The sequence below is a fragment of the Ostrea edulis genome, chromosome 6 (assembly GCF_947568905.1).
Source record: "Ostrea edulis chromosome 6, xbOstEdul1.1, whole genome shotgun sequence".
Lineage (NCBI taxonomy): Eukaryota > Metazoa > Mollusca > Bivalvia > Ostreida > Ostreidae > Ostrea > Ostrea edulis.
In genome coordinates this window covers 5,988,047-6,055,066 of record NC_079169.1, presented here as the reverse complement: position 1 = coordinate 6,055,066, position 67,020 = coordinate 5,988,047, and the positions used below count along the sequence as shown (strand labels likewise).

The 67,020-nt window shown below is 34.2% G+C and overlaps 2 protein-coding genes and 5 long non-coding RNA genes across 9 annotated transcripts in view; 4 read left to right on the top strand and 3 right to left on the bottom strand.

Annotated features, from left to right (window-relative positions):
• The window catches only part of LOC125648285 (uncharacterized), a 4,148-nt gene extending 1,733 nt beyond the window's left edge, over nucleotides 1-2,415 (top strand). Inside the window, exons 2-3 of the long non-coding RNA XR_007360248.2 lie at nucleotides 666-751; nucleotides 857-2,415. This is a non-coding gene — a long non-coding RNA (uncharacterized LOC125648285). The remainder of the gene's footprint in view (nucleotides 1-665; nucleotides 752-856) is intronic.
• A 4,416-nt stretch (nucleotides 2,416-6,831) lies between these two features.
• On the bottom strand, nucleotides 6,832-11,554 carry LOC125683803 (uncharacterized). Its single transcript, XR_008796150.1, has 2 exons — nucleotides 10,752-11,554; nucleotides 6,832-9,232 (listed from the first exon to the last, which is right to left on the bottom strand). It is a non-coding gene; the product is annotated as an uncharacterized LOC125683803 (long non-coding RNA).
• Nucleotides 11,555-14,157: 2,603 nt separating this feature from the next.
• On the top strand, nucleotides 14,158-22,015 carry LOC125683800 (ETS-related transcription factor Elf-1-like). The gene is made up of 8 exons (XM_048925269.2): nucleotides 14,158-19,368; nucleotides 20,198-20,244; nucleotides 20,361-20,466; nucleotides 20,556-20,642; nucleotides 20,737-20,796; nucleotides 20,890-21,150; nucleotides 21,259-21,448; nucleotides 21,557-22,015. The coding sequence occupies exons 3-8, from the start codon at nucleotides 20,361-20,363 to the stop codon at nucleotides 21,669-21,671; spliced, it is 819 nt and encodes a 272-aa protein (XP_048781226.2). The 5' UTR covers nucleotides 14,158-19,368; nucleotides 20,198-20,244; the 3' UTR covers nucleotides 21,672-22,015.
• Nucleotides 21,714-32,124, bottom strand: LOC130047106 (uncharacterized). The gene is made up of 2 exons (XR_008796151.1): nucleotides 31,424-32,124; nucleotides 21,714-26,447 (listed from the first exon to the last, which is right to left on the bottom strand). It is a non-coding gene; the product is annotated as an uncharacterized LOC130047106 (long non-coding RNA).
• On the top strand, nucleotides 30,195-35,892 carry LOC125683801 (ETS homologous factor-like). Of its 3 annotated transcripts, XM_056141398.1 has the most exons (8): nucleotides 30,195-30,443; nucleotides 30,526-30,572; nucleotides 30,795-30,839; nucleotides 30,972-31,035; nucleotides 31,733-31,798; nucleotides 34,137-34,436; nucleotides 35,046-35,232; nucleotides 35,383-35,892. In XM_056141398.1, the coding sequence occupies exons 3-8, from the start codon at nucleotides 30,810-30,812 to the stop codon at nucleotides 35,522-35,524; spliced, it is 789 nt and encodes a 262-aa protein (XP_055997373.1). In that variant the 5' UTR covers nucleotides 30,195-30,443; nucleotides 30,526-30,572; nucleotides 30,795-30,809; the 3' UTR covers nucleotides 35,525-35,892. The 3 variants fall into 3 exon arrangements, with proteins under 3 accessions (XP_055997373.1, XP_048781228.1, XP_048781229.1); XM_048925271.2 differs by lacking the exons at nucleotides 30,195-30,443; nucleotides 30,526-30,572 and adding an exon at nucleotides 30,580-30,691; XM_048925272.2 differs by lacking the exons at nucleotides 30,195-30,443; nucleotides 30,526-30,572; nucleotides 30,795-30,839; nucleotides 30,972-31,035; nucleotides 31,733-31,798 and adding an exon at nucleotides 33,087-33,220.
• A 5,313-nt stretch (nucleotides 35,893-41,205) lies between these two features.
• Nucleotides 41,206-59,393, bottom strand: LOC125648473 (uncharacterized). The gene is made up of 5 exons (XR_007360312.2): nucleotides 59,265-59,393; nucleotides 58,733-58,862; nucleotides 58,556-58,634; nucleotides 46,797-46,866; nucleotides 41,206-41,351 (listed from the first exon to the last, which is right to left on the bottom strand). It is a non-coding gene; the product is annotated as an uncharacterized LOC125648473 (long non-coding RNA).
• Nucleotides 47,144-48,854, top strand: LOC125648474 (uncharacterized). The gene is made up of 3 exons (XR_007360313.2): nucleotides 47,144-48,039; nucleotides 48,412-48,501; nucleotides 48,829-48,854. It is a non-coding gene; the product is annotated as an uncharacterized LOC125648474 (long non-coding RNA).
• Nucleotides 59,394-67,020: the final 7,627 nt, after the last annotated feature.

Here is a 67,020-nt window from a genome sequence, read left to right as displayed (position 1 = left end):
TATATTTTTTTTTTGGCCTAAACATGGGCTCTCACAACTCTTTTATTAAGAAAATAATAATATCGTTATGAAAATAACTGTTACGAAAATAACATACCTTGAACTACATGTATAAAAGTAATGAAAAACAAATATCTGTATAGACCTACTATCTAGGGGTATGAGGGAACCGGATAAAAAGTGGAAGGGGGGGGGGGCATGTGTTGAATTATAATTCCCTAGACTATAGTATACATATACTATTACTTTGAAATTTCAGTGACCTAAGAAATATATCAAACCTGAAGTTTCGTGTTTCACACAAACATGTAGGTTGGCAAAACCTTTTTAATAATGTAAATTAATCACAAGTCTGCATATGCCCTCTCATAGGCAAATGTATGCACTGTATGTATAAGTAAGATATGTATACTACACGTATGTCCTTCTCTTGACCCACATTTTGTAAATGAAACAGATATGATAAGTCTATGGCAGTTTATGAAAACGTATATACATGTCATCTCATTGCAATTTATAATTTTGAAACATCAGTATTTAAATTTTAACTGAATATGTGTTGAGACACAGTTTTAAAATTCACATTGTCTGACTCAATCTAATTACTCAGAGGTATAATATAGACCTAACTGTGCAAATATCAGTTATGATGATCTTTTTTCTAGGCATCAGCCTGAAGACCGAGGGAGGTTAGATAGGACCAGTGCAGGTTGAAGTGGATTTCGAGTCAACAAGTATAACAGCAAGAGAGGTACTATATTTTTTTTTTGATAAACATTTGTAAAGACAATTCTGAGTATATCAGATATTCATCTTTTTTGCTATATTTAAATATATTTATCTATATTTTGAACAGGTACGCCATTTACAGTGATGATGACATATCCCCTGGACCCCCACAACTCCACAAATTTAAAAATGTTTGATCAAGTTCCAAAGATTAAAGAACTACTGCAAAATTTGGGACTGGATGAAAAACATTAATTCACTTATATGAGCTCAGAGCAGTGGATGTTATACAACATACTTTGAACTAAATTGTGAATTTAATACATGTCATGTACTCGTATATTACAAGTACATGCCTTTTGAAAGACAATAATATTGCATAGATGTAAAGGAAATTTCAATGTTGATTATTCTTTCTTAGATATATTAGTAAAAAATGTGCACATGATAGAATATCAATTTTATAACTTCAATCAATGTGTTTGAATTTTCCTTGTAATTCAAAATTTAGTTGAAACATACATCATAGATACATTAATGTATATCAAATTTTTAGAAAAGTTTCATAATGGAACTAATTCACCCCTCCCCCCCCCCCTTTATACATACAGTGAACATAGACCTTCACCTGGGGAAAACTTCAGTTAGTTAATGCAATATACATGTACATGCATTCTCAGTTATCCAATAGTGAGTTTTTGGTTCCATGTGAAACTACAATGAGAAATCTTAAACTTATGAAAGACACACCTATCTGTGAGGGTAAGATGACTCAGATGGACTTAAATGTAGTGATCCATGGGCAGTCCATAGGTCTCTTTCCATTGATATTAATTATTTATTGAAATATGAAATGGTTATTTAAACATATTTGGTGTATTATACTGTATAGTGATATAAATTTCTATCAAAAAATATGCATAGGTAATAGATTTGGTCCAGTTATTACAAGAAATTGTATGAAAAATAACTAAATATTTAGGCAATCATTGTGAGTGCAAAAAGGTCAACTGCAATAGCACACACTATATATCATTCTTAAATGGCTCATAGAAACTTCTAGTATTGTGAGTTTGAATGCTCAATATGGTAATTTGGGAATGCTTAATCATTTAAGGTCAATAGTTTATCTCTGCTGACTGTATCTCTTAAAATTCATTTCTAGAAGGGAGGGGGTAGGGTTACGAAATCTGACATATTTTCAGATTAAACCTCATTTGGTATATTTTTTTCTATTCAGTATTTTAGATACTACTTGACTTATTGTAAAAATGAAATAAAATCAGAAATTTTATGAGCAGAATTTTGTTGTTGTCAGAAAATGTATGCCTGATAGTATTTGAGAAATGTCATATTTTAGGTAAATTTGGCCAATTGCCAAGTCGAATCATGCCAATGTTTTCCTTAGATGCATTTTGAATTTCTAATCCATGTTGATTTTTTATCTGTTTGTGTTTAATTTACATAACTATATATGACAAACAATATTTCTGGTGTCAATAATTTTTTTTATTGGCTTTTGTGTTAATTTGCTCAATTTTGGCATTTTTTGCCTTTTGGGGCTGCAAAAGAGGGGATTTCAATCTCGCTTTCCTCGAAAATTAACCTGATTACTTTTGTTGATTTTTTGATATGTTTTAGGATAAAGTCAAAATGTTACAATAAATAAAATTGAAAAAAATTCAATGAGCAGTTTTTTTGGGGCTAGCTATCAATAGCTACCTTAAGCAAATTTAAATAAGGTGTTTGACAAGTAGTTTTAATTATTTTATCTCATACATGACACACCCGTTTGATAAAGCACTTCCGGTCCGAACTTCTTTTGACACTGTCCCTACTTGAAATTCTCGAGCGAGACGTTAAGCAAGATACAATCAATCTAAAACAATTTTCATCCATGGTTTCTTTCATAAAAATGCCCTTTTGTACTGTATATGAATGGGTTATAAGCGCACTATTTTTTCATAAGAAAGACTGATAAGCACGACGTCTGAGTCACGGATTCAAAATAAATTTCTACCATACTAGGGGTCATCTGAAAATTAAGCGAGAAGAAGACGTATGAGATAAATAGAACATATATAATTGCGTATTTTGATATTTTGGTTTTTCCAACTCGTTGATATGGTGTATTTATTCGCCCAGCAAGCCTCGCGAATACATGTAAATACACCATATCAAAACACGCAATATATATATCCTCTCTCTATATGTAATTAACATATTATTTGAACAAATATGGGTTGGTTTTATAACTCGCACTCCTTTTAAATAAAACGGGGAGGAATGTAGTAATAACTGGTATTATTAAGATCGGGCTCAACATTCCCGATAGTCTAATCAGCTGATCAATAACACCGGTTCACAGACCAGACCTCTAGAGACGATCATCTCTGAATCAGAGAGCCACACAACTCAGCCTTTGGTGAGCGACTTATATAGTTACTGCACTAACTCCTATTTATACCACGTGATTCACAACAGTATTAATATGTACTTGTTGTTGTTATTATTCTTTGTTGATATTGGCCACATTAATGTTATTCATTTCGTTTGTCTTGAAAAGGGGACAGGTCGTCCCGAAGATTTGACAATCTGGTTGTTCGTGCCGTTGTTCATTTGAGTGTTTTGTATATTTTTTTTTGTGTATTTGACCTTGTGTCCACGTTGTGGATCCGACACTTCTAGGTATCGGATGTTATTGGAACTTTACACCACTTGCTTGTCGAAAGAGGCGACTTAATGGGGCGGTCCTTTGGATGCTACCGAAAAAACCGAGGTCCCGTGTCATAGCAGGTGTGGCACGATAAAGATCCTCCCCTGCTCAATGGCCATAAGCGCCGATTATAGGCCTAAATTTTGCAGCTCTCTCTCTATATATATGTGTGTGTGTGTATGCATGTATATATAATGAAAGGTGAAGATAACGAACAGTGATCAATCTCATAACTCCAATAAGCAAAACAAATATACATAATGTAGGGGTCCAGAGTGCGATGGTCTGCGCTAAACCTCGATGGTGTGACACGCCAAAGTGCGATGGTCTGACACGCCATAGTGCGATGGTGTGAAACGAATGCACCATAATGCGATGATGTCGACACGACAAAGTCCGATGTTGCATACTAATGCGTCAAAGTGCGATGGAGTGACACCCCGAGGTTCATTGGTTTGTTAACGACACAGTGTTTTGGTACAGGCTATACCAACCGTGTGTTGTTTCACCAAAATATCAGTGCAAAATCCATGTACAAAAAATAAGGATAAGGACTTATTTCATTACCATTGCGCTATCATAAGACAAAGGCCATATCAAATAGTCACCGTCTAAAAAGGCCATTAAATTGGGGGGGGGGGGGGCAAAAATTACGTCAGAGTTGGTTTTGATGCACTTTGGTTGTTATGGATACGAGTAAATTAAAGAGATTAAATTGTCATTTATTCATTTTTTTTAAAATAATGTCTGTGTGTGCGACTTTACAATGAAAAATTCAACAACAAAAAGAAGAAAATCAAACGTATGTTTGGAAAATGAACAACAAAAATTAAGAGATGGCATTTCCTTGGAGATAAACTAAAATGCAAAAACTAAATTTTTTCTTTTATATATACGCACACACACACACACACACACACACACACACACACACACACACACATATATATTTATATTTTGTGCGTGCATATCTTTTCGTTTTATTGAAGTAATTATGAACACATAGCCTGAGATTTAAGGCAAGCATAAATATCATCCTTGGAAATCATTAACCTTCTTGTTAGTATGATTGATAACACAGATGTAAGGTTTATTGATTGATTGAATATTGTTTTACGTCCCTCTCGAGAATATTTCACTCATATCGAGACGTCACCACTGCCCGTGAAGGGCTGCAAAATTTAGGACTATGCTCGGCGCTTATGGCCATTGAGCAGGGAGGGATCTCTATCGTGCCACACCTGCTGTGACACGGGACCTCGGTTTTTGCGGTCTCATCCGAAGGACTGTCCCATTTAGTCGCCTCTTACGACAAGCAAGGGGTACTGAGGACCTATTCTAACCCGGATCCCCACGGGATGATGTAAGGTTTATACTTTATTGAATCATAATCAATGTAAGGGAAAAAAAACAAAATACTAGAATATGGTGATAAAGGCCGCATTAGCATAATGCAAGACCAATTTAACTACCCACATACGTGACACCCTTGGAGCCAATGTCAACATAGATACCCAGACCTGAACGGGTCACCACGTTCTAAGGTAGGACGAGAGATCCTGCTCTTCTCGCCCGTCTCCTGCCTGCTAAAGACATTATGGATATCCTTTTCCAGGATAACGTATCGGGAAAGAACCTGCTGTCAAACCATCGACTTAAAGAATTGGTAAGGTTGTATGTTTGTAAGGTTTTAATAACGTCTGGACTAAAACCATCTACTTAAAGAATTGGTAAGGTTGTATGTTTGTAAGGTTTTAATAACGTCTGGACTAAAACCATCTACCTAAAGAATTGGTAAGATTGTATGTTTGTAAGGTTTTAACAACGTCTGGACTAGAATTGGTAAGATTGTATGTTTGTAAGGTTTTAACAACGTCTGGACTAAAACCATCTACTTAAAGAATTGGTAAGATTGTATGTTTGTAAGGTTTTAATAACGTCTGGACTAAAACCATCTACTTAAAGAATTGGTAAGATTGTATGTTTGTAAGGTTTTAATAACGTCTGGACTAGAATTGGTAAGGTTGTAAGAAATGCAGGAAAGGGACGTAGAAATTCTTTATAAATGATTCTGTTTGAATCTCTCTATATATGATGCATTTTGCCGTATATTAAGTGCAAAAGGGTCATTATTCATTTTCAATCTAGCATTAAACTTTTTATGTCTATACTCTTATTGCACAAGAATATGTCATTATTTGGTGTAATAATTGATTTGTGTTGTGTTGACACCAACAGAGAAACCGAGTGTATGCCAACAAATCGCAAATACATTTTAAGTGGAAAAAGGTCAAGTTTAACACAATGTAGCTCATTGACAAGCACTCTGACCCCAATTCTTCGTTTCAATTTCATACTGGACCTTTTATGAGAAAATTACAAATATACTTTTGAAATATTGACAAAACTTCAGTGCAAACCTCTTTAAAGGGGCATTAACTGTCATTTTGTCACCAAAAATTTAATTATATGAAAATTGCTCTATATTATATATTTCAGTGATAACACCATGGCCAGTATTTTTTATCAAAATTATTTCAAGAATTTTTAACCTCAAAGCAGACATATGAATGTGTAATTTTGTTGATTATATAGTGTTTGTCTTGGAAGACAATAATTCTTCATTATATATTTCTTCACACTAAAAGCGGTTATCTAAGCTAGTTTTATTAGGTTTCTCTTGTATTTGGGGGGGGGGGGTACAAAATAAATGATTGTATTAATCATTAATATGTACGACTATACCGTTGAGATAATTTGAGAAAAACGGTTGCCATTATTTTAAAGCCAATGCCCCTTTAAAAAGAAATATATCAGTTGTAAGGGACAAAATTAATTGTTGATTTACTTGTAATGATAAAAAGATTAAATGTAACTACATATTGATTTTTAAAAAGAAGAAAAAAATTAAGATGTACCTGCTTGCATGTTTCATAAACATGCATACATGTACTGTGCATTCAGACTTAATTCAGTTGAATCTTCTTGATCTCTTTATTAAGTATGTACAGAATGAAATAGCTCAGATTGACATGACAGCTTTTTTAAAAGGCCCCATATATAATTAGATTCAACGAGACTGGAATATTCAGTCGTTCTTGCAGGACAGGAAATGCTGCCCTGCTTGGTTATAAAATGTTAGCTAGATATCAGACATTCCTGGCGCGTACAATACCTTTCACAGAAAACCCTATAAATATAAGTATCTATGTGAAATACTTGAGAATCTTTTGAAGTTTCCTATAATCTGTTGACCACATGTTAACATCCACTTGAAGATGAAGAGGGACTGTCCATCACTTAAGTGGTGCTAATTTTATCCCTGAATGAATTCTACTTGTTACTCAATGTCGTTGTGAAGTTAGTAGCAAACTAAACGAGGGCAGTTTCAATTTAGTTCTCTTTATTTGATCCAACTATGTACATGTACATACAAATGACATCGGGAGAAATGAATATTGAAATATATGTTTATACAAATAGTACATAGGGTGAAATAATTATTGAAAAATAGCACATAGGGTGAAATAAATATTGAAATACATGTTTATACAAATAGTACATAGGGTGAAATAATTATTGAAATACATGTACAGTACATGTATATACAAATAGCACATAGGGTGAAATAAATATTGAAATACATGTATATACAAATAGCACATAGGGTGAAATAAATATTGAAATACATGTATATACAAATAGCACATAGGGTGAAATAAATATTGAAATACATGTATATACAAATAGCACATAGGGTGAAATAAATATTGAAATACATGTTTATACAAATAGTACATAGGGTGAAATAATATTGAAATACATTTATATAGCTTGAAAATACGGATATATATTTAATTGCTGTTATAAAATTTACAAATTCATTTCAAAATTAAGGATTATCTCCCTCACTCATAGCTCTTATCCTTCGAGGAATTTGACTCCACTTTTTTGGCACACTGTTTTCCCCTATAATAGCTCTAAAACTTCATTGTTATTTTGGATTTCAAACATTTCGGTTGAGCATCACTGAAGAGACATTGTTTTCGAAATGCGCATCTGGTGCATCAAAATTCGTACGGTATAAGTTTTACACTATATACAAATGGCAAATAGAGTGAAATAAATATTGAAATACATGTATACACAAATAGCACATAGGGTGGAATAAATATTGAACTGCATGTACATGTATATACAAATAGCACAAAGGGTGAAATAAATATTGAAATACTTGTATATACAAATAGCAAATAGGGTGAAATGAATATTGAAATACATGTATATACAAATAGCAAATAGGGTAAAAAAAATATTGAAATACTTGTATATACAAATAGCACACAGGGTGAAATAAGTATTGCAATACTTGTATATACAAATAGCACATAGAGTGAAATAAATATTGAAATACATGTATATACAAATAGCAAATAGGGTAAAAAAAATATTGAAATACTTGTATATACAAATAGCACACAGGGTGAAATAAGTATTGCAATACTTGTATATACAAATAGCACATAGAGTGAAATAAATATTGAAATACATGTATATACAAATAGCACATAGTGTGAAATAATTAGTGAAATACTCGTATATACAAATAGCACATAGTGTGAAATAATTAGTGAAATACATGTATATACAAATAGTACATAGGGTGAAATAATTAGTGAAATACATATACATACAAATAGTACATAGGGTGAAATAATTAGTGAAATACATGTATGTTGAGATATAAAGGTCAGATAAGATATTAATAAAAAGGGTGCAGGAAAAAAAAAGATCAGACATGGAGAACAAACGAAATCTTACATTTCAAGAATATACATTAACAGTTCTCCACATGACTTTACATCAGGTGGGTTTTTTTTTATCAAGTAGATATTTCCCGAGTAAGATATTTTGTAATTTTAACATTCAAATTCTGGTTTAAAAAGTTTATAAGTACGAACTCTAGAAGGAATGTTGATTTCGCTATAACACTTTCGGATAAACTGGTCTTTTAATCTTTGTTTTACTATAAGAGTAATCCATTTGGTGGTCATAGAACATAGAAATGATACATGTATAATTTCTTAATCCATTTGGTGTTCATAAAACATAAAAAAAAAAATAATATAATTTCTTAATCCATTTGGTGTTCATAAAACATAAGAACAATATAATTTCTTAATCCATTTGGTGTTCATAGAACATAAAAATAATTTTATTTCTTAATCCATTTGGTGTTCATAAAACATAAAATAATATAATTTCTTAATCCATATGGTGTTCATAAAACATGAAAATAATAATAAAAAAATTACATGAGATAATCCATATAGATTAATTAATTGCACAATATATATACAGTTAATCCATGCTTGTTTTTATACATGTATATTCATTGTTAGATATGTATACGTCAAGAGATCAAAAGGATTCTTCTTTTACTTTCATTTTGTTTTGATTACCAAATGATCATGGAAAATGTTATAAAGCTTTACAATTCAGCCTTCTCTGGGTGATATTCAAATACTACCGATATCAAAAACTTGAATATATTTACAGCTAAATGACACAAGACTGTCCTCTATGAATAATAGTAATTACAATTGCGAATATTTGTCAGTTCTTTCCCCTATTTCAAACATAGGTGGCGCAAGACTCATTTACGTCCTTGTTGACTTTCGGTGTACATAAGATTTATGAGAGAGTGTAAGGTTTTTGTTATGCAAACAGGGAGCGGGGGTAGAATTCCCGAGAACTGAAGCTTTTTCAAAAACCAACAGCAGCCCGCTGAAATTTTTAAAAATAAAGTTTGAATCATATCTACTTTTATCAAAATTAAATGCAAATTCATAAAGCTATAAATTTATCCAAATGAAGTAAATACAAATTTCACTGTCATATATACAATGTTGTGTTTATAATAAAAGCCATACATAGGTCTATTGTTCATTGTGGTTTTTATTTTAAAAATCATTACATTACATTTTTCAATATTCACTTGTAACTTCGATTCCAATCTGAAGTATGAACATTCAAATTGACCTTCAAATTGAAAAGTGTACTACATGTATTTTAGTATTATATCATGAACTGTCATGGTATATATAAGCATGATAAATCCTTATACATTAAAGTAAACACGGGTCAAATTATGTAGGCCTACATCAGTTTCCTGCAACACCATGGACAAACGTCATTTGGATACAACCATTCCTACGCAGGATACAGTCGTGCTTTTAACGCAGAGTACAACCAACTCAAAGTATATCAATCATAGTATATGGATGGAGACGTGAATTTAGAAGTTGAAAGAAAGCTTGAACTTCCGTCTTAAACTTGCAATCCAAATTGTAATATTCAATTAATCATCATTGTACAGCTAGCATATGGGGTAGTAAAATTTATTTGACCTGCCAATTTTTCGCTTGCACTATGGACTAATAAAAAAATTAATCGCAAGGACTGTTTACCTACCTTGACGTCATCAAGTAAGTGATATAAGTTAAAACACGCAAATAAACTGTTAAATGTGAAGTTAAGGGTTATGATATATGTACTCTATATACATGTATACCTTCTCTATCGTGAATTTTATTGTATAAAGAGAAGTTATACATATACATGTACATTCATTATTACTACACATTTTAACAGGTTAATATTAGAAATTCAGAGATATATGGATATATAATCATCGAGAGAGAGAGAGGGGGGGGGGGTCCGCATCTTATTGTTTTAAACATATGCAATTCAACAACTTATAAAGAATTATGATGTATTGTATATTATATATTCAACCTAAACTACTGTTTAAGCATGTAAACTTAATCACGAAGTAGTTTATAGTGAAAAACGTTCAATGTGTATTAGATGTCTTTATTTAATCGATGTGACAGAGAAAATTCGGTGTAGCTGACACTCTCAACGTGCTCTCCTGTCCGCCCAGAGAGTCTTGCATTGCGTTTTCTAAGTTCGTCTCTAAGCGCAGTGAGATCCTACGAACCGTAATCCGCCATCGTTACTAAATATTCAACAACTTTCTAATCTAAACGTGTCCTTTCGACGCTCTCTTAAACTTGAGGTTAGAAACGCCTTGGACGTTAACGGATCGTGCGCCACCTGTAATCAAGGGCGAGTAATTTGAAGTTTTATTTGCCAGAAGATAACGAACAGTGATCGATCTCATAACTCCTATAAGGAATACAAAATCGAAAGTTGGACAAACATATACCCCTGGACACACCACAGGTGGGATCAGGTGCCTAGGAGGAGTAATATATAATTATATGTTTACATTGCTACTTACTGGTTCTCTTACCCATCGCTTTCGTGTAACGTGGGCTCGACGACACATCGCCCTCGCTTCCACACTGTTCTGACCAGTCCAGTCCAGCTGATGTCCAGTTCAGTTCCTGTCCAATTCAGTTGCTGTCCAGTCCAGTTCAGTTGCTGAACAGTCCTGTCCAGTTCAGTTGTAGTCCAGTTCAGTTTAGTTGATGTCCAGTTCAGTTGCTAACCAGTCCAGTTCAGTTGCTGTCCAGTTCAGTTCAGTTGCTGACGAGTTCAGTTCAGTTGCTGTCCAGTCCAGTTGTTGTCCAGTCCTTTTCAGTTGCTGACCAGTCCAGTTCAGTTGCTGTCCAGTCCAGTTCAGTTCAGTTGCTGTTCAGTTCTGTTGCTGACGAGTTCAGTTCAGTTGCTGTCCAGTCCAGTTCAGTTGCTGTCAGGTTCAGTTGCTCCCTTCTTGCAATATCTCAATCTCTCCTTCAGTCGTTGCGGGGCTGGCCTCTCTTCCTCTTTCCCTGCATAAAGGGAAAGGGTCAGGGCCTGGTGTGTGGTGCTGGACGCTGGTTTCCTGAGGATGTGCCCAATGCAGCCCCCATTTCCTCTGCAGTAATTGCATGGGATACTGGTTCTTGTCCCGGAAAATATGAATGTATCTGTCAAAAACTACTACAACGCAGTATGTTTTTGTGCATCTAAAATAACATAAACTGCATAAAAGAGAAAATGATTTTTGTCTCTAAAATAAAAAGTTTTATTTTTTAAAGAGACATATAGATATAGATATGCTGAATATGACCTTTACAAAATCTGTGTGTATTTCAAAATTTCATTAAAATTCATAAATTAACAACCGATTTTCATCTATAATGCACCTGTCATATTTCCTCTTCAGCCAGTTTATTAAATTTTAGTCATTGTAAATGATATGTGGATAAGATCTGGAATAGGAAGACAACCATTAGTGCAAAAAATAAAAAATCATTCATGCATACATGCATTTTTTTTTAGCTCTTTTAATGTGCTAAATATCACATTTTTATACTACATGACAGGGAGATTCGTGGGAAATCTGGGGATTTCTGAGGATCAAGAAAATTCATTTATTCTGAGGCAGAACGTCTTCAAGTCTCCAAATATATTTTCTCTCTCTCTCTCTCTCTCTCTCTCTCTCTCTCTCTCTCTCTCTCATAATTATTTTTCCTGTAACTTGAAGATTGATGCATATGCCACTTGTGTTGATATTACAGAATAGAAGAAAATAAAGAATTATAAAAATATATATAGATATATATATATTCTAGTATCCAGTATTTAAGTGGCACATGTACCGACTACATATTGCACCAGTACTACATTAAATAATACGATAATGAAGAGCCCTATATCGGGTTTCATTGGGAAATATGGATGTGTAATATAAACGCTTTTTTATTTTAAAAATCAATAAATATGCTATTGAGTTACATGCAAAAGTCAGGGCATCGAGGGCACGCTATCGTCTATAGTGTGGTACTGTCTGTGCCACGATACAGAGATGGGACTTGCACTTAACCCTGTCATCGTATACGTAAACCTCTCTGAGGATCATTGCTATGTCCAATGCTATACACGTGTAATACATGTACAATGCCAATCATATAGACCCTACGTAGCACAATAAACAGCATGATCTTTATCTTTTAAAAATAAACAAAACGTCTGACACGTTCATTGCTAATGTCTTTATTGATAGCGGGTAATATTTATTTCTATTAACTGAACATTTATTTCCTAGTGTGGTGCCTTTCCACCTCACAATTCTTACTAACAATGATACCTGTACAGAAGACATGCATGTTCAGTTCAATTCTTCCTTTTCTGCCAATCAAATCAAGCGGAAATATTTACGTTACTTTTCGTGATTAGAATATGAATTTAAAAAAGGTTCTTTTAACAGGGAAATCCCAGATCCACGTTTTTTACGGGTAGTAGAACTTCGGAACATAGATTTACAACGATACGCACGATATATAATTGAGATATCCATTTGGAACATTAAATGCACTGCATATATAATTTTAAACTTAAAATCCATGCTTTAAAGATTTAAATAGATTGCAGACTATAATAATGCATTGATGAATGTTTGGTGACGTAAAAGCAAGAAACAGGTGACTCAGAGTGCCAAAAATACAAGCTCCTGTGCACCGACGCGAAGAAGCGATATATTTGGAATCATACTCCACTTCCACTGCACGTGATTGGTCTCCTCAGGGGGAAGTTTACTACGAGATCACTTTGTCAATATTATCATTCTGTCTAAGATCCTCAAACGACCTTCACTTTGGAATTACGTAGGGAGTTTTTTATCTTTGGAATTCCATATTTTGGGTAATAGAGTTGTATATTTTCTCTTTCATCCCCTTAAATCGGGTTATCCCATGCGTTGTAATGACATTTTATAATTACCACCAACTTAGCCAGAGTTTTAAGTGAAATTGCTTCATTACTTACAACACAGTGTAAAGGTGAAGATAACAATTCAAAATTAAGAGTAGGGCAAATACGGACCTCTGGACACACCAGAGGTGGGGTCATATAATACAATGCAATGCTTTTCTTTCAGAAGCCAGTAAGTCTAAGCACGAAAATTCACGACAAGGGTTAAAAGTTTAAAACATGAAAAACTGTACTTTCCTCATCCTTGCTTGAAAAGATGAAAAAAAATGAAGTACAATGCAGTGTAATCAAAGTTTATACATATTTATAAGCCAGGGGGAAAATGGACTTACAAAGATATAACAAAAATATCTTTAAGAACCCCATATTTCAGACGAATATAAAAATCATCAAACGATGATTTGAACAATATGAACAATGAAATACATATTAAGGACCAGACTTTTTACATGAGGTATAGATGTATGCTGTTGTAATTACATGTAATTGAGAAATGCCCCGGCTTTAGATCTTCAACAATGGACGCAGGGAGAGTGTGTAGTATAAACCAATTACATGTATGTCCCCACACCCCGTCCGTCAACAGCCTGTATAATACCACATAACACCAACAGCCTTGATATTTATTTTTTAACCCGGCTGGTTTAGAGGGATGGCCGGTTGACCAAGAACTGGCATTTAGAGACATTTTCTCTCAATTTTCATCAGATATTTCTTCTTCATACCACGAACCTTGTAATATTGTGTTCAATGACTATTATTTCACTCTTGGAAATAAAACAAAATAAATGACTGACATGTTTATTTCCAACCCATACCATATGATGGCTGCAATTAATACACAAAGTAGGAATTGTACACGTTGATCTATTGATACAGTTATTATCGGTGGAGATCAAATTAATCCGCTCGTACCAGAAATATTTCTCGCTGAAATCATATAAATTGAAATTGAAAATTTATTACAGAAGTCATTATTGGCATTTTTTTTTTATATTGGCGTACATGTTACATGATTAAGGAAATATTCCTTGCTGAGAGACTATGAGTGTGTTAAAAATTAAATTTTTAAAAAATGCACCAATAATATTAGCAGAACTAATTAATTTGATTATTAAAAGATCGCATTTTGCCTTTTCAAATGAGGCTAATTAAGACTGACGCGCGGCTAGCGATATTTATTTCCCTTCAAACTTAAAATTTCAATAATGATGACGGGTATCACAATAGGTATTTGCAATCCTGGACTTTTTCATGGGGAACGGGTGAATCCAATATTTTACCCACCCCCAATATTCCGATACTTGTTCATCCCACACGCTGTTAAAGGGAGTTTATTAATATAACTCCGTAACTGTATAAAAGGCCACAGAAAGCCCATACTTTACTATCGATACGTGTTAACTTCGCAGTTCATATATACATAATATATCAATATGCTGTTATAGTTTTCTATTGTTAGGAAATGAGATATAAATGCACCAGTATCTCTTTTCAAAAGTTTTACAGGAATAACAATGATGCTAGCACGATATACCAGTATGTATTTTAAGTTTCTGTGTGATGGAATTAAAAAAAAAAACCACCGTTTCTAAATCTCTAAAGTGTACCCCCACTCCCCAATACTTCGTGTACCATTCATAGAATATTGTACAACTAAATCTTCATTTACATACATCGATTGGCATACCATGCTTAAGAAACAAAGCATTAAAAATACAGGTCACTAAACCGCGTGCCTAAATGCATAACGATAAATATTACCTTACAAAAAAGCATTCTGACAAACATTTCTGAATAAATTATATTATATGGTGTCAAAATACAAAATGTTTAAATAGAGTATAACAACGACAAAATACATGCTGTCTAAATGCAGTGTGATTGGTTGGTTGTATATTGTTTAATGTCTCTTGCGAGAATCTTTCACTCCAATGGAGACCCTTGTCGGTGAGGGACTGCAAAATTTAGGCCTATGGTCGGCGCTTCTGGCCTTTGAGCAGGGAGGGGTCTTATTGTGCCACACCTGTTGTGACACGGGACCTCGGGTTTTGCGGTCCCATCCGAAGGACCGCCCCATTAAGCCGTCCTCTTACGACAAACAAGGGGTACTGAAGACCTATTCTAACCCGGATCATCACGGGACCATTTACATGTAGTCATTTGAAAACGATCGATTTTTTTCTGGTTATTTTGTAATGCAGATACGTTGGATGACTATGCCCCCGCACTATTTTTTATTTCTATTGGTAGTAGTGAAGGAGACGAATGTAAGCTTGAGCGTTATGAATGGAAAAAAAACCTGGTTGGTTGATTGGTTGTTTGTTTTACGCCCTTTCGAGAATTTTGCACTCGTACTTCTCTCCTTTCACACTTCGAAAAGCGATGATATGTGCTTGTATACAAAACATTCAAATACAATCTGATAGACATTCGTGTTGAAATACAATCTGATAGACATTCGTGTTGAAATACAATCTGATAGACATTCGTGTTGAAATAAAGCTAATGACAGAATTTAATTAATCTGATACAGTTAATGTCAAAATGTCAGATCAATACAGAGAAGAGTTCAGTTTGGGTGATTAACACCTCTCTCTCTTCAAATGATCCCTGGGTGTAATGCATTTCTTTAAAAAAAATTGCTCAAGTTTCAGTGCAATCAGTTTTGTTACATTTCGAAATAATTCTATCTATTGTAGCCAATTACAAGACTTTCTCCACCCGTTAGAGATAGCGAACCAAAAGTATTTTAGTCAGCTTTGATCATGTTTGTGAATTAGGAAATATTACAGGATGCACCTTTTTATACACCAGGCCACCAATTCATGCTTTGAGGGTCGGAAAGCATAATTTGTACCATTTTTATAAGTACTTACACACACACACACACACACACACACACACACACACCGTTTCGTGTGGATATTTACATACAACAGATTATTTAAATGAATACTCTTAATTCTGATGAGCACACAGACGGACAGTACATGTCTGTAGTGGTCAGTTGGGGGGAGGGTGGAAAACAAGGGGAAATACCCTGAAAATAAAATATACAGTTGAAATTAACTATGTCAAGGTCAGTACTGCCTGCAGATGATCACATGGACAGAGCTAATGCGTGCCTAGAGTAGAAAAACTTTAATTACTTCTCATTTTAACTTGTGTGATAACGAAATAATGTCGTAGTCATGCGGAAAATGGAATTCATGTCTGCGTTGTTTTATTTTAGGGATAGATAAACGACGAAAGCACGGGGTGGTTTTTGCATAATCCGCTTTACAGATTATCTAAATTACACAAATATCATAAACCTTTATTTCTGAAAATTATGTTTTATTAAAGCCATGATGTTAAGAGTTCATATTGTAATGCATCTCTCTCTCTCTCTCTCTCTCTCTCTCTCTCTCTCAAGTCCCAGGGGGTCCGGTTTAGTCCTCAGTACTCCTTGCATGTCGTAAGAGGCGACTAAATGGGGAGGTCCTTCGGGTGAGACCGCAAAAACCGAGATTTCGTATCACAGCAGGTGTGGCACGATAATTTAGGAGCGCCGAGCATAAGCCTAAATTTTGCAACCATATGAATGAAAAATTCTCAAGCGGGACTTTAAACAATAATAATCACACACACACGCGCACACACACACACACACACACACACACACACACGAACACTGAATATAATAATCTATCTTGCTGAGTGGTTCGTGAAATACGGAACAACAAGAGCGCGTTTCATTGAGATTTGATCTTTGCACGCTAGGATCGTGATATTAGTCAGTTTCCTCTCAGTTCGATTCACAAAGTTTCCTGCAGGAAAGAGCCCGCAGATCTCTAACTATCACCACACAGCAAGCTAAGCAGGAATATCCGAATGAATATTCTAAGTTTGAAAGTTTTGGTACGCTCATTTTAAGTATCACTAATGAAAGTGTGAAGGTAACGAACAGTGATCAATCTCATAAATCCTAAAACAAATACAAAATAGAGAGTAGGGCAAACACAAACCCCTGGACAAACCAGGTGTGGGATCAAGTGTCTAGGAGGAGTAAGCATCATTGTTAAGTAGTCACACCCACCGTGAGTTCTATACCTTGAGCAGATAAACGGAGTAATGTGTAGTCAAAATCGGCATTTAAAAGAACGGCAAAAGAATCGATAAGAACTACGTCAAATAATATTCGAACTATTGGCAGTTTGTATTTGCTTTTTGTTGGATTCGATTTATTCATAGAATTATCGAAAATGTCTACGTGTCTGTAGGGGGAGGTGGATTGTGTATGTAGGGGGGTGGGGTGGATTGTGTATGTAGGGGAGGGATGGATTGTGTCTGTAGGGGGAGGGATGGATTATGTCTGTAGGGGGGAGGGATGAATTGCTCTGGTTTCTACATGCCCCCTCTCAGTTAATTGACGTCCTTAAGCTACAGACTCCTAATTATTCAGCAATACATTTAGATGTTTTAAAGATCGTATTTTTCAGGTTTAATCAAACAAGAAAACTATTTGGGGTTGATTTGATTTTTTCTCGAAATATCATTTAAATATTGTATATTTTTCAGTGATTTTTTTTTATTTGTAAATTATAAGAAGAGTGTGTGTAGGTAGTGGTAAAGATGTGTGGTATATTGTTGTTTTTATTTCTACATACATGTATATAGTTTATCTCCAGTACACAAAAATATACGGACATACATTATGAAAATATCATATGATTCTATGAGGAGTTGAAATCATATTTTGGATCAATGGAATTTGTGGTTGTGACTTGGTTTAGCTGTAAATAAACTGAAATCTACTTTATTCAAGTTTGCAGTGCATGTAAATTTGGATATATTTTTAGACATGGTGATGTTCACAGTTCAGTTTATTTTATTCATGCAGTAAAAAAAAAAACCACTCACGCGAACACACACACACACATACACAATGGGCTAATGTGGAGAAGATGGACGTACAGAGCTGTCTTAAAAACACGGAATCAATGGCAGGTTTAGGGAGGCGCCCCGCCTTAAAATTTTCAAATTTAAGGTACATCATGGTCTCTTGTTTAAAAAAGATGCCAAAAGAAGCAATGATTATTTTCTCCACTAATGGCAAGTTCTTGTGAGAACTTGTATATATTTTTTTAAACTTTTAAAATTGTGTAATTTTATTAATTTCATCTCATTAAAAATGACAGAAGATAATAACATATTTCAAGTCCTTATCAAATCTATAAAATCCAAGCGCTTCCAGGATCTTGACCCCTGGGCTCCATCCAGAAAAAAAAAACTTTGGGCAATAGGGGGCGCTTAAGGCAGCCCGCAGACCTCCTGCCTCTTGAAGTTGCGCCCCTAACTTTAATTGCTGAATCCGCCCCCAGGGAATCGCTGTAAGACGCTGCTTCTCATGATTGGATAGCTAGAGAAATGCCCCAAAATGTTTAAAATGATTTGATAATTAATAAAAAGAAAAATTTGGTTCAATCACACAGCTTCGCGTGTGATCAAATGCAATGGTCCTTTCGCAGTACGTACGTTAAATTGCATCTCCTACTATAACCGGCGTTCTTGACGAAGCGTTAAACCCCGTTTACTGTTCCCGACAAGGTAAATATACACATATACATATTTAACTACCCACATACATTTATTAGCATTTCATAAGAACGAAACTATAAAAGAAGATATCGGGATTTTAGTAGAAAATATATCATTTCAAGACAACTGACAACAAACTATTTTGAATTCACCATAGTGACATAATTTACGGGTTTGTGTTTTATTCTTCACCGCTACAGTGTTATCCAGGCCTTTATTTGACAGATACCGCGTAATCATATCTTTTTTTTTCCACCTGGAAGTATTTTAAAGTTCGGGGTGAATTCCACGAATTTAAATAATCATAATATACAGACAAATCTTGTCAGTTTGAAATCTCCCCTGAGCTGCTTTTATGTTTTAAACAAAAGGCCGATGAGAATGAATACACCTGATAGTAAAAAATAATATTATAAAAAACCTCTTTTGATCTCTTGCTTTAGAAAAAAAAAAGACCCGAGTCACGTGACCGAACAATAAGGGGAAATCCCAAGTGTCATATAAATATTACGCGCAAGAGCCGACTCCGATCAGATTGAATCGCGTCTATGTATGTTGCAGTCGTAGTTTGCTGGTGTGCATGACAGTGCAGCGTCTTCGAGGCAACAATCTCCAAGGTGAGTTTTAAAGTTTAACAATTTATGCTCAGTTACTGAAAGGGTTTTAAAATTTAGTGTTAACCTTATCTGTCAAGTATGCAAAACATTCAACCTTTTTATCATTTAAATATCGAATTCTAACTAGTCTAAAACTGTATCCATGCCTCATCTTTAAAATAAAACACTTCACGTGGGAAAAAAGTATATATATCGCATAAAAATCACAATCACATAATTTCGCAGGTATATATTTATAAATCATTAGGTTTATTTAAAAACCCTTTTATCTATATAAGGTGTACACTTCACTGAGAAATTACATTCATGGTTTTACCCTAAAATAGCTAAATACACAGACGATACCAATGCCGTGTACGGCTTAAAATTAGTTTTATCTGCAAATTCTTTTTTTTTTTTATTGTATTGCATGTATGACAGCGCCTTGGGTGACAATCTAGATAATATAAACAAAGGGAACTTCATAAAAACGAGAAAAGCATTCTCTCTATTTTCGATGACTCCTCCCTTAGTATGCAACACGTATTTGTCCTGGGGTGTTGAGTTTTAGTCTTTTTCTCCCATTGGGTCAAGCAAGTTTATCTTTAGAAAACACTCACTGCTCGCCCCTATGGAGTTGAAGAACGACAGATAATTTCTATCCCACTTGAACATCATTGACAGGAAAACCTATCTCTATTTTCAAGATCCGGAGTTAATATAATTATTTTAAGTGGTTTGTGCACTTTGGTAATATGTGATGTATTCTAACACTTCACAAAAATGTATTTAAAAATGAAGTTTTTAAAAAACGCTAGAAATTAAAACGATTAATTTAATTGCATTTCAGAAGAAAAGACCAGAAGATTTTAGATAGAAGTTTACAGCAGATGAAAGGTAAAAATTACTATCGCCCTAAAAATCTTAACAGCTTATATATACTCTTTATACGCCGACTCAGGTAGAGTTTAAAAATGAGAGAAAATATTTCACGTGCTTTCTTTTTTCCCCAGATGACTAGCATGAATGATCCAACTCCAGATTTTTCCCAAATTTTGAAATATCTCCACGACCCCAACACCGAATTCTCCGAGGTATCCGCATGTCTGCCCTATAAAGGTACGTTCAGATCTTAGATTTCACAAGATACTGTGTGTGGTATGCTGTGGTGTTTTACAAATCTGTACTAATTTTTTGTATCCTTTCAGAAGACCCCCAGTCTCACGCGTTGAGGTTTGAACAAGAGGATAGATCAATTCCTAGCGAGTATACCACATTATCCAACACAACATACGGTGTGTACACATTATATGTTGTTATTAGGAAGATATTTAACAACTACTAAGTTCAGATTTAAAACTCCTAATATATACGTATCTTCACTTTTAGATCCAGCCTATCTCCCAGACCATGGTTCCGATGGTAGCGAGTTGGAAGACGACGCCTCCGGTGAGTATCTGGATATATCTATTGTCATCTCAGCTTAAACTCCGTAGCAAATGTCACTAAGATGTGTAAACAGGGGGTTTGTCTTTCCTCCAGTGATGCTTGATTATACATTCACGGAGTGTCCAAGCTGTGGTCACATCTTCTGTCCAAACTGTGCGTGCTATCAAACCTGTTGTTCTTGTTACAACTTCGCCAACATCCACCTGACCCACGACCACGCAGGAAGTCCAGTCGCCGAGGAAGATTCCAACGATTCCATTGAACGAAAGCTCCCTAGTATAGACATATTCCGGGATTTTAATTCTCCCACGGGTTCATTAAATACCCCAAACGAGACTGGAAAACGAAAGCGAGGTCAGTTAATGAAAGTGAGCTAACATGTTTTAAATATTTATATATATATATATATATATATATATATATATATATATGGTCTCTAATTTTACTTTTTCTTTGAAACAGGAGCGAAAAACATTCTTCTGTGGAAATTTCTCTTGGCTGAATTGAGTACACCAAATGCCGGTTATATAAAGTGGGTGAACAAACACGAGGGTACGTTCAGATTTATGGACACGGTGGAAGTAAGCAGACGATGGGGGCAGAAGAAACAAAAAACAGACATGAACTTTGAAAAACTCAGTCGTGGAATTCGGTAATTATTTGAGTACTATATTGAATTTCATATTATAAATTTCGAACTTTGATAATCTGCATGAAAAAAGGACAATGAAATGCTAATTTTTGTTTCATTTTCTTCCAGACACTACTACAAGAACAAGTTCATGACGCGCATCGATGGCGTCCGGCTAGTGTACAAGTTCAACTGGTCTAAAATCCCAAAAGAATGGCAACCGTTTGATGTTATTGGTTTGTAAGGACAAAAAAATATAACATTGGTGTCCGTTCCAATCCGAGCCGGGAAATGTGCATGAAATCCAAACATATACAAATATATTTTTCCTGAAATGCCTCATGATAGCGAATTGATGGAGGACAACGAAATCTCAAGTCGGGTAATGTTTGGAGCCATGGTGTGTTCAGCCTTACTGCCGGGTCTTCCTAGCAAGCTCAATTTTCCATCGTGTGTTCGTGTCATTTTTAAAATCAATATGAAATTTATTTTTTTTCAATTTGTATATATCATGATTTATTGTATATAGAGCAACACTTTGCATTGTTGAATAACCATGTTGATCAATAAAATTATTTTGATGTTGAATTAATTTTAAATGTTGTATTGTATATAGCGACTCAAATGAACCCATATTGATTCGGATTAATTACATACTTACAATAAAGGAACTAGACGTGAAAAATTATGAAGGACATTATATAATGCAAACATGTAACGTTTAATGTTATAAGCTGAAAACGCTCTCCTCGAGTACTATCCTGTGGACTAAAAAGGAGAATATTGTCACAATTTGGGGAAACCAGCCTGGAAATTTAGAATATAAAATTCGATATGATCCCCCAAAACACGAGGGAAAGCAAAAAAAAATTAAATTAAATTTAAAAAATGCAGTTGAAACTGTCTGCCTATAAAGGAGATTATATGCAAAATTCTGATTACTTCTAAATATAAGAGAACGCGGATATTGCGAGTGTATTCTCTTCCAAAATGTATTAGACTCGTATCCGGTTCCGTGTTGAGATATACACAAGAGGAAAACCTCGTTTGTACCAGTGTGTCGAGGCACAACCTCCTCATGACTATATTCGAAATCAATTCTCTGAAAATCCAAATATAGCTTAAAACAGGTTGGATGAATTTGGCAATGAAATATAATCTGAACGCTCTCACCAACTTAGAGACATCTGTTTATGAAAAATGTATTTATAGAAACAAAAATCATGTTGCCGAGTCTGTGATGTAAATGTGACGTTAAGTCGGAAAGATATGATCTGTAATTTGGAGGAGTAAGATAAAGCAACGGTTTCAACATTAGGATTTAGAAAGTAGATTAATGATAACTCTGAAACACATCGTCAATGTATAGAAAAAAATGGACAATTTCAGAACTTAGCATTCACGTATGAATATAGTAAATATTTGTTATGAACTTTTATGTTGTCATACACTGCAGAATAAACTGCAAGAAATTTTAGCCAACCCCTAACATAGTATTTGGCTGGAACTGTTGTGGTTAATAATATACTATAGGGAAACCATATGGTGTTAGAATACAGCGGGGGAAACGAACACGTGCGAACTCAGTGAATCAAAAATCAAAATCGAGCTCACGTACAAGTGTATTTCATATAATATTCTAGGAACCAGCGGCGTTGGTGTTTAGCCCCGAGGACCTTTAACAACAATATTCGTATAGGTACTTTTCACAAACTCAACCGTGTTTGCTTGTACAAGGAATAAGAGGGGCGTGTTATTGAATCTTTATTTAGCTATCCAACATTTGAATTTATTATTATCCTAACTTACAAATTCGTATTATGAAGTATGGTACGGGTTTGTTTTTCAATAATGAAAGCTAAAAATTATTTTAGACTGGTTATTTTGGTTTATGTAACAAAATTTAAAATCCTGTAAAAGGATATATCAATTCTGGATAAGAATTGCCAACAAAATGTTGACAAATGTGTGTGTTTTTAAAAATGTATGATAACGGCAATTCCTTTACAAATACACATTGTAATTCACAGACGTCGCCATATGAGTGAACAATTATCGAGAGGGACGTTAAACAAGATACAATCAATCAATCATGGATATGATTGCTGAGTATCAAATTTTGTAAAAGTATAATTTCTTGTATTGACATCTATTCCTAACGATGATGTAATGTTAAATTAACATAATACATCACTTAATTAAGGCTTGCATTCCGTCCTTTGTCTTATTGCAATCAGACAGAAGCTCATGGTGTGAAGGAAAATTTCACACAACCCCGTCATGCATTAGCACCACCCTTGTTTATTTATGTTTTAACACTCTTTGTATTTGTACTTCAATGAAAAATCGCCCATTTGTTTACACCATAACTACAGGACGATTTGTACCATTGTTATTGTTATATGTAATATATGAGACGGATATACATAATTCTTCGCACTTGTTTCCGAATCCTATTACATTTACAGCATGTTTGTATATTTCATGTTTAAAACCAAATTGTCATTAAAGTCATATTGAACTTCAAAATGCAGTAAAATATTGGTATATGAAGTAGGCCCTATAGAATATTAATGTTTTCATAAAATCAATTAATGAATAACTTCACATACAATATTAGAACTACATTAGAAGCAATACATCAGTGATTGTATAAAATGTGCAAAAAAACGTCACTGAAATTACAAATATGAAAATAACGAACAATGATTAATCACATGAATCCAATAAAGAATACAAAATTAAGAAATGAAGGCACGCACGGACCCCTGGACACATCAGAGGTGGGATCAGGCGCCTAAAAGGAGTAAGCATTCCATGTTGACCGGTCACACCCGCCATGAACCCTACATCTTGACCAGGTAAACGGAGTAATCGGTAGTCAGAATCAGTATGTAAAGCCTTACATTTGGTATGAAACACGTCATTGTTGTATTCGATGATTAATGGTTTTTCTCTGTCAGTACTGATGTATCTTTAAGAAGATTGAACGTAAAGACAATGTGTGTTTTCTGGTGGTGCTCGTGTCCTTTAGATACAGCCAGCAAAGTTGAGAGCTTAAAATGTATATTCTGATGACGATATATATGTACATATATATATATATATATATATATATATATATATATATATATATATAAAGCACTAAAAATGACCAACAACACGAACAACAATGAATTGCCAATTCTCGGAACGACCTGTCCCTTCCTCAGGACGATAGCATATTTACATAGAAAGGAAATCTAAATACATAAAGTCAAGAAGACTGAACTGAATGATTCAGTCTTACACTGGATAAAGTAAAAAAAAAAAAAACACACACCAAAAAACAAACAAACATAAAAACCACAGAACTTTGCTTTTGACTTTATCCAGCGTAGGACTGCTTAGTTCAGTCCAGTCTTGACGCTCGATCAGAACACACTTGCCCCATGTTACACTCGATAGTATCAATATGTAAACGTTTTGTCTGTTATCAGCTTTTGTAGTTTAGTTTTAGTTTTAATTTTCTTTCCTATTTTGTTTTCTTTTCTATGTTAATATTATATCGTCATGAGGAAGGGATATGTCGTCCCAAAATTTGAAAATTCACTGTTGTTCGTGTCGTTGGTCATTTTTAGAGCTTTTTATATCCTTATTTATTTGACCTCGTATCTATTATTAGATCTGACACTTTGGATGAGTGTTGTTGGAATTTAGTGATATATATATATATATATATATATATATATATATATATATATATATATATATATATATATCTAAACACACACACACACACATATAAACTCTAAACACTTTGTAGAAATATTTCGACCGTGTTACCGGTCTTCTTCAGTCGTATATAATACATATATATGAAGCTTTGTATACTTTGATATACATACATGCATATCAAAACGCACTGATACACAAAATGGATTGCATGGTTGTCATAGTGTACCAAAAATCATAAGTTATAGGATTTAAAACCAAACATACCATTGTGGTCAAGCTTTCATTCATACAACCTTTTAAAGTTTCGTCAAACAGACTGATGACTTTTGTCTTGGATGTTCAACATCTATTAACTATTGTCTGACCCCGACGGGATTTGACCTCCGACCTTTCACACATTCATTTAATAAATGCTCCAAGTTGGTGATGTATCACAAAAATCGACATAACCTACTTATTGCAGGGAGGACCTTGGAAATTTGAAAATTTAAAGTAACCAATAAGAAGCATTGTCCAATGAGGTATAAGGAAAATTGATACGAGGAAGCATTTAGCCGTACAAAGACATGCTTTAAGATAAGCTGAATCTGCAAATTTACCTATTTCCATAGTGTTATGCATGCATGTGGTCATTATTTCCCTCTTCCTACTAGCTTACTTTTATCATTTGTGTTCTTTAGATACAGTTATCAATTTATTATACTGTAATTGATGTCAAACACGATCTGATATCAAAGCAAGCCATTTATGTTTGATAAAAATGCACGTCCAAAATTTATATCATATGTGTTCGTCCTCTCATTCAGGTGAATGCACATGTAAGCAAACAAAAGAAGGTGTGTTTGTAAATCAAACAATCAAAAGAAACACTTTGATCACCTTCTTACCTGTTAGATTTCACGAGGAACATACTTTACATATACATGTATAACAATAATGGTCACAACTTCAAGTTTTGGTATAATTTCCAGTTCATTGGATCTAAATTTATCAGCACAAATTAGTTTTAGCTTAAACTTTATTTGCAATTGTTGACACTCGGAGAAATCCTGTGGTATATATTACTTTTCCAGAAGACAGTGCTCACATTCATTTTCTTACATCACAACAAATCAAAGTGTTTGTTACCTAAAGACGTTTTCACGGAGGTATGAACTTATCCAACCTTAGTACCGTAGCCGTTGAGAGACTTTCCTCATCTTCAAGCACAAGGACACGGGTGATTCCATTCCATTTTCCCTTTAGGTATTGTAGGGGAAAAAATCTACCATGTAGGACAAAAAAGAGAAATCCATTTCCAATCCTGAATAAAATGGATCGAAGTAAAATGTAAACACACACAAATGAGATTGATCACTGTTCGTTATCTTCACCTTACACAAATGGCTCACAGTGCAGTATGATGACATGAGAAAATGTTTATTTCTCCTTTGAAGAAAGAACTGCCTTTTTTCCATACTTGCACAATCAATTTTGATTCTCTGAAAAACCAAAACATTTGTGTTATGAAAAACTCACGCCGGCTTTCGTATATTTAGGGTTACTGTTTTAAACATTACCTTAACAAAGAACACTTGTTTTAAAAAGTTTGTTTTCATTGATGTTTCTTTATCTTTAAAACATCACTATGAAAGATCACGAACAAATTTAGCTATGTCTTTTCTTTAATGTGGAGCTCATGATGATGTTTTAATTATGTTTGCCTATACTTCAATAATTACATGGAGGCCCTGTTTGAATTTCAAGTACAATCGAAAATCAATTAATCCTATAAAGCGGACAGAATGGTGGAGAAGATCGTGTATTCATCATATACACGAGTAATTCACACAACCGTGGCAATATAATGAATTGAATAGTAAATTTGTCCATCCATTCATCTATCTACATTATCTATCTTTGTAAATGTGCATAAGTTTCATGAAGAATTTTTGAAGTTAATAGTTTGGAAGTCACCGCTATTAGGACTTCAGATAAATGTCGAACCCTTGACGAGTTTGATAGTGTTATTTTGAATTCAAATTATATAATTCAGGCAGCTTGTCCCGAAATAAATGAGTGGGTTATTGAAACAAGCTTACTTCCAGGAGATATGAGAGAGAGAGAGAAAAATTAAGGAAAGTCGTATTTTCATCCCAAAAATATAAGTACCGCTGTTTTTCAACTTTACTGTAAAAAGAAACATACAGCACCATCGCGTATAAACACTGCGAATTACCAAACCCAATCTTACAAGTGTCTTTTCTGACATATTTGTGCAAATAAAATCTGCAACTCGTGTTGTAGAGCTTCTTTTTGTAAAAATGAAATGTGCCAGAAAGGACAGGAGAACCAATACTGGTAATTTGCAAAACAGTATTTTTCAAATTAAAATTAACTACATTGTACTGAAGAATCTATATTTGTAAAATACAAGGATAAATCAGGTAAGCATTACAAGTATCTCTATCGCAGATGGAGTCCATTTTAATGAACATATTTCTAACTTATAAAAGATCAATTTCTCAGAGAAATGATAGGGGAACTGGACACTTCTATGTCCGATATTTGTAAGGTTTCTTATTAATGTATTTCACATAGTCTTGCCTTTCGAATGTATTTAAAGATTTATACGCAAGTTGTGCAGAGAAAACAGCGATGACAATCGGAACGTTTACATGTATATTTTCACGTGCATAGGAAATCTTTCCTTTTTCTTTTTATAGAAAAGCTCGTTTTTATTTTTGAGCGATGCTTCCTCCATACATTATATATGTGTACACGCACGACTTTCAGTTCTTTCTCAGCTGCGGAAACATTTAGCGTCAGCGCGCGCTTCCCAAATTTTCCTTACTCCAAATGAACTTTTACATCTAAAAAATCTTTTTGAGAAATTCGTATCGTATGCAATACTTGTCAGACCGCGATACATCGAGTGTACATTTGCATAAAGGATATATTGACTTTTTTTTAATCAGCAAAGAAAATTTAATGAAAACTTTTATCTATACTCACGGTGAGTTCTAATAATCATAGACATATCGTAAGTGTATGGCACTGACGTCATATCTCTAACACCAATACGTTTTCCAGATTCTATTCTGAGAATCATTGGAAGGACGAAACATTATATTGATCCCATCGAAAGTAATTAATGAGATGTTCTAATTAATCAAAATAAAATCCGAAAGACTTCGACAAGTCAACACTTAGTGTTGTATCTATACCTCTTGTTTATGCAGGGTCTCTGTTGGACAGAAAAAGGGTACAAAATTGCTACACTGTTTGAGAAAAATATTGTTGTTCAGCGCATATATACATGTAGATGATTCAAGACACAGAATAGCCACCGTATGCAATGTCCTATTCCTGCTCAGTTATGGGTCTTTAAGATATAAAATTCAGAACCTTCAGATAGTCCAAGGTAATTTGCCATATCGGCTACATTTGTATGGTATCCAATGACTTAAACATCTGTGAACTATTTGGACAGCCCTTGTACACAGTCTTGTAGAACATACCATTTTATAGGACGAACGGCAAGACGGCCCTTCCAAAGTGACCTCAATGAAATCATTCTACACTTGAATTTTAAAAAGTTTGGCCCTTGAAACTTGATAATGTGAAACTTCTAAGAATCTAAGTGTAATCTGTCAATGTACAGAATATTTTTTTTTCTTTTGGGGTAAAGTTTTGGTTGCAGCATTTATGCTATCATACAATGTCAAATCACACAACACGACTTCATGCTTAACACTGTGAAATTCAAGAAATATGTATTATATGGGCGTTTCCATGCTCGATATTCTATGAGTGTTTCCATGATTGGAATCACGTGGATATTTCCATGCTTCTATACAGTATCCGACAGTGTACATTTAACACAAGCCATTTTTTCTTCAGTTTTTAGTGATGAAGGTTCGTGCTGTGGTATCGCCGTAGACAACAGAACTCTATGTAAAGTGCTGTACAATTTCCCACTTGACAAATCACGAATTATCATCTCCAGATCTCTGTGATGATTGACCAAAAATCGAGTCCAATTTTGTTTTAGTACAGTTTCATTGTCTGACATCACACGACTCTTTCACCATGAATTATTACACTTCTAAGAGGTCTATACATAGTCCATGATTTAAGCTTGAATCAGGTCTATATCATTTCTGTGACTTTTTCTCTTATTCAAACATTGTCCTGATACGCTTGTTTTAAGTGTAAATAAGAATAATTCAGGGATTATTCAAACCGCAATAGTTCATATGTCCGAGAGCTTTTAAACACAAATTAAAAACTGGAATGCTATTTCCTTTCCAACGGATTTGATTTAGTCATAATTCGCCGGATCTTTAGTGTAATAGGAAATACTTATAACTCGGAGAGTCTCACTTGGGATTTACTGAATGAAGCCATCAAGATGTGAATCAAGGACCACATCAAGAGCCGCAGACTTCCGGTCTTGTAATACGCATGGCTATATTTGAAACAATAGTAAATCATGATATTAATCAATTTTCCGTTTGTAGAAATTGATTTAAAACAAAAAAAGGTCAAGAAGATTTAAGTTAGACGGTTAGCGATGTAAAGTGGATATGGGATGCATTTTCAAAGAAAAGCATTTCTAGAATATATTAGTTTTAAGGGAAATTATGTTAATGCAAACCAGTATTCGTTTTTTGTTGTGTTTTTTTTTTATTTCTAAAAATTTGGACGAGCTAGAGTTGTTATAAGTGATTATTAGAAAACATATTTTAATATTTGATGGCGGTGACGCCTGAATTCAGCAGGTAACCACTTTACAAACATACGCGGTGTTAGTGCGGAGACAGAAACATGACAAAATTTCTGTTTCCAAAAAAACCTTAACAATATGTCAAAGATAAAACAAACTGGAAATCTCAAGTTTTTGTTTATCCTACTTCAGAGAATTTGTACAGAAAATTGAAATAAATACTTGTATATATGTATACAGCCTATTGATTATAGCACATTTTACTATTTATAAAACAGTATCATTTTTTTTTAAGGAGACATTTCCATGTCCTTGTATCTTCAGCATATCCCATTCTTAAACATTCGGATTAAATCCCCTCGTTCTGTGTGCAGTACAGCAATGTTCGAGTCGGTTTATGAATGTCACACAACCTCGCTTACTAATGACACGATACACTGTTAAAAAAAAAATTACAAAACACCTGAATTCCGGGAATTATTCACCTATTTTAAGAACATCCCCAAAACAGTAAAAAATCAAACTATGCAGGTTTCATTTTCCCTATAATAAATTATACAAATGGTGAAAGCAGGCGGGATTGTTGTTGGGGTAAGTTTTACCTTTGACCCCAATTTTATATGTCCAGTATCTTGTGACATCATAGACTGTATTTATAATGCACTCGCTTCAGATCACATGCAGACCTTAACCGGAAATTCAGTAAAAAGCACGGAAAAGGTAGATTGTTCACAGTACATTATTTCCGTCTTAGTAAAGGCTGATCACTGTCGAACTTCTTGTTCGATAACTCCGAAAATTGTTTCTGAGTAACTCTCACATGAGCATCATATCTTGCCGTATGAGGATTTTCGCATTAATATATATTTGATACGAAATGATATGCTTTAATTCTTGTCAAACTAAAGACTAAGACTTAAAATCTCAAACTTATGATTGCAGTGCAAAACATAGATAATGGAGTATCGCGATACTTGTACTGAACATGTGAGTATTTTTGTAAATGTTTGTACTATATGTAGAACTTGGTTATAAATTGCTCATTTCAGGAAATTGCCAAACATCGGCATCTGTCACTAAACCTAAACTGCATTTAAACGTTAGTTTCGTATTTTTCAGAGTATTGAAGGGCTTTCTAGCGAAATGATGAACGAAATCCTTCGGATAATTGGCCCGCCAACAGGTAAGTAATCATTACCTGACTCATTAGTACAGACAAGTTTTTGTGGGTATTTGTAACCTTATCTATTAATACAGACCGTAATCTGTGAGTATGTATTACTTTTCTCGTGAGTACAAGGATATTTTTGAAGCATAAACAGATTTATGTAAATGTATTCTCGATAGACGTCTCACTATCATTAACGAGCTACGTAATATAATTGCAATACTTAAATCACATCGATCCTATTTAAAATATACAATAAATATATTGGAAAAAAACTACATAGAAAGATTTCTTTATACAAAGCTTAATGCATAAGGTTTTTTTTTTTAAATACAGAGACGTTGGTGTTTTGCGCATTGTAATATATATAACCTAAAGGTTTTCGTGACAGAGTACGACTTACCACAAGAAACGATTTATTACTGACATTCGTTTTCCCTCAACACAGTACAGTATCCCAGTCTGTGAATCTCTATCAGTACAGAATGCGGCGTTTAAAGTTTTGTTGTTTTTAAAGTTGACTTCCTTAAGGATATAATAATTAGAAGTTCGAACAAGCAATGGGAAAATCTTCCTGTGAATCTATTTTTACTAATACTATTTTCTTTTCTAAGTTTTTGAAACAGTGTATTAATTTTGAGATCAGTTAGTATTATAATACCTGTAATCATATATTCTCAATTATATTTTTAATGATATTTTGATTTCATAGAATCACTAATCAGAGAAGCAGGCGATCCTTCGTTTGAACACATACCTTCCAACGACGTACCAAACGGTAGGACGCATTTAATATCTTTTTAAAAAAACCACACATACAAAACCCCGGTATGACGCATTTAATATCTTTAAAAAAACCCACACATACACACACACACACACAAAAACCCCAGTATGACGCATTTAATATCTTTAAAAAACCCACACATACACACAAAAACCCCGGTACGACGCATTTAATATCTTTTAAAAAAAAAACCAAAACACACACAAACCCCGGTAAGACGCATTTAATATCTTTTTTTTAAAAAACCCACACATACACAAATCCCGGTAAGACGCATTTAATATCTAAAAAAAAAAAACAAACAAACAAAAAACACGGTAAGATTGATGGATTGTATATTGTTTAACGTCTCACTAGAGAATTTTTCACTCATATGGAGATGTCATCATTGCCGATGAAGGGCTGCACTATTTAGGCCTATGCTCGGTGCTTACGGCCTTTGAGCAGGGTGGGGTCTTTATCGTGCCACATCTGCTGTGACACGGGACCCCGATTTTTTGCGGTCTCTTCCGAAGGACCGCCCCATTTAGTCGCCTCTCACGACAAGCAAGGAGGTACTGAGAACCTATTCTAACCCGGATCATTTTAGTCTGTTTATATATATATATATATATATATAATAGAGAAAAATTAGAACGCCGAAAATAACTCAACCGGTTTCATTTTCAAGAGTTATGACATTATCTAATATTTTAAAAAAATATAATGTCATACATATATTGTACAATTATGTCATAACTCTTGAAAATGAAACCGGTTTAGTTATTTTCGGCGTTCTAATTTTTCTTTATTATACTATTACTTGTGTGGATATTTACTTAAATTTTGGATTATATATATATATATATATATATATATATATATATATATATATATATATGAATTCAGATGATGATTTCACCTAATAAATATGAAATCTTCATCTGAATTTGTGTGTGGATTTTCCATATCCTCAAACAATAGACAACCGCAGACAATACCCGTATACGCAAGAAAACAATGAATATAATGTATATCTAAACACAAAAACATATAGTAAGGTGACACAGTTAATATGTATCTATTCAAAAAGATGAGCAAATGTTTACAATGCAAATGACGGGGGCACTTAGCAATCGAAGTAGATTAGGAAAATAAAAGTTTGAAAAGCTGTTAGATCTTTGTTTATTGTTGTATGTGAATTCAATTAAGTACACTTTTTTGCATGGAAATTGTACTATTTCCTTACTAATTGATAATATATATACTAGTATCATGGAAATTGAATAGTTTCCTCACATGTGATTACAATAGTATAAGGTGACTTCATAACATACATCATAGCCTAGCACTAAGGAAATTAAACAAAGTCTTTATTGTATTATTGTAATTCGTGGTGCGCTTTTCCAATGCTTAATAGGATATTATCAAAAGGTACGTACTTGGCAAATTTGACCATACACTTTTCTGATAAGTAGAAAAACGTATCAAATTAAATGATAAATTTATACTCAAATTTATACGAAATTGACACCCTTGATATGGATTTTTAAAAACATTTAGGAATGCCCATTCGTGGCTGTTTATGGGGACGTGTAAAATATACACGTAAGCTACATGTACACGTTAGTCACGTGTACATTTCTGAAACATTGCAAATATACTTGTTATTTTGAAAATATCAATATATGGATATTAGCTGATGCTATTCATCGCAAGACAACTCAACGTCTTTGTGATGAAAATGTGAAAATAACTAACAGTGATCAATCTCATAACTCTTATAACGAATACAAAAAAATTAAGAGTTGGACATACCCGGACCCCTGGACACACCAGAGGTGTGATAAGGTAGGAATAAACATCCCCTGTCGACCGATCACACCCGCCGTGAGCCCTATATCTCGATCAGATAATCGGTGTAATCCGCAGTCAAATCAGTTTGCTTAACAATTGTAATATGAAACACGTCATTTTACCCAATGATAGATTGTATTGGCAAACTAGATCGTTATAACAACCATCGAATTTGCAAAATTTTGAAATGCTTGTTTTTTTTTGTAATAAAATTGAATAGACTGCATGGAGTTCATATAATACTTGATATGTCCATAGAATAATATAATATGTAGACAAATATCAACAACTGATATAATTTGAAATAAAATCAAGAACATATTTTGAAATTCAAAACAAAGGTAGAGCATCGATCACGATTCAATGCTATACTATAAATAGATTCATATCGCTACATCTTTGTCATCTAACCGAGATTTTTCTTTATGACAACTAGTATGTTCTGTTCGTTATATTCGCCTTTCACTATGAGTTTAACATTTTCATTGTACAGCTTCTTTTGATCCAAACCAACATCTCATCTCTCTTCCCGATGAAGCCTCTTATGAACAGAGTCCAGAGCCAGTCCAATATCCAAATTTCGGTCATCCATGCGACTCAAATTTCTGCTACGTCGCAGACGACAACTACGGTGTGACCGCGGACAGTAACAGTCATCCATTCTACGGCTACCCCCACACCCTTCCATCATTCCACAACTCCTTTAATCCTATTGTCACTCCTGAAATCAAAACGGAAGACGATTCCGAATATATTGACCAGAGTTCGTTCATGTGTCGCAAAGGCAAAAGAGGTAATGAATTTAATGTTGTCATTTGCCCTAATCTTGTTATATGTATTTGCCCTACCCCCCCCCCCCCCCCCCCCCCCATCTTGTTATTTGCACTAATGTTAATCTATAGTTATTAGTATTGACCGTAAACTTGTTATTTATCACAATCGTGATATTGTTACAATTGCATTTTAGTCTTTGATTGAATATTGTTTAACGTCCCTCTTGAGAATATTTTACTCATATGGAGACGTCAGCATTGCTAATGAAGGGCTGCAAAATTTAGGCCTATGCTCGGCGCTTATGACCTTTGAGCAGGGAGGGATCTTTATCGTGCCACACCTGTTGTGACACGGAACCTCGGTTTTGGCGTTCTGGTCCGAAGGACCGCCTCATTTAGTCGCCTCTTTTTGGTCGTTAACGTTAGTTGCAACATATATGTGGTTGTCTTCTACTTATGGATAGGTCCTCTGGAAATGTTTACCCGTATTAGTAAAGGAATGATGACATTTTAAAACAATCTCCAACACAACAAGACAGCAAACCCTGAAAACAATTAAAAGAATGATAAGAGATTGATATACATTGTCACATAGGTATTAAATTCCTTAAAAAATATGTTTTTTGAAGGAGCAAAGAATGTGTTGTTATGGAAATTTATCCTGGAACAGCTTCGAAGTGGCACGGAGTCCGTTCGATGGGTCAATCTGAAGACTGGGACGTTCCGGTTCGTGGACACGACTGACATCAGTCGGAAATGGGGAGAAAAGAAACGAAAATCCGACATGAATTTCGAAAAATTAAGTCGTGGAATAAGGCATGTCATTTTCTCTAGACACCAGACTCTAAAATGGCTGTTTGTTTTATAATGAAAATGAGATTTGAATATAAATCACTATTTACACTTAACGTACCATGAAGTTTATTAATTGTACGATTTTTAATGTTTGTTTTCATATACTTCCAGACATTATTATAAATCTGGGTTCATGAGCAGGGAAGACGGAACTAGATTAGTCTACCGATTCCATTGGCCTAAAGTTCCGAGGGCATGGCGGCCCAGGGAAGTGCAGTCTGAATTTGATAGAAGATGCAGAAAATATTTTTAAAACAGTTTTATACGACCAGAAACTTCTAGACCGACGGTTAGGCTGGGAAAGCGGCAATGATACGTGTACATAGTTTTGTGATGACTTTTTTGTTTGAAAATAGTATTTATACGATATGCGCTTGATTTTGACATATTCCGTGCCTGGACAGCTGTTGATTCCCGAGTGTTCTTTATATACATGGGTATACACCCTTTGCTTATATTGAAGTATCTCTAAGTGAGTGGTCCTTCACTCGATTAACATAGATAAGTATTTTGTATTGGTTTATAATATACATAATTTAAGACTTTTATGCTATGCCAACTCAATTGTTTATAGTTTGTAATATGATTTTTGAAGTAAAGTCCTGTGGACAAGTATCAAAACTGCCTGCTTGACTTTTGTCTATACCACTTACTCTGCACAAATACTGGATTCAAATGCGTATAGGTGCATTTGTTGCTTAATTTGCCAGATTCATTAAACGTGACCGTTGAAATAAATGATGTACGTGACAAAAGTATAGATAATGTTGTTTGTATTGAATTTTACATGAAACATATCATTGATAGGTATAAGTGATAGCGTATTAATATGTTCAAATGATATTGAAACCCATCACGATGAGTGCCGTTATAGCTTTATAAACATTTTATACTTCAAGTGCACTTCATGAAGCATTGCATTGAGTGTTGCATGTGTTGAATAAAGTCTACACATTATGATGAAAATTTTAAAGGGATAAATGCACACTTAACTCTATTTCAAGGCAAATAATTTGGAGAACCTCTATAGCAGACAAATGGCAGAAAACGTGTTCCAAAAATGTATGTACTTAAAAATAGGGTCTCCAAAATATATGTCCAAAATACCCCGTTTGTACACACAGTGGAAGTCGTACGGTGTGAAAAACGGATTGGGTTTACTTGATGTCCATACAAAGAGTAGATGATTATTAATTATTCATCTCAACGGAGGGGGGGAAATGGTTCTAAAAGTAGACACGCTTTCTATTTCTGGGAAAAGATGTCATGAACAGAATGGTTTTACTTGGTTTTGAGCACTTCTATAGATAACCACGTTTTCCGGAGACGGTTTTATCGGAGAATTCATCCCGCGACACTTAGAACCTCATTTGTAGCAGTAACTTGTGAAGCATTGAAATACTATTTCCATGCATTCACGGGAGACACACCTAAAAACAACAACACTGTTTAGTCATATTCATGTGAAACCGATTTGTAAAATATTACTATCATTATTATGCATTGTTATGGTCGTTGTAATAATCCAGTTTGTCAATACAACCTATCATTAGGTTAAATGCTGTCTGACATGTTTCACACCGATTGTTTGACCGTTCTTTGCAAGCTAATTTTGACTAAGGATAACTAGTTTATCTGATCAAGATACAGGGTTCACAGCTTGTGTGACCGATCGACAGGGGATGCTTACTCCTCCTAGGCACCAGATCTCCAGAGGTCTGTGTTTGCCCAACTCTCTATTTTGCATTGCTTATAGGAGTTATAAGATTGATCAATATTAGTTATCTTCACCTTTCACAAGATTTATAAATCGTTGAATATAAAATTATTCTAAAGCGTTGTACAGGATTATATAAAAAGAATTCTACACGCAATTAACTTAGATATTAAATGTATAAAACCCATAGATTAAAAACAACCATTAAGAATTATCAATAACATCAGAAATGTGAGCGCATAGAAATTCCAGAGATTCGTATGATAAAAATATGATAAAGTTTTCAAAGTGATATTTATATAAAAAGAAAGTATTGTGTATCGTTCATACAAATCTAAGGGGTATGTAGATGCTTTTTTTAATAAAAATAAAGATGAGATTTTGAATCGAGTTAAAGTTTCGGATCTCATTTTTTCTGGCAATGTGTTCCACAGAGCGACATCAAACCGTGTATTTCCAAATACCCTGGTGCGTACAAATGGCTGGATGAGACACGTCGAGTTTTCGGAACGTGGTGATTTTGGTGGTGTAAATACTCTGATGAGTTTTTGTAGATAAACTATTTTTCAAAGTTTCAAGATTGCGAATGTTGCCTTGCAAAACAAGTAAGAAAAATGGAAAAGATGAGTCATGATTTGACAGGTCAAGGAGCAGAAAACAGGGTATGTTTGTCTTTGTTCTTAAATATTTAAAAAAAAAAAAAAGCAACTGTTTCAGCATAGATGAAAACTGACAATTTCTGTACACTCATCTCATGATTTATATCTGTAAAACTGTATGCTAACAAGTAAATAAATATTCGACCGTGCTAATGGGATAATTTTACCGAGCTTTCTTCAGAACAATAATATCACATCGCAAGCGACTTGAATTGCTACACCTGTTTGTAAAGGTATACTTATTTTGTTTAAGAAGATGTGAAATATACCCAGAGAGATGTACTGATAGAATAAAAGGGAATTATGGGGCAGACAGGGGGTTGCGCCATCAACAGCTACTTCATCGACAGAAACTTCATTCCGGAGAGTATCGCTTTTGTATTCTAATTTTTCTCACATTCTTACACTATATCTTTATTTCTTTAATTTCGGTCATCGTGCGATAACAAAAAAGAAAATAAAAAAAGACTAGGTCTTTGAAAATATTTTAGGTACTTTTTGCAAAGATATGTTGTTATTTTCTTTTAAAATAGAACAATCTTAAGTAAACTCAAGGTTAATTTGTAAAAACTGGGTAAAACCCAACAAGTGCTTTGACATCGTGTGTTTACGTTGTACAAATGAATGACAAAAAGTACTGCAATATGCTCCCTAGAAATAGGATAAATTACCACTAAACTAAATATTTGACAATTTAACAAACAATTTTAAAACGTCTTGTATTTATTCATGATCTTCAAAGAAAATGATATGATAATTCAATATGAAATTAATATACCCAAATATCAACATCATGATTATATTAAAAATCGTCCCCCCCCCCTACAAAAAAAATAAAGATTGCTTAAGTACAATGTAAGTAATAAAAGGGTCAACACAATTAATCATAAAAAGATAAGTTCTTAAAAAAAACAACAACCCTAATTTCAATCAACGGTCACTTTATCCTTGAACAAGATACAGGTGCACCTTGAGTATTTATCTGTATAACATACTGTTTAATCTACTTAAGATTTCTGATCAACAAAAATGTTTCCTGTTTAATGCATCATCTAACAAATTTCCATATATATTGATCCAAGTTTATTATTATATCACATCTCAAGTATACGTTGGGTAAAATGTGTCATTTTAAAGTTAAAATTTGTGATTGTGCAAAATGAAGATGCTTTAAATTACAAAATTAACGTTTCCCTGATGTGTTTGTATACATAAAAAGACTCGAGTCTTTGTTTACATAACACAGAATCAAGCTCAAATATTGTTCTTATCCTTGCACCGAGACGGTCCAAATTTTTGTTGTCCACATTAAATGAGTTATATTATTAATTTTTAACATCAAAAATGAAAAGCATTTCTTTCGAAAAACGTTAATCAGTCCCTTTAAAGCATTATAACAAATTGAACATGCGTGATAATTACAACAAAGCTGAAAATACGTATTTACCACGGCTACTGACGGTGATACAGCTTTATGTAACAGTACTCATCTATTTCTAGTCTTACGGTATGATATGCTAGTCACACCAGTTTGATGATGTACTGTATTGCAATTTTTCTTTTTGAGGATGTCCAGTTACATTTTTGCCATAGAACTGTAGGTAGCTAAACCTGTGTATTTTGACATGGGTATATTTGCGTTATATGCTCTTTAGTATGTTTTTCTGGTTATGTTATATAACATTGTTTTACACCTTCATATACTATACCGTGTGTTTTCTATCTATCATTGTTTTAAACATGGAGGTGTTATTTCTATTGTGTATTTTTTCTATGTCATTTATTTTCTTCTGCACATTTGCAATAATCTTACATGGAAAATAAATGACATTCAACTCTGATGATCTTATTTTCTATGGGTGTGAGGCAGACATATATAAAGCTGAAAATATAAACGGCCAATTCTTACAAAGACATCTAGCAGAGGTGAATACGATAGTATGGTGATAGTAAAAAAGGAAAATGACGGTTCAAAAGTTGCAGAAATAGCCAAATTAGCAAAAGCGTTTGCACGGAGGAACACATAGGAGGTCGATAGGCTCTATCACTAACAAAGCATATTCATGATACTTGTGGCTGGATTTCTGAATCAGTATGGTATAGTTTTGACTCCCAGATCTTATGGGTAGCAGGTTCTTAAATCGACAAGAATAAGAGGACAAGAAACTATTTCTAATTAAATTTGAATTCTAGTTCCACTTTGCAGCATGAAGTATCATGCTCTCTTACTCTATAATTTAGATTCTGCGATTAAATTTAAACTCAGAAAGAGTTGTAGTAATATCAGTACAAAATTCTGTGTTTCAGTACATTTGAAAGTTTTCTATGATTGCATTTCAACATTACAGTGTAAAGGTTCAGTGTATATTTAAGAAATAAAGAATTTCATTTCAATTTTGAAAATTCATTCTACTTTCGTTTCTGTTGGAATTTCCCAACCGTTGAAATAGATATAGTAGTATAGCTGTATCTACGTGTAAAAGGTTCAGAGTGTGTAGTTCTGTATTCATACGCGCATTGTTTACAACTGCTGCGACGTACAATTTGCAGAAATATCAAAGGCAAAATCACTGGAGATGTAAATGGATGTGATCATGCTGCATCACCGTTTCTCTGAACATACAAGGGGGCGGGGCTAAAGAAGCCGTCTCGCGTATCACGAATTTCTGTTAGAAAGCAAGACGCACTTCAATCTAGAACTTTATATGATGATTGTAAAATTTATTCTGTAGAGACTAATTTAAGGTTGTTATGCTGAAATGTTCACAATGAGAGTAAGGAAATATCAGAAATTGTGCTTTATTTTAAAAATTTCCTTACGTTATGTAAATCATGTGCCTATACGGACATCATAAACTGTTATTAAATTATTCTGATATTTTTGCTTTGCCCATGAGCCATTTTAACAGATGTACCCCGTTTTTCTGACAGGAAATAAGAGACTGTTATAGAAACATTTAAAATCTTTTTTAAGACACTTGCTACAGAGTTTTTTCGACAAATGATGTATATTCCTATGAGTAAATTGAATACATTTTACTGTGTAGCATGCGATTTATTTCAATTAAGTCCAAAACAAGAACATTTGTATAACGTCCTATAGGGAGGGGTAAAATATTTCAACTTTTGACCATCATAAAAAATTTACAAGTCGTTTATCTTTTTTCGTTGGTTTTTTTTGTTTGTTTGTTGTTTTTGTTGTTGTTGTTGGTGGTGTTTTTTTAAAAAATCTTATATTTGTATACTTATTACTACCAAACTATCCTGTGGGGATCAGGGTTAGAATAGGTCCTTAGTACCCCCTTGCTTGTCGTAAGAGGCGACTAAATGGGGCGGTCCTTCGGATGAGACTGCAAAAACCGAGGTCCCGTGTCACAGCAGGTGTGGCACAATAAAAATTCCTCCCTGCTCAATGGCCATAAGCGCCAAGCATAGGCCGTTTTGCAGCCCTTCACCGGCAGTGGTGGCGTCTCCATATGAGTGAAAGATTCTCGAGAGGGATGTTAAACATGCATCCATATTTATTTTTTATTTTATTGCATCCAGTGTCCTTAAATGGACATTTTCAAATTTTAATTCTTGGTGATATTAATATTTACAGGCGTTATAGAGTTATTTGTTTTAATCTGGCGTTAACAATGGAGTGTTTCGCCACCTGCCATCGCGTTTTGGACATGTTGTCAAGTTTTATATCTTCATCCACCCTGTAAATAAAAAAGTAAAGATAAAATAAAAGAGTCGAGCTCGCAGGTCAACCAGTTTAAGAGACTGTTAGAGACTAATGTATTCTCGCTCAGGAATTCGCGCTACATTTGCGGACAATAAATAGTAAATATATAAACAAAATGAAGAATTTGAACATTAATGACATTACACGTTTAAATCACTAGCAGTTTGCAATGTGTAACATATACTAGGGGGTATAGAGATTTTATAAGACATAACATTTCTATAATGAAGGGGTTTCACAGACAAATATTTCCATCAAATGTAATGAATAATGGAACTAAATTTTGTATCCTCTGTTGGTACTTTTGTATCCTAAATCCTGTATTTTATAAAGGTGTAACATTTGTTTTACCTTTTCCAAATTTTGACATTTTTTATTATTATTTAACTGACTATCTAAGCTATCAAAATGTGTATGTATCATAAGTCATTGATAGCCATTAAAGGGACTGGTTCGCGATTTTTGATAAAAATATTTTTCATTTTTGATGTTAAACATTAAAAGTATCACTCATTTAATGTTGACAGCCAGAATTTTGACCTTCTGAATGCAAGAATGAAAGCAATTATTTAGCCTTAAATCTGTGTTATGTAAACAAAGATTCGGGTCTTTTTATGTAAACAAACAAGTGAAATATTGATTTTGTAATATAATTCATCTTGATTTTGCATAGTCACAAAATTTAACTTTTAGATGACACATTTTACCCCCAAAATGTTTGAAATGTGAAAGATATAATAAACTTAGATCAATATCGATTTCTTTTGAAAATTTCGTAAACAATAGCATACAGCAATCTTTGTTTACAGAACAAATAATAAACTCTCTAAAATGAGCTCCTGTGATGATGTATAACCTTAATTTTCATTTGAAATCTTTCAAACACATTAGACAGTAGATTTTGATTATTAAAAGTGAAATACAAAATTTTGGGTAAAATTGTGAATCAGTCCAATGATTACGAGAATTAATGTTGTGATACGAAAAATCTTGGTCAACAGCTAATACTTGTACAGAATCAAGGAAAACAAGTTTTCAAAAAAAGTTCTGCCACCGGTTATATAAAGATTAAGCTGTTACTATAATATGTTGTTTTCAGCTATTCATATCTTTTCCTATACCAAACAAAATGACATGATATTCAATAGAGGATATCAACAGATAATACGATATGGAAGTTAATTTGATTTTCATAGAAATGATTTCAGTCGGTAATATTTGACTAAATCTGGTAAGCACTTGAAATAACACACTGGGGTGTAGAGTTACGTGTAATTGTTATAGTACCCTGGTGACCCCCAGCTAGTCGATATCAAATGTGGGGTAGCCGGAAGATATACCCAGAAGGAAATAAACGACAGAGGTGTGCATCTATTGGATGCAATTCAGCCAATCTTTAATTATTTCCCAACTACCTTGTCGCGTGAAGCAATGCATACTTCTGTTCTGGTATCCCTGTATTTTATCTCATCCAGATATTCATAATGGAAAAATTATGAATATTTACTTAATTATTCTTTTATTGCTCAAGTACATTTCATGACAATGATTAAAATTAAAGTACAGATAAACAATTATATGGCATGGTACATAACTTTGATGATTTTGTAGACAGAGAATGCTATATAGAATGTTTTTACGTAAATTAAAGGCACAGTGAAGACAATTCTCCAAATTACACAACTCTTTTGAATTTCTTTTTATACTTAATAGTTGTATGAATTTGAAAAATAGATGGGTTTTTTTTCCCCAGTAGCACACCTCGATATATCTCCTACTTAAAGCAACAACATATTGTCCAAATCAATGTATATTTCATCAATGTAATCTTGATTTAATTCCGAGATTTTGTTTTTATTTATTTTGCAGTGGAAGAAATCTTACTGTGCATTTGAAATATGTAGAACGTTTTAGTTCTTAGATGTTTTTTATTTTGCATTGTGAGATGCCTTACCGTACATTTGAAGTAGAACGTTTTAGTTCTTAGATATTGTTTTTCAAAATATTTTTTGCATTGCGAGATATCTTACTGTACATTTGAAATACAACATGTTCACATTTGAAATACAAATCGCACTATAATATAATTTGCGGTAATCTAATAAAGCAGAGGGTGTACTCGATCTCGGATATTTCCAAGATAAAAAAGGTAATAAATATGTTAACACGACAACTAAACACTATATCATCTAATGGAAAGCATTTAATGGGGAGTTTGTGCGCAGCAACATTTAATGTACCCCTGTCCTCAATATGTAATTTTAAAATTCCAATACGTTGCATTTGACATTCCCGGATTTGTACCCAGTGAATCGCATTAATATGCACAGCCCCGGCAGACGCGCATAAATTTCCATGCTTATGAACGCGACTGGAATTTCCAGCCAGTATCTACCCTATTTCTGATAGGTATTCATCGAATTATTGTACATATAATTCGGTTACTCCTGGAATTTACTCGTACATGAATATGCAAATTAATTTACTCTTGTGCATATGCAAACGTATATTTTTATCATGTATTTGAAAATTCTAGTTTACATGTGCTAAGATTTTAATGGCAAAAAATGTAATTCTTTATTGCATTTGATTATTTGTAAACTTTGTTATCTTACAGTGCTATCAATAAAACATTTGATAACTTCAGTCTGTTTATTGATCTTGCAAAATGTCAAAGCATGAATTTATCTTTACACATAGAAGGGTATGCTTTCAGGCAGGTGCTCCAATCACAACGCTTGTCAAATCCCCCCAGACCCTGTATATTACTAGGTTATCAACAACATTTGCAAAGTTTACAAATGACACGTTCGAGATGAGCCCTTTTCCTTAAGATATTATAATCAGTATAGTATAAGATAATGGATAAAGTTTGAAATACGGGCACGTGTTTTCACAACGGGACGGCATGGGAAACGATTATCGGAGAGTTTTCACGGCCTGTGGGGTGTAAAAGGTGATCCGAACTCATAAAGGACCCAGATTTCTACCCTTGACCTTGAAACAAGAAGTTATAAATAATCGTTGTATGTATACTGTTGCCTTCTTGTTTGTGGTCTTATATATTTACAAATATATCAATTGTTTGAAATGAGGACGTCGTTTTATCTATGATGCGCATGACTACACTTTTAGGTTAAACAGGTCATTTTCATAATTAAAACTGTGTGTGTCCCCATTCGCATTATACTCAATCCAGACTCTTCACACGATACAATGAACATACACATATATTTTTCAAATGCACTGTGAACATGTATAAACACAATGGAGGAAATGCAGGTATCCGTGCACATGAAACGACCATAGCAAATTATGCTTCTCTCAAACAATTTCAGTCTCGTGTTAGTCACTTTGATCATGCAAGTGGGTATGGTTTTAAAAGCTTTGAACTATATCTAAAGTAAAGGTGGTTTATTCTAGATTGTTTTTATCTTTCCCCTAATGTTTTCATGGCTGGTAGTCTTTACATGCTTTGTAGTAAATTACAATTCGTTTCCAGAAAAGCACGCCCATATGGGTAACATTATGCATACATATAATATGTCATATGGGCTACATGTGTACATACATTAGACAGGGTATATTAATTAATAACAGAATGAGGGTGTATAACAGATACTTTTAGCTGGAAGCTTTAAAGTCCCAATCACATACATCTGCATGCATTTCCTCATATAAGTGTATCTGTAATTACACATGTATATATACACTATACTTCTACTGTGTAAAAGTAATTTCTGCGACGCGTTCACATGGCCTAGCATCACTCTTTCAATTGCTGTTTAGAAAAGGAGGTATGGTTTTGTTATTGGGGGCATGGCAACATTGTAGAAGAATTGTTTTACAAAGCTGGCTATTTTCATCTACTCAATAATGATAGCAAAACTTCATTGTGTATATTTATATCAACACAAACTAAACTGACTGTAGAATGACAACAACCCCGCATACTTCATTATCTATATTTACATCAACACAAACTAAAGACTGTAGATAATCAAAATGCCAGCAAAATGTTTACATATATATATTTACATCAACACAAATTAAACTGTCTGTAGACTTCACAACAAAATGTTTATATTTACATCAAAACTAGACTGAGTGTAGACCCTACAACAAAATGTTTATATTTACATCAACACAAATTAAACTGACTGGAACGAACGTTATGGTCTTTAAGTGAGTAAAATGACAACCATGTTACGTATAGTGAAGACACTAAATGAAATAGCAAGGCCACGTGGTTGCAAGTTCGTTTCTCTTGGGTCTGCGTGATAATTCACTGAAAATTGATTATCAGAATTTACATTTAGTTTTCGTTTTGTTCATGTATTTTGCTTAAAATGAAAAAGATTTCATATCAAGAAAAATTGACAAATTTTCAATATTTCGCCAATCTACACATCGACCACTCATATCGTGGTCTGGCACCGTGCGAAGTACTGTCACGTGATTTACTCATCTCTATAACAGATAAGGAAAAACCCTCAATAAATGTGAATATTTAAAAAATTATAATTCGATACCGCACATGCATTAATTATGCTTGGGTGGATATATTATAAACCAGCTAACACAAACTAGTATAGTTTCCCAATACAAGTCTATTTAAAGCAATACAACAAAGTTTGTCTTTTCCTGGAAGGGAAGTGAGGTTTGTTGACAAAAAATAAAAATAAAAACCCAACATAGAAATAGAATGTCAAAGAGATATAGAAAAAAGATAAATGAATACATACAACTATTTAAAAGCAGGAAGACAGATATAGATTACTGTCAACACTTGTTTCTTTACAAATATTTATCTATCACCTTTTTAGAATGTAGCTTTCTGACAGGCTGTGTTGGAATATTTACCCTATCCTGGAACGATGTTGTCCTTAAGTATACATCCTTATTTTTTTAAATTCTCACAGAAACCTGCGTGAATACATTTGTACTCATTTTAAGTTTTATATAAAAAAAATTGTATTTCATTTGTCAAAAAAAGTACGATTAAAAATATCCATTCTAACATTTACATGTATGAAAGAGATTTATACTTGACGGAATAAAATTTGACAAAAAGAATAGAATCGTTTGATGTACATTATTCAATCCGTTACCAGTACTGTCCTTTTCTGGGAAGCCTAGATTCAATCAAGTAAACAGAAAGGTCACCTACATTTAGTCTCCCTTTACACCGTGGATATTTGTTTTAAAATACAATGCATAAAAACAATAGTACTATTACTATTCTACAGACTGAAATACCCCCCCCCCCCCAAAAAAAAAAACCCCAACATTTTCTTGACCGACAAAGATTCGATAAAATTTACATTATCATTTGTTTTGTTGTAAAGTGCGAATTTGACACCCTTTTTATTGATAAATGCATTTAAACATATATCAAATTAAAATTTTAACGACTCACTGAATTGATATTGAGGACCTGCGAAATGAAGGACAACTCGTGCACGTCTTTGGGAAGAAATTGGAGCAATCTGTCAACAGAAAGAATGTGTACAAAATGACATAAGTGTAATATCAATCCTATTTATCAATATCAACCATCACATATGTCACCGCTAATGTTTATATGAATTTTTCAATTTTTTTTCTCCACTATTGCTTGACGTTAGTAAAATGATCTTGGATCAGAGTTCCGAAACATAGTTCACAGATAACTTTAATTTTTTGATATTCTTTCAATTAACATGTATTACCTAATTCTTCCTTGCAAACTTTCGATCCAGACACAACATATCAAGAAGAGCTAAACGATGGACAAACAATGTACCGATGGGACCAGGCGATGGACTAATAGAAGGGTATACAACGATAAACGAAGAGATTGATAGATGGAGGAAAACACGATGGACAGAGACGAAGGAAAAAAGAAGAGAAAGATGGAGGGACAGACGATGGACAAGTCAAGGGACATACGATAGACAGACAAACGAGAAGATGGAGGGGCAGACGATGTACAAACGGACGATGGACAGATGAGAGGATGGACAGATGGAGGGACAGACGATAAGTAGTTAGAGAGACAGGCGAAGGATATATAAAGGAACAGACGATCTACAAATGAAGAGAAAGACGATGAAAATGGATGAACAGACCATGGGCAGAAGACAAGAGATGGTGGACAGTTGGTGTAAACATACGATGGAGAAACAGACGCTGAATAAATGGAGAAAGAGACGATGGAAAAACAGACGATGGACACATGGAGAAACAGACGCTGAATAAATGGAGAAAGAGACAATGGAAAAATGGAGAAACGGACGATGTACAAATGGAGAAACAGATGAAATACAAATAGAGAGAAAGAAAATGAAGGACAGCGTTGAGAAATAATGAAAATATGGAATGACAGTTGATGAACAAATGGAGATAGATGATGGATAGACAAACGGACTAAAATGGACAGATGAAGTGAAAGACGATCGGCAGATGGAGGAACAGACGATGGACAGAAAAGAAACACGATGGACTGAAGGAAAGACATGATGGACGAGAGGAACCGACGATGAACGGACGGAGAGAAAGACGATGTCCAGATGAAAGGATAGATGATGAAAAAAACGACTTAACAGACAAGGAAAGACGAAGTGGCAAACAGACACAATTACACACAGTTCCTCTTAGCCTTTTAACTTGGTTTGCATGGGGTATAACTGCACCGTTTGATACAAGTTCTGAAGTAGAAATACATTCATATGGATATTTAATTGATTTTTACTATGTAATCCATATGGCTCAAAATTGAACTTTTGACCCATGGACCAAATCAATTATTGCTTTGCACACGTTTGATTTTTTTTTTACGTCGAGATGTTCAAAAAATTTCATGCTCACACAAATTCTGATCCAGGGAACATGGATTTTAAATATTTGGTCGTCGCTTTCGAATTCGATCATCATTACTATACAATACATTTGGTTGTTTTATCTTTTATTCCCAGGAATCAAGAAGAATGTACATGTATTTTCATTTTATGAATCTTGCAGCTCTGTTGTAGTACCAAAACATATAATTCCAGGTCTATGAAATTCACGAAGGACGAATTACGGGACTTCGAACGTTGGACGGAATACGTTGTAATTACATGTAGATCATCGAGAAGACTCAGGTGACTTTAAAAACTACAAATCAATTATTGATCATCAATGTCTTCTATATTTGATAAACGCTTAGTATCCTGCGTCACTATTTGTGCTCAATAGTTTAAAAGGTCTTACCTCCCTTCGTACGTTACTGCCACTTAAAGTTTACTGATTCGAAAATCTGCGTAATCGTCGCAATTTGTCCAATAGGAAGGATTTCTCAAAACTTAGATCAAAATAGTTTATTCAACACAGTCCTAACCATGCCTATATATGGAAATAATGTTGTCCGAAGTTTTTTGTCGCATATTGTGTTAACAACGGAAGGAAAATAACACCACTTTCTTTTAAAGATTGTAGATTAAAGAGAACAACAGGAGATCCCCAAGCTGCTGTACAAAAAGTATTTTCTTTGATGGCATCAATTTAAGTGTCGCTGATTTTCATGTTTCTTACGTTATTGAGAAAGGGTTGTCTAATGCTGAAATTAATTGTGATGTTTGCTTCAAATTAATCGAAACCTTGAATTAAAACGACCATCTATCACATTACTCTTAAATAAAGAAAAATTTAAAACCTGATTTGCGACCATTGAAAATGTCTGAAGTATCGTAGAATACAATGTTATTTAGCCAAAGCTATAATGTCTTTCTACTCTTTTTAAAAAACCTTTTTATCGTTCCCCATGTTTCCAATTCACAAATAAAGTTTGTTTCCGAATGCAATCTAATTTAATTTACGTCGCTTGAAGAGCTGTATAGTAGCTAAGTACTTCGTTACTAGCTTGAAAATACGGATGTATATTTAATTGCTGTTATAAAATTTAGAATTTCATTTCAAAATTAAGGATTATCTCCCTGTTGCAATTCACTCTCACATACCAGAGACTCCATCTATGTTTCCCCTCCAACGACTGGTTGGATCAGGTAAATCACATAATACAATCAGCCAATCGGCGATCATCAAAATCGTTGTAGTCATAAATAACATTATGTATATGACGTCATATTATGTTACTTTAAATAGATATGTAATGAAACTAAACCTTAACAAGGCTTACACCAATGAAGCAGCATCCTTTTATGTCAAGTACGGTTTCTTTAATAGTAAGGTTATGGTGATATACAAATCGAACATGCCTTTTCCCAGTTTCCATGTTCAGTTATTCTGATGATTACCAATGCAAACAACGTGGATCTTGATTTAGCGGGCTTTTAACACTTAGAATTTGAGAGATATCTCGTCCCTTTCCGGCCAAAATATTTAATCCCTCAGGTGAGATATCTTTATCCCACATAGATACTCATTATGAATTGTTATATTCTCTCACTATCCCCGGTGTGACCATGACATTACACACGTGAGACAGCCACGTGATATTACAAGTATCCACCATAAATATCCGTCTCAGGAATCTCATCCCTGAGGATGGATATGATTTCGAGACTTTGGATGAAACATCAATCGCAGAAAGGAATGACATATTGATGATATCAGAATGATAAATGAATAGTACTAAGACACAAATATAGTCGACACCTGCATGATAAATATCACCCAGGTTTCCTGTCAGGTGATTCAACTACATGTATCTATCAATAACTGGGAATATTTGATACGGTCGTTTCTTTGAGCTTGTAATCGTCATAAATGTGGTTTTCATACTGAAATGTATATCATTTTTTCCTCGAATGCCCATATTACACTGAACATATTCTTTTGAGTCTATTTCGACATTGCAACTTAATGTTCAAGTCTCATTGAATTCACTTTTACTTTCCTGGCAAATCAATAACTGGAAATATTTGCAGTGGCGGATTTAGGGTGTGTTTTTTTTTAATTGTTACCACACCCGAACCTATAAAGGATGTGGTTACCATAAATGAAAGGAAGAAGGAACAAGAATCAATCTTTTTAAAATTTTCCGTGACCCCCCTTATTGGAGGGGGTTAACCCCCTCCCCCTTTGGCCCTTAACCACCCCCCCCCCATCACCACCACCACCACGGTAAGGTCTAGATCCGCCACTGCTTTTGATATGGTCGTATCTTTAGATAAAGGTAAATATGTTAGATTTGGATTGAGAATTTACTTTTCTGAAGAAGATAAATGAAGAAAGTGGTATTAAATGGTTTCTGTCTGCTAGTAGTAATGGTACTTTTGGGGGTTCCACAAGGTTCTTTATTTGGGTCCTTCTTGGTTTTTTTAATATACAGCGGGTGTGACCAGTCGACAAGGGATGCTTACTCTTCCTAGGCACCTCATCCCATCTCTGGTGTGTCCTGGTGTCCGTGTCTGTCCAACTCTCTATTTTGTATTCCTTAAAAGAGCTATGATATTGATCTTCACCTTTCGTATAAATGGTGTGGTAAATAATGTAAGACTTTTTGTGAATGACACGTCACTGTTTGTTATTGTTGAGGATGACATAATTTATGTTGCAAACTTATTAACTAATTATCTGGAAAAATTGAACTATGGTCAAAGAATTGGGCAGTTCATTTAACCCCATCCTCCCAAAAAAAACCTCAATAAATCTCAATTTCTCAAAGGGAAGTTTGAGCATCCGTATGTAAATTGTGGCTTAACTGGCCCAGTGATAGAGAAGATGCACGTTGGAAAATGTTCATTGAAACATTCACGAAAGAGTTTGTAATCGTCAAAAATGTGGTTTTCATTCTGAAAATGTAGACAATTCTTTCCTTCAATATCCATATCATACTGAACGTGATATTCTTTTTTAGTCTTTTTCGAAATTGCAACTTTTAAATTTTAATTAAAATTAAAATGTTCCAGTCTCATTAAATTTACTTTTATATGGAACCTCGTCTGAAGTTATAATGTTGATACTAAACCATTTCAGTTTGTGCATACTTACATAAATAATTAAGAAGATTCAATTAAATTCTATATGAAAGTACAGTACGTACGAAACATTTGCAAACCGGTACCAGCTTTTTAAATTATTTATTTTCCATTATGTAGTTGTTCAACTTAATCTTGCTATCCTTACATGTCAATCAAAGATAATCGTGTCACTAACCGCTGATATGATTATATGTGCAGTCATATCTCTTCTTAATATCTGTGTTATACTTTGATAATTGCAACAAAGTATACACATAACACATGTATATACATGTACATGTAGTGACCTTGTACCTCACCGAGAGGGCTTGTATCAGCTATATTATGATTTCCATAGTAAAATGAAAACGCGAAGACAACGAACAGTGATCAATTATTTCATAACGCCTAAGAAGATAATAGAATTAAGAGTTGGGCAAACATGAACCCCTGGATATACTAGAGGTGGGACCAGGTGCCTAGTAGGAGTAAACATCCATTGTCGACCGTTCACGCCTGTCGTGAGCCCTATTTCTCGATCGAGTAAACGGAGTCAACGCAGTCAAAATCAGTATGTAAAGAACCGCTTAACAATTGATATGAAACATGTCAGACAGCATTTTACCCAATGACAGGTTGTATTGGTATTGGTAAATTAGAACGTTATAAGGACTATGATATTTGTGAAATGCTGACTTGAAACCCTTTTAACATTAACTTATTTGTCAGAATCCAGCCTCGATTTAACTATGTATAAATTGAATTACACATTAGGAAACATAATTTAGAATCTGAAAAGACCTTAGTTATTGTAAATTAAGTACATTTGTATATTTCACCATTCATACACGGTAATCCACACGTGCTTATGCCCAACCAGGAAGATATTGTCAAACAAACCATATCTCACCAGAATTGTGCAAGAAGAAAAATAGGATATAGTGCATTGTGACACAAAATTACCTGATATTTCTGTAAATCGGTAAGTGGGGCAGATAAAATATGAATAACTTCAAATTACATATGTATTTTGTAATAAGATACACGATTTAACAATTCAAATATTTTCCTAACCAGACACGAAAATTGCTAATTGATTTTTTATCAACTTCTTAATCTGAAAAATGAATGAAATTAAATGATAAAATAGCTGTAGTAAGTGCTCGTGGTGTGAATTCGTTGCATGGCAGTGTCAGAAGGGTGAAATGTTTTTATTTCCTTTCCCAATTATATTGCCCTCAGAGATAGATTTCAAATTTACTTATACGATTAATCTCGATAAATCATAAGATTTCATTCATACTGCACGAAATGGCGACTGGTACCTGCCGTCTGCTGTCGTAGCAGATCAAACATCAAATGTCTTCCCCCTGCCTCTTACTTTTTCTTGTAATTGACACTGTCTTTTTTCGTTGAGTCAAGAGTTAAGTGTTTGAACTATACGAAACCAAAACAAACGTCTATTTACTTATTACGATTCACTTCGCAAATTCAGAAGAAAAAATATCTTTTGATGTCTCTTTTTTTCCTTCTCAGTATAGACTTTGTATTAGTAATTGTCTGAATGTAAATTACGACCATATAATTACTAATAGTTTTTATTTCCTAGTAGATGGTATTAATAACACTTCGATAAAAAAAGACGATTTTCGAACAATCGTTCACAAGGATCTCTGAAAATGTTTATGCATAATTCAATAGCTAAAGTAAGTAATGTATACGCATTTCATGAATGTATAACTGACAGAGACAAAATCCGAAGTATTCAGCAAAATTTATTTCTAACAATTTCGATATTTCTTAATGGTCAGTATTTTCCCTTCTCATATAATCAGAACATAAACATATTTATACTGCTTTCACAGAATGCGTATCAGAATTTAAAAAAGAATAATAAAAAAATTAAAAACAAATACCGTAGATTCTGCATTTCCAATTCCAAAGCACATTAGGGCAGTAGTACAGAAATACAATATGCATTCCGTGTTAGGCTGTCTGCCTTCTCTAAATCTTTGATATATATTTTATACATACATGTATCTAGAAAGCGAGGAAAAAGAATTTGTACGTCAAGCCACTTTGTCAAAATATTATTATCTTGAACCATTGCAAATATACCGTAATGTTTCATTTACCTAATATCGAAAGACGATGCATTTGCTTACCTTCATCAAAGTGGTTCTGTTTGTGCGTGTGGTTCTGTTTGTGCGTGTTGTTCTGTTTGTGCGTGTTGGGGAAAATTACATATAACATACAGCTTGGATTTCATTCTAATTCACACAAACATAAGCTAGATATACTGAAAAGAGTTGATTGCTTTCGGAAAAAAATCTTTGATTGAAAACTGTTGCAGACGAAGAGAATTTGGGACTTCCGGGGTTTTTGTTAGTTTGTTGCTCTGTAATCGCTGCGACTGTGATTGTCTGCGATGAAATTAGTCTCCACTGCATATTAGTATTAAACAAACACATCCTGTTGACTAAAGGTAGGCCTAAGTACCGTCACCGAACAACATTGATAAGTAAGCCATCTGCTTCTCTTGTACTTCAAAGGTATAAAAAAAAAAAACAATTACTACATGCACATGTATATAGAGTTCTGAAAGTCAAAGTAATCAAAGCAGAAATTATACAGTATGAAAAATTACAGGGACGATTCCTGGAAACGTAGAGAACATCGAAGACTCTATTATTACAATGTAACTAGTGAAACACACGTATAAAAGCAAAACATTTTATTTCAGCTTAAATTTGTAGAAGGTCTAAATTCATATGATTACTAAGCTACCGGTCGCTATAGGCACTTGTTTACTTGGTTACAACAATCGCTTAGCCCGGGTTCGATTCTCGATCCTGGCGCCGCGTCACACCTATGACGTATAACACAGGAAGTGACTACTGCCGCGTCAAACCTATGACGTATAACACAGAAATTGGCTACTGTTGCTATGCCAAGCGTCTGATATTAGAAGTAAAAGCAACGGGTCTTTCAAATATGACCTTAAAGACGGGTGACCTATGTCGTGGTATGCGTTAGCACAATAAGGACACCTCACTGTTACGGTAGTAAACGCCGTGATTGGGTCAAAAGTGACACTATAGTTAACATTTGTAGCACTGCACTTCAGGATGGTGGTGTCTCTGCATGAGTGCAAAATGACACAGAGCAACAAACATATCAAGTCAATATTCTTAATACTGAGAGGGGGTAAATGCTGTAGGTAATATAATTTTCTTTATTTAAAAAGATCAATAAAGTATATGAAAAGTGGTTCAAGATGATTCATAGCTGATCGACAAGACCGGGCAGGATCGGAGTATATCTTATCTTGCGTGTGCGTGGATCTTCGAATGATATAAAAGATTTGAAATCCGTTATATCTAAACTCTTGTGTATATTCCAAATTATTAAACTTTCCAATGTAAATAAATATACATACGTATAACTTTTTGTTTTATCATAATTCAATTAAGAAGCCTCTATATACAAATAAGAAATACATTTTAATGGTATGCATAACAAAGCGATCCGTAAATATACTCAGTAGAGTGTACCCGGCTTCTTTTGCCAATGTGAAATTTTTAAAATACACATCCATACAGTCTGAAAAAAGTAAAATCTTTAGAAACCCGAAAAATATGTAACTGGAGGGAGACTTTTATCTTCTAATGTTACAAATGTATATTGCATTAAAATCAACATTAGAATAGTAAGTTTTATTAGGTCACTTGAGTCACTTAGGTGACCTATTGCTATTGGTCTACATCCGTCGTCGTGCGTCGTCCATTAACAACTTCTTCCCAGAAACTAGTGCGCCAACCTTGACCAAATTTGGTATGTAGCATCTGTAGGAGACCGGAAATCGTAAATTTCATGACCCCCCCTCCAACCCTAATGGATCTTAATTTTGGGATAAACACTGTAAAATTTATGCATTTCTTTTAACATTTTCTTTACTCCTGGGCATATTTATTTCAAGTATTGTAACAACTGTATTTCATAAAACAAATATCAAATATGTTGTTACGATACTTGAAATAAATATGCATGCATTGTTATATTTGAAAAATAATTAAATTAACTACCCCCTATCATGTGTAATATTTATTGGATGATTGTAAATAGAAGAATAAATACAGGAGTATTTACACTCATCCATTAAATTAAAAAATACATAGCCACGACAATCCTATAATCGAAACCATACAACGATATTAGAACGTGACCCAGAATTGAATGAAACAGCGATGGGGACACCGATATTTATACATAACGGAATAAAATAAACAATTATTATACTGAAAGATGGAATATTGCAATCGGGTTGGAGGAAACAATACAAAGTGTCATATTCGGTTACCCGATTTTTAACTAGGGATAACTCCGTTTACCCGATGAAGATATAGGACTCACAGCGGGTGTGACCGGTCGCGTGGGATGCTTACTCCTCTCATTCACCTGATCTGGACATCTGGTCCGTGTTTGTCCTACTCTTAATATTGTTTTCTTTAAGTCAAGAGATTGATCGCTGTACGTTATCTTCATTCATTCCTGAATCGGTATATGAAATAAGAATACCAAGATAGATTCTTGATTTTTCATGTAAAAAAAAAAATAGGTCAATAAACATTTGCAGACACGCTATCGATCATCAACTCTTATCAGACAAATGCTTGACACGAAAGATGAAAACCTCTTACAGGATGGATATTATTCTTTCATAACTATTTACAGCGCCCTCTATCACTTCAAGTATCACGTCATAATTTAGTATACCGGTATCAATCACGAGATCCTCAGTTTACAGTGCAGTGGGATTTAGGACCTATATTTCTTAAAATACTATTTTGTATATGAAAACAAGATATTGTACTGCAATGACTTTTTGATGACTAAATTTTTTTTAAGTTGTAACCAAATTTCTCTATTAGTTCACAAGAGTTAAGATGGATGTTTCGTCCATCTATGATTTGCTTGGTTTGTTGCCGGTGAAGTCAGAAGGGCTGCAAAATTTAGGCCTATGCGCGACGCTTACGGCCTTTGAGCAGGGACGGTTCTTTACTGCGCCAAACCTGCTGTGACATGGGGCCTCGGGAAATAATCTAAAAGAATAAAATCCAAAATGAACGATCAGTACCTGCAAGTACTTTCGCCTTCCGGCTCTTCAAACAGTTTGTCCTGAATTAATTATTATTAATAATTATTATAATTAATAATAATTATTATTATGAATTCAAGACAAGAGCCGGAAGGCGAAAGTACTTGGCAGGAACTGATCGTTGATTACTATGTGATAATTTGGGATTTTCTTATATATAATATATATATATATATATATATATAATAAAAAAACATTAAAACACTTTTCGAAATATTTCAGCCGTTTTACCATCCTTCATCAGTCGTGTTTATTAAAATGCATAGCCTTTTAAAACTGATGAAGGCTGGTAAAACGGCTGAAATGTTTCAAAAAGTGTTTTAATGCTTCTTTTTTTTTATTATTATTCTTATAAAAGATATATATATATATATATATATATATATATATATATATATATATATATATATATATTCACACACATATATACTGCTCTGTACTTGGAGCTTATAAATCTCGTATATGAAGTTCATACTTGTCTTCTGATTCCGAGAAATCACAAATTATAGGGTATGATACATGTAGATTGACTTTTTGAGGGTTATTTGCGTGCTTGTTTCACGTATATCAATAATGCAATCTGTTCATCGCAATATTGTAAGATCATCGCAAGCACTGTATTCAGTGTTCTCCGGCAGAAAACAATCCTGGGACACAATAACAGAATCCACAGACTACCTGATCACGATGATAGGGCAATATTTCTACTCCACACGGCAGATTACAGAAATAATGAATGAATCAACATTTTAATGTTCATTGTGTGAATTACACTCCCCGAAACTGATAAAATATCAAACTCATTATTGTGATAATTGTGATATAATGAACAATATATTTTAATCATTTGTATACGAGGTTGCACAGGAGTCAAGTTTAATTTTATGAATGAAAGATTTTGATCTACAAGATGTCTCTATCTCCAAGTATTGTGTTACCACACGGATGAAAACGTTCACAAACCGTTTCTGTGGTCATTTATGTGGTGGGATTAATTCTTGGAGGTACAATAGCCACGATGTGACAGGTTTATCAAGGGTACCCCATTTAGAATTATTATGTGTGAAAGATATTTCGGGTGCTTGGTTGGGAGTCCTTGAAGAGGTCCCCGATGTGATATCGGGTTAAGTGCATTAACCGCATTTACTCATAATACCCTGTACTTTACATTTGAACATGCAATTTATAATTTTTCGAACAAGAGCATTAATGTGTTAACAAACTTGAAATTTTCAATAAATACAACACCGCAATGATTTCATTCTTTGATAAACACGCACCTTTTTCATTTAGTTTATATTTAATGAAATGCGACCGTTTTATTTTTAGAACAAAAGTTTGAAAAGATACTCTTTATACAAATGAAGTACTGTAGAAAAAATAACTTGAAACTTTTTGTGAGCGAGGGGAGACTGTTAAATACTAGTTGTGTCGTATTGGCCTTTACTGTGTTAAGTGTTTGACAAGTACTCGTTATTGCATGCGTCAGAAAATCTTTCTTAGGGGAAACGCTAATTCGAGATCTCCATTTTCTTCCATGAATAACGTCTTGATTCAAGACCCTCTTGTATATCATTTTCTCACAACTTTATGAATGAGAGCGACGTACAAAGACGCCATAGAAAAATGATCGGCCCATAGTATATTGATTTCAAAACAGCGGTGATGCCTTTGACAACTCGGGCAAATTTAATTCCTATCTCAGGTGACTGTAAAGTGTAGTATTATACATACGCTACGTTTTGTGCGTCGAGCAATGAAAAAAGTGCCATTGACAAAATCCGATACTTTGATCTTTTTTAAAGGATGAAAACTGCTTGTATTAAAGATATCTACAGAGGGAGCGCCTATACTTATTTGGACACTTAGAAATTTTTTAATTTAAGAGCCTCGCCGCCTTCTTATCTCCGATAATCTAGCATGATATCGGGCATAGTAAAAACATAAGCGATGTCTTGCTGGTCGGTGTGCTGGTAGAAAACGACACCTAGTGTCGCCACAGATAACATTATTTACTCTTAAAACCCATGTTAAAGCCAGTAACACGGCGATTGAACACGGATATTTATTTTTCACCTTTAATTGGTTAAATCTTCGCATTGTATTGACAATCCGTCATACGTACAATGACTCATCCGAGACTTGTGAATGAAACCTACAAACAAGATAAAGATGACGGTTATGATGAATTTTTATTGTGATAAATGGCTATCGTATTTTATATGCTAAATACATCATCTCATTTTGATTTACCTTAATACGATTTATCACAAGTCTATATATCTCAGGTTACAGGAGTGGTCTCATAAATTATTCTTTTGTCCAGGTGTGTTATTATCTGTAGCCCGTGTTTCCTTTGTAGTTATTGCGCCGACTTAATACCCTGGTAAAGACAAGAGCGTCCCCAGTAATCTTCGCATGCATCGTCGTATTATATATGTGCATAAAACTTATCTCTATCGGAAATGCACTTACCCGGCCGTGAGTCACACTTGTCGGAGTCCTTTGATTGTCGTTTTATTAATTTCAATGGTGACATAAAGCGTTTTTGCATTTTAAATGACAAAACTTTTCAATCTTTATTTTTCTCCCAGATTGCAGGTACAAAATTTCAACTGCAAAATAAATACCCATTGACAAGAACACTTAACAGTAATGGGTTAGAATGGTTTGTTGCTGCTTGAATCTTTATAACAACTATACATAGTGCGACAGTGAAAGACATGTACGCAATATGTAGAATTCAAATTAAAAACAAACTCGTTTTTCAAACAAATTTACATACCTGCATCGCTATTCTCATGATGACCCAAAGTAAGTTGAACTCTGGCATTAATCAACATGAAGCACAGGGACTCTGGGAGACCGCTGCATGTAAGAATACGTCAGTGGATTAGTGCCATGCACGATAAACTTGTGTGTTCTTGTACATGTAACTAGAAATTGTATGTATTTATATGTAACAATGTGTATTGTCCTGGTATTCAACATATTTGTAGTTGTGAGAATATGAATAAACTTGAATTTGTCCGGTTTTCAGGGAGGTTGGTAATGAGCAGTTTCATCGTATTTGTCATTAAATCAGCCTCGGGTATAATGAGGGGGCCAATGTTTTATATACATGTAGTGATGTCATACTGTGTAAATAACAACTGGCTGACATAAATCCTCCATTCCAGTGTTTTATATACATGTAGTGCTGTCACGCTGTGTAAATAACAACTGGCTGACAGAAATCCTCCATTCCAATGTTTTATATACATGTAGTGATGTCACACTGTGTAAATAACAACTGGCTGACAGAAATCTTCCATTCCAATGTTTTATATACATGTAGTGATGTCACACTGTGTAAATAACAACTGGCTGACAGAAATCCTCCATTCCAGTGTTTTATATACATGTAGTGCTGTCATACTGTGTAAATAACAACTGGCTGACAGAAATCTTCCATTCCAGTGTTTTATATACATGTAGTGCTGTCATACTGTGTAAATAACAACTGGCTGACAGAAATCCTCCATTCCAGTGTTTTATATACATGTAGTACTGTCACACTGTAAATAACAACTGGCTGACAGAAATCACCCATTCCAATGTTTTATATACATGTAGTGCTGTCACACTGTGTAAATAACAACTGGCTGACAGAAATCCTCCATTCCAGTGTTTTATATACATGTAGTGCTGTCATACTGTGTAAATAACAACTGGCTGATAGAAATCCTCCATTCCAATGTTTTATATACATGTAGTGCTGTCACACTGTGTAAATAACAACTGGCTGACAGAAATCCTCCATTCCAGTGTTTTATATACATGTAGTGCTGTCATACTGTGTAAATAACAACTGGCTGATAGAAATCCTCCATTCCAATGTTTTATATACATGTAGTGCTGTCATACTGTGTAAATAACAACTGGCTGATGGAAATCCTCCATTCCAATGTTTTATATACATGTAGTGCTGTCATAATGTGTAAATAACAACTGGCTGATGGAAATCCTCCATTCCAGTTTAACTTTCTGTGATGCAAAAAAAAAATAATAATCAAATAACAACAACAAAATTAAATTTTAAAAAAAAACTTTAGGAGAAACATGTCATACATTTCATTTGGAGACAGGAATGGGACATGTTATATCATTAAACCATATAGATATCGAGTAATTTTGCAAATTGATTTGTTTAGAACCTCTCTACAGCTTAATGCGCAGACTATAGTTTGAAATTAACATTTTCCTTTTCGCTAAACACATATTCAGCGATGAGAACATCGTAGAATTGTTTTAAAATTTCTAAACTTTTCTCATTGATGCAAATGATTATGTAAGATCTTGTTTGCATGCGCATGTATGTTTTGGCAAATCAGCAAGAAAGTTACTAGGTTTTTAAAAAAATATCCTTATTTCAATTTGCACTTCCAAGGTCACGCTTTCGTACATACATCACAATACTTAAAGTGGGTGTATATTATTCTATGTATTAAAAGAACATTACAGCACATGTTTATCACATTAATTTACAAATGATGTTAAACCTAACTGATCCCTGTAATCACGCAGCCTCGAAAATGTTCACGACACGCAACCTGAATATTATTCATTTGAATTAGCAGTAATTGTGATACGGTCGATATAGGTAACTATCCACAATACTTCCGAAGTGGCCCCGACCGCTTTAGTGATCAATTACCGTAGATCATATGTTTCAATACCTTCTAGATTATAGAACAGGTGTTAATTATTTGTGCAAATGGTAGTCCGCTGAGCCTTGATGTGCTTTAAAGTACGTGTGATTACAGGTATTTTGCACGAGGAGGCAGTCAGTGTAAAATTTGAAGCCAACGTGAATTATGTGATGCGGTCACTATTGCTGACGAAGAAGTCACGTGGCAGTTCTCAAAATACGTACAAATTAAAATGTGATAAAAAATATACAAATTACATCGTGGAATCATTTAAATTTATAAGGGGGTGGGGGATTGCCAAATAATTTCATGCTTGCCTGGATGAGATTTCTTGTATTCGGTTTCTCTAAAATAAAAGATTGATCAAGTTCTTTATTTTACGTCCTTTTGAAAAAAAAAATCAACTCATATTTAGACGTCACCAGCAGTAGGTGAGGTAACATAATGTTAGATCTATCCTCACTGAGGGTTCGTTAACGTGTGCCTGTCGCAATACGGGACCTCCGTTCTTAAGGTCACATCTCACTTCCAAATGTCGAGGGTTTGGCGAAGGGGCAATGAAAACCCCGAATTATAATGATGGCACAATATTTGTTCATAAAATTGCAAGCTCATCTCTCTGAAGACGCGGAAGTTTTGATGCAAAATAACATCTTGGCGTGCATCTCGCATTATTGTGAAACCTGTATAACATAAGACAAATGCACATGTATGCTAATGAATATTGTAACATTATATAATTTTTGCTCAAGGAATCTCAAGAAATTGAAACTGCAATACTAAAAGACACTAAGTCACTCTAAAATACTGCAAAGAGAAATATAAATTTTCTGGAAATCTAGTTATCATGTTTGTCGGAATTTAAAATTTGGAATGAAGAACACGTTATGTACTAAAGCGTATAGTCAATAGAGCACAGGGTCAATCATTTTAAAGTTCAGGTGATATAAAATGCATATAACAATGACGAATCGCAATGCTTACTTATAAAAATATTTGACAATCCATCATAAGACGATATGATTGAATGGCAAAGCAGATGGCGTTCCTTTTTCACATTCAGTTCTCTGCAAAAAAACTCTCGTCAAATACACGTAAGACCTGATATAAAATGTCTTGAGTTGACTTAAATAGCACTTGATGCATGTTAAGGTTAAATAAACGAAAATCGACTTTGATTTTAAGAAATAAACAAAAATAATCATAGAAGTACAAGCGTCAGAGGAAGCTATTTGAATCCTCAAACCAAATTTAAAAGCCGCTGTTTCTGCATAACCACGTATTGCTTTATTGATAATGGAAATCAGTCAGTCAAATACTTACCAGAACATTAAATGTTATTTACGCACATAGGCGTAGCTTGGGTTCGAATATTACCGAGGCAGGGGGTCTGGGGGGCACAGCCCCCCAGAACCTATCGACATTTTATCAACGTAAAAGGCGGTATGTTGTGTTTTTTTTACCGAGGCAGCTGCCTCGGTTGCCTCAATGGAAGCTACGCCACTGCACACATGAATGAAAGCCTTGCAATTTTCTAAATTATAGTTTAAAAAATTCACATATATGTGATTAATTGGTAAATAAAATGAAAGAATTTATATATGCTTTTTTTATATACAGAATCTGATATAATTACATGTAAAGAGCGAGTCAAACCTGGCAGTTAATTAATATACACTTTTTTTTTTACATGCAGTGTATAATTCCAGTCTATTGAGTGACCACGAAAGTTCCTAATAGAGAGACTGCATTTATATATACATATTTTGATTGATTGATTGATTGTATCTTGTTTAACGTCTCTCTCGAGAATTTTTCATTCATATGGAGACGTCACCAAGACCTGTGAAGGGCTTCAAATTTATACTCGGCGCTTACGGTAATTGAGCAGTGAGGGTTCTTTAGCGCGGCACACCTACTATGACACGGGATATCCGTTTTCAAGGTCATCTCCGAGGACCCGTCACATTCACACCTGATGCCGAGCGTTTGGCGATGGAACTGTCACTACCTGTTTTAACGACTTAGGTCTGTCGCGGCCGGGATTCGAACCCCGGCCTTCCGCATGCATAAGGTGAATAATAAGAATGCTGATAGATTAAGCTTCTATTGGATGTGAGGGAAGCCAGTATTCGGTTTTGATTTAAGGAATGAATTTATTAGTTTTCGCTGGATGGAGGTCTACCACGACCCCCACCCCCACCCAAACCCCCGGAAAACTTTATATCATGCGCGTATACCACGAGAAAAAAAAGAGACGGAAAATTGCATCATAGTGTTTTCCCTCTTAATTTTTCGTGATATACACCTCCATCAAACGAAAAAATAATAAATATTCCTTTAAATGCTAATTAAAAACTTTACAATAAATCATGATTTTGTTTTCAAATCCACACGACGTATCAATACACAACATGAAGCCAAAATCAGGTTTTCTTTGATGCAGAAATGAAACGAATTTTTCAGCCAATCAAAATCGCCGTAATTTCATGACGACAATAAATATCAAATGATAAAAGAATGAAAAACATGTCCACAAGTCGGTCTGAAGACAGAGACGCAAATGACGATCTCTGTGTCTGTTGTGTAACGCATTAAGTGCGTCTATGTAGAGGATATAAGCCAAAAACTGTCCATTCTGTGGGAGAAAGAACTGATCGAGGCCCGCAAGACCGAGATCAGTTGTTTCTCTCACAGAATGGACAGTTTTTGGCTTATATCCTACTAAAAACATTACATCTTTTGTTCTAAGAATGGGCAGGTTCCGGTAAACCCATTGACAATGAAAATTATGAATAAAGCTATTTTTGAATAGTCTGACAATAAAACCAGTCTTGCGTAGAAGTCTGTTTCTTTTGTTCACTTATTGGACAGTGTCATTAATTAAAGGGACTGATTCACGATTTCCCCCAAAATTTTGTTTTTCACTTTTAATGGTCAAAATCTATTATCTTTTATGTGTTTAAAAGATTTTACATAAGAATTAAGGTTATACATCATCATAGAAGCTCATTTTAAAGAGTTTATTATTTGTTTTGTAAACAAAGATTGCGGTATATTATTGTTTACGAAATTTCAAAAGAAATCCATATCGATCTAAGTTTATTATATGTTTCACATTTATAGCATTCTTTGGGTAGAATGTGTCATCTAAAAGTTAAAATTTGTGGCTATGCCAAATTAAGATGCTTTATATTATAAAATTAACATTTCATTGGTTTGTTTGTATACATGAAAAGAATCGAGTCTTTGTTTACATAACACGGATTTAAGGCTAAAATATTAATTTTATTCTTGCGTTCAGAAGTTCCAAATTTTTTACTCTCAACGTTTAATCAGTTATATTTTTGATATTTAACATCAAAAATGAAAAATATTTTTTTCAAAAATCGTGAACCAGTCCCTTTAAGGGTGTCTTGTACTGCAGATTTTATATTCACTCACTTTGTAGTACTGAGCCATATCAACGATGGGGAGAACATTTTCATTGTACAATCAAAATTTGAGGATTTTAATGAAAGTACTGCGAATACTATCTGAAAGAGTGTTATATTCTGGATATGGAGGGTGAGAACGTTATGGAGCCAAATTTTGATATGAAAAGCATTGTGTTTTCGAATATTTGGATGAGGAAATAATTAACGCCAGCCAAAAGAACCCAATACGCTTATTTGATATAGATGAAAAATGGAGGATATGTACAACGATATTTTGAAATTGAAAACTTTCAAATTTACTCTATTTAGTCAAAAAATACAGTTTTAAAAGAAAGCAATTTGGAAAAAAAAAGTAAAACCCTTGATGGACTCGATTACTCGAACCGGCGATCTACAGTTCAGCAGTCGACGTGCTAACCTACTAAGTTAGGCGATGAATTTTTAAATGAATAGGAAAATATTGCTGATATTTTTATTTTCATCCATGTTTTAAAAGGAAGTCAGCCATTATGACGATGTAGAGTACCTCCATAAAGTTGGAGCAGAGAATTCTACGAAGGGGAAATATCGTTTTAAGTGTTTCAGTGATTTTTTTCGATATCTGTGTTGATTCTTACTTGTAGGGAATTTAAAATTAAATTTGTATCTCTTTGACAAATGTATTGTCTTTCTCTTATTTTCAGCGTACCTGTAGACGTTTAACAATGTATTGGGGTTACTTGGCACTGTCCAATAAGTCGACAACTACTGTCCCACATTTTTAAGATTGGAAATTATCTGTCCTTTATTAAAAATAATGGAGAGCAATTGTCAACTTATTGGACACCTACAGGTAACCTTTTCACTACAAGTGACCTACCTTCAGCCTTAAAGTAGGTGACGGCACACCAATCCAGCTGAAATGCAAACTGAACATGTATTCCTCCGAGAGGAAGCTTGTGACTAATCTATATTTGTAACCAAAAAAGTCCGGAAAACTACTTAACCTACTTTTAGCCGTAAAGTAGGTCACTGTGCACCAATCCAGCTGAAAAGCAAAGTCACCCTTACTGCTTTTTGAGGGAGAAGTTGTGACAAATTCTAAAAGTTGTACATGCGTCTATTACGGAAAAAGCCCGGAAAACATGACCTCTGACAGCCAGCCAGACGGACTCACTGACAGCGCCATAATATAATACGTCCCACCTTACTTGGAGGGTGTATGATACTTTGTATTAATTTGTCCGCAGTATGAGGAACTTCGACATAAATATATCAAGAAGTACATGTACATAATGTAGTATTTGGAAAAAAAACCCAAATGTTTTCAAATTTGTACAATTATTAAATGTTCATAATGTGCATGAACTTTATAATTTAGGGAAACACTTAGGTTGCGAGAAAACCATATTTAAAAGTTATTCTCAGTTGAAATACTTAGATACACATGTACATGTATATGTACAAAAATGTTTATTTTTCATTCATATTGAGACGTCACCAGCTGTAGGTGAAGTCCTATGCTTAGCGCTCAGAGCAGTGAGGGTTCTTTATCATGCCAACGCCTTTCGTAACACGTGACCTCCGTTTTTAAGGTAATATCCGCAAGACTCATGATTCTCACTTCTAAATGCCAAGCGTTTGGCGAAGGAGCAATCACTACCTATTTTAAAGTCTTAGGTTGGACGCGGCCCTGACAAAAGCGGGGCTCGAACTCACGACCTCTCGGTTACGATGTGAACACTCTATCACTGAGCTATTCTCTTTAGAGAAGTCGAGAGGCATAGCCTTCATCGACTTCTCTTCGCAAGCATTCATGTTTTGATTCTGGAAAACGTGTAAATGCCGGAGTCGGTGACGGTTTATGCTTCAACCGACGTTTCAACTCAGATGTACCTGGATTTACGCAATAGACAATTTGTTTTCAAACATTTAACAGCAATGCACAAAACCGTCACAAGGAAATCAACACTTACTTGCTTTTAATCCATTTTCAATATGCCCCTGTCCCGGGTTTAAATCACAACTCTGATTACGTCAGCCTGCTTTTCTCTTAACTGGTCCCCTATTGTGACAGCTCCCAAGACCAGTTAACGTAAACCCGGGACAGGGGATATATTGAAAATGGATTAAACCTATGACTGTTCAACACTATACACGACCATTCCTCACGATAAATTAAAGACTAGACTTTTTGACATCATAGACAGTTGATTCTTCAACAAAAACGGAAAACGGAAATACTCATATCTAGTGATCAGTCATTCAAAAACTTACTTTGTTAAACACCACTCTGATTCCACGCACAAGTACTCTGAAGTTGAAATAAAAAATATGCTAGAGTTCCTCATTGACAATATCTTCGTGGTCTTTGGTGATCAGGTCTTCCAACAGTCTGTTGGAATTCCCATGGGCACGAATTGTGCTCCTTTGT

Coding starts and splice junctions, on each gene's coding strand:
- LOC125683800 (XM_048925269.2), top strand. CDS start 20,361: ATGACTAGCATGAATGATCCAACTCCAGATTTTTCCCAAATTTTGAAA. Junction 20,797..20,889: donor GTTGGAAGACGACGCCTCCG/GTGAGTATCTGG, acceptor TCTTTCCTCCAG/TGATGCTTGATTATACATTC. Junction 21,151..21,258: donor GACTGGAAAACGAAAGCGAG/GTCAGTTAATGA, acceptor TCTTTGAAACAG/GAGCGAAAAACATTCTTCTG.
- LOC125683801 (XM_056141398.1), top strand. CDS start 30,810: ATGGAGTATCGCGATACTTGTACTGAACAT. Junction 31,036..31,732: donor GATAATTGGCCCGCCAACAG/GTAAGTAATCAT, acceptor TTGATTTCATAG/AATCACTAATCAGAGAAGCA. Junction 31,799..34,136: donor TTCCAACGACGTACCAAACG/GTAGGACGCATT, acceptor TTCATTGTACAG/CTTCTTTTGATCCAAACCAA.